Consider the following 72089-nt stretch of genomic DNA (forward strand, 5'->3'; position numbering starts at 1 on the left):
CTGATTTTTTTTTATTAGAAGAGAGGCATGTGGCCCTTTGGAAAGGATTTTGGAATGGAATCAGAAGACCTGGGTTCGAATTCTTATTTCACCATGAAGCAGTTTGTTATAATGTCTGAGATTCACGTTAAAATTCCTCGCCAGTTATGAGTGACACTGTGTGCCTCAAATTTAGGTTAAGCAATAACCCAGATGTGAATCAAGGATGAACACCCCAGGGCTGGTCTGCGGGCATTCTAAGCAGAGGGGCCCTCGTCCAGAGGCTGCGACTATATGCATTTCCGCTATTGAGATCACCCGGGTTTTGCTAATGAGCATAGCAAATGTCACAAAGAGGGTTTTTCTGTGAAATGAAGGACTTGTTAATTAGCATGATGAATGACCTCTCACTGGTGAAATCACATGAATTCAAGATATGTGGCCCTGCCCATATATTTTTGCAATACTCTCTACTCTTGCATGAACCAGGTAGAAGAGCCTAGTGACATCTATAGCTCGTACCCTTAGGGATGGCCCCCCAAGAATTGAACCCTAAGTGGGCCCTTGCCCAACCATTGGTTAGGAGGATTTCTTATTGCCTGATGCTGGCTGTAATGAGAACATAATCCCTGTCATGCTATGTTGTGGTGGTCGTGTCTATTTTTGAGTAAACCTCTCATGCAAGGCAATAGAATATGGTTTGAGAATTGCTTTCTTCATAACCTTGTCCTGAGGCTGCAGTGGAGTAGCTAGCTCTCATTCACTCAGACCTTTTCTGCTTTTACCATTAGCTACCAAAAATATTCTAATAGTTGAGAATGAACAAATAGGCATGAGTCAGCCGCAACCCAGTTGTGTGACCTTGTGTCTCACATCTAGCTGCTATATGTCTCTGGGTCTCAGTCATTTTATTAGAAAAAAACAAACAAAAAATAACTGGGAGGATCGTCCTAAAGATTTTTTTCTGGCTTAAGGTTCTAAATTAAAAAAAATTCTCACATGAGGAAAAGTCAAACAGACCAAGATACCCTATGCTGCTGTAGATGTTGCTTTTGAGTCCCCTGCGTCCCCCTGTTGGGCCCCCTCAGTTGCATCCCATACCGTGTGACTCTTTTCAATAATCCCAAGCCCCTGGGAAACTTAGACCATGCTTGCCATTCTCTCTGTATGGTCCCAATTAAGTCTGTGGACTGTAAATATGGAATTCTGACAAGGCTCTGAATGTTGCTAAGTTAATAGAAATTTCTGGCAAAAAGCAGAGTGGAGGAGATGATACTCTACAATTATCTCACTTAGCAGAGGCTCCTTTTATTCTGAGAAACACTGGCAATGGGGTTGTTTCAATTGAACATTTTTCTTCAAGGGAACCTAGCAGTGGCGCTCATCTCTCAGTGTGTCTTAAATGAAGCATCGAGTCTGATAACCCCCAGGTAAGCCCCAGAAACTCCTGCTTGGTGCTTTGTGGGGTCAGTGAAGCTATTGCAAGAAGCAGACCCCAAATGGTGAGGCTCAGTCACTTGCTTGTTCCAGCAAAGGAAGAAAAGCATCTTGAACGGACCCGTTGGTAGATAGTTGTTCTTATTTCATCCTCCTAAACAGCCTTGGTATCTTTCTATTGTGGCTTCCCAAGGATTCCTGGCATGGAGCCTTTTATAGCTCCTAATGAAGCTATTGTACTATTTTCGGTCAAGATCTGTGGCGTGAAACAAAGAGGGGACTGACAGAGCTGTTTCCAGCGTAGTTATTGAAAATAATCTCAACCTATTGGGGCCAAAAATAACAGAGATCAAGACAAAGATCAAGCTATTGTTGCAATCTTGTGCAATAGCAGCTCCAATGAAAAAACGCTGGGCAGCAAACCAATGGAGACCGTTCATCTCAAAGATTTTTCCTTAGAAAAATTCTTCGGGACCTCTGGCCCCCAGCTCTGAAGTTTTGTTTTGTGCTATCTAAATGTTTGTTGGGTTTCAGCTTTGTTATGTGTTTTCTAAAAGAACTTACCTTTCTCTTAAAAGACGGTGTAGAGTGAAAGACGCATTAAGGGCTTCAAGTAGGTTGTGATTGCCTATTATTGTATCTGACTGTGTTTTAAATAATGGGAATATTAAAATGTGAGTGTCAGAAGTCTTGGTTAAAATGTCCATGAAAGATAACCAGGAAGGGTTGATGGGTATTTCCTTAAGGTGATTTGTATTTTTAAAATCTAGTATTTGGCTACTAATAAGTTCATTTGTCTGCAGTTTTATAAAACTAAAAAGAACACTTAGTCTGCTTCTTTGAAGGGGTCTAAATATAAAACCCCAGTGATCTTAATGTTTTCCTCAAACCAAATGCAGTGCTCCTTGAACTCAGGTCAAGACTTTTTCTTAGATAATACACGCACGCCATTGTTCGTAGCAGCACTGTTCCCAATAGCCAAGAGATGGAAGCAACCTAAATGTCCATTGACAGAGGAATGGATAAAGAAGATGTGGTCCATATATACACAATGGAATACTACTCAGCCATAAAAAAAGAATGAAATAATGCCATTTGCAGCAACATGGGCAGACCTAGAGATTATTATATTAAGTGAAGTAAGTCAGACAAAGACAAATACCATATGATATCACTTATATGTGGAATATAAAATATGACACAAATGAAATTATTTACAAAACAGAAACAGGTGCACAGACATAGAAAATAAACTTATGGTTACCCAAGGAGAAAGGGGTAGGGGAGGGATAAATTAGGAGTTTGGGATTAGCAGATACAAACTACTATATATAAAATAGATAACCAACCAGGACCTACTGTATAGCACAGGGAACTATATTTAATATCTTGTAATAAACCATAATGGAAAAGAATATGAAAAAGAAAAAAAATATATATATATAACTGAATCACTTTTCTGTGCACCAGAAACTAATGCGACATTGTAAATCACCTATACTTCAATTAAAAAATAAATTAAAAATTACAAAATAATTTTTCTTAGATAAACATTAAATGAGTATCCACTATACACCAATTACTGTGCTAGATTAGAAGTATACCCTCAAAAAATTGTAAGGAGGTACAGATACCCATTTGAGAACCACCAGCTACCACCCTGATTTTGAAATGCATGATCAAACTTTGAGCAATGGGAAGTGCTAATGAGAACCATCCCATACCCTAAGAGGCCAGTGGAAATGTGACGCAGATGCAGTGGCCTAGAGTTTGGAAGGAGGAGGGGTTGGAAGGCTCAGGGGTTCAGCTTCTGAATTCACCCCATTCTCATCTCTTCCCCCTTGTTCTTCTGTCTCTGAGGACATGGGTCTCCAGTCAGGAGTAAGTCAGTGGGTCATTGCATCGAATGTCTCAGCCACGGCTGTACTTCAGAATCATCTGTACAACTTAAAAAAAATACAGATTCCTCAACCCCTGCCCAGATTTCAGAATCAGAATTACTAGGGTGGGGCTAGGGATTCCACATTTTTAAAGCATTCCCCTCACACTTCTGATGCACATCCAGTGTTAAGACTTACTGGACAAAGAACCAATATATCCAGAACATTGTGTGCTAAAGGGCCAGGGAGCCATGAAAGAAATAGAAAGCCAGGTCCCAGCCTACGAATGATTTCTCACAACCAGAGGGGAACTTTAGGGAGAGAACAAGAAAATAATAGAGGAAGTGAAAGGAAAACAAGTAACCCAGAAGGAAGGCCGTGGGATTGTGCGCTATTTGCTGTTTCAGATGTTGGAAGTAGTATTTAAGCTTTTACACAAGCATCCTCACTGCTGATATTTGTAAGTCCTGAAACCAGAGTACAAATGGATGCCCAAATATATATCTAAATACTTAAAAGTTATAAAGCTAATAAACTGTTATTCAAAACATGTCCGTCCTCCTGCCTTGAGAAACACACCTTTGCAAGACCTGGAAGACCAGGTTTGAATTTAAAGTTATTGCACTTCTTGGAATTCCGCGCTGGACCATAATGGCACGGGGAGAGGAAGCCTGGGTCACCAGCCTGTAGCTCACCCACCCATCTCTTCCCTCATAGACCCCACCTCCTGCTATAAGGAGCCTTGTGGGCACATGGACCAATGGGCTGGAGTTTCCACCTAAATTCTATTCGCACGTCCCTGCAAACAGCTACCCCATGGCCTTACCTCTAGCATATGGTATTCACACTGGCTACACAATCTGCCTTTGGGAGGAGGAACCCAGGGAAGAAGCCCATGCAGGTTCTGGAAGCTGGATTGAGCCATCTGGTCAGGGAACTCCAAGGTTCCTGTCACGTAAACCATGTTCTAGAAGATTTTGACCTTGCTGGCTCCTCCTACATCCTGCGGGAAGGGGCCCAGCCAGAGTGGGGTTCTTTAATGGTCAAGGCCAAGGATAGGGCCCCTCTTGATGGGATCAAAGAATAGCACTGTGTACAGGCAGGATAGTGGATGAGTCTTACAAACTATAGGCTTGGCCAACAGAAACATGAAAATCAGTGTGTGGAGAATAGCCCTAGAGAAAAATAAGTTTAAATTATTCCCCATACTTTTTGTCCCAGATGTGGGTTCAAATTTAGATCTACCAGCCACACTTGTCTCAGGGTTTTTAATCAGTTCGGATTAGGTTCAGATGGAAAGTAGCAGTAGCATTAGGTTCAGCCAAAAAAGAAAAAAAATAACAGTGACATAAACAAGACAGAAGTTTTTCTCTTTCACATAAATGTAAGCAATAAAGTCTACTGTAGCAACTCTAGAATCAGGGTCACAGGCTCCTTGTATTTTGATGCTCTGCCATCCTTAAGACTTGGTTTCTACTTTGTGGTCCAAAAATGGCTGCTCAAGCTCCACCCATCACATCCATATTCCAGCCAGCTGGGAGGAGAAAAGTGTATCCTATTTAAAGATATTCTCCAGAATTTGTATAGCACACATCCACCTCTGTCTCATAGATCAGAACTTAGTTATGTAGCCACAAGTAGCTAAAACTTGCACCCAGATAAAAATGGAGATTCTGTTCTAAGGAGAGAAAGGAATTGGGTGACAACTAGCAGTGTCTGCCAAGGGGCTTTTGACTTCAAACAATAGAAGCTGACTCTGGAACATTTAAGCAAAAGGAGAATTTACTGAATAGCTGTCGGGTGGTTCAGATATTTGAAAAGCTGAGTAGGAGGTCAGGCTCTGAAAGTGGGCAAGTGATTTCTCTAGAACACCACCATCAACCCAACCCTCAGAGCTGCCAACACCACGACTCTAAATGCTGCCATCGATGCTGTGTATAATTTCTCAAATGTCCCTGCAGCTTGGCATCATTCTGTCTAGAACCGTGCTACATGTGACTAGTGGTACGATATTGGACAGTGCAGATGTAGGACATTTCCATCACTGCAGAAAGTTTAACTGGACAGTGCTGTTCTAGGCTCAGAGTCCTAGACCAAGGCATCAAATTTGACAAACTAGTTTATGTGCCTACCTCTGGGCCACCAGGAGTACCCTCACCAAGATGCAATAGAACTCATTCAAAATAGGAAGGGGGTTTTGATGCTGAGAAGCTAAAAAAGCAGGAAATGTCCTCTGCACACTTACTGACAGTGTTATCTTGGGCTAAATACTTCTCAAGCCTCCATTTTTGCATTTGTACAATGGAAATAATGATAACTGCCTCTTAGGATTGTTATAAAGATAAAAAGATATGAAAACTACTAGGACCATCGGGGTTAATAGAGTGTTAGATATAATGCCTTGATTGGACCCTGGTTTGAACAACCAGCTGCAAAAGACATTTAGTAGACAATTACAGGAAATTTTTAATATAGAATGAATGTTAGATAATATTAGGGAATTATTGTTAATTTTGTTAGGTGTGATAATGGCATTGTGATTATATAGGACGTGATAAAGTTTTTAAGGGTAAAATATTATTATGTCTCTAATACTAATTCTAAATACAAAATAGATGAAACAAGTATGATAAAATGTTAATTATTAAATATAGATGACAGGTAAATGGATGTTATTCTCCTTAGTCTCTGTTATTTTTGACTTTTTTTTCATAATTTATTCAAGAAAGAAAGAAAAGTACTAGGTTCATAACAGGAGTTCAATAAATGTGAACTTCTCTTCTTCTCTCCATAGTCTTAGGGACCTCAAGTCTTCTCAAAGCAGTTGGAATGCTTCCCATACTTTCCCACCCAGTTTTCCCAAGGCTTCACCTGCTTAAAGGCTTCCTGTCCTTTCTGTGACAGCATACTCTCTGTATCTGCGGAGACCTTTGAATACAAGGAGTAGTTTGCCCAGTAACGGAAGGAGCCCTGCAAAGGGGCACTTGTGGACGGCACTGATACTGGCTGGATTCGAAGTTTTCCCCCTTGTGCCATAGCAGGGGTTCAAAGAAAGAAAAGTCAGTGTACCAGGGTTTGTTTTCGCATTTGTCGGATCAGCCCCCTTTCCTGATGCCTAATCCAGAAAGAAGAGGTGTCGGGAAAGAGAGGGATGTGGCAGCCCATTTTCCATTTTTAGTTGAGTCACTTTTTCGGTAAGTGTAGAGGAGGAAGGGATAGAAGTTTGGAAGGTTTGAGTCATCTCACAAAGACCGCCTGATTTTCTCTCTGAGTGGCATTGAGAAGTGACTTCTCAAAAACATGGATTGTAAAGCATTTGGTAAATAAACAGCAAACTATGAAGGCTAAATAATGTCTTCCTGTAGTGTTGAAATATCAACAGTTTCCCTGTGTATGTGAGATTAAGGCAAGTGGAATGCCAGCCTCGTGGCCAAGATCATCAGTGCAAAGGCAAACTAACTTATGGTACAGGATCTATCTTTAAGTACCATATGCAAAAACATCAGCTTTGTACACAAGAAGCGCGCATCTTGAGGCCTATAGCCACTCTCAATATTAGGGCTGAGAAATTAGTGACTAAATAAGACAGCTAGGTTTTTTTTTTTTTTGCGGTTACGCGGGCCTCTCACTGCTGTGGCCTCTCCCGTTGCGGAGCACAGGCTCCGGACGCGCAGACTCAGCAGCCACAGCTCACGGGCCCAGCCGCTCTGCGGCATGTGGGATCCTCCCGGACTGGGGCACGAACCCGTGTCCCCTGCATCGGCAGGCGGACTCTCAACCACTGCGCCACCAGGGAAGCCCAAGACAGCTAATTTTATATTTGGCATAGTAAGTGAAACAATGAATAATGGCATTTATTTTTATTTTTTTAAATAAATTTATTTATTTATTTTTGGCTGCATTGGATCTTCGTTGCTGCACGCCGGCTTTCTCTAGTTGCGGCGAGCGGGGGCTACTCTTCATTGCGGTGCATGGGCTTCTCATGGCGGTGGCTTCTCTCCTTGCGGAGCATGGGCTCTAGGCGCGCAGGCTTAAGTAGTTGTGGCACGTGGGCTCAGTAGTTGTGGCGCACGGGCTTAGTTGCTCCGCACCATGTGGGATCTTCCCGGACCAGGGCTCGAACCCGTGTCCCCTGCATTGGCAGGCAGATTCTTAACCACTGAGCCACGAGGGAAGTCCCTGAATAATGGCATTTAAAAACCAAATTCCCCCCTAAAACAGTATGTTTCAAAGTTTAACAGTGAACCTTCTCCTTCCAGCAATATGGTGGTGGTGGGGTGGTGGTGGGTGTGTCGGTGGTAGAAGGAGTGCTCTGAGGAACTGTCCCACTGCACAGCAGCTATGTCCTGGGTATAAAACACTCTTCAAGGCATTTCTGGTCTTGCAGGTATTGGAGAGATTCCCAAAGGCTTCCACAACAGCTACCCACCAAGCAAAACCTAATCCAAACCCAGACCAGAGCAGGAAGCCTTAAACTGCAAGCAGTAGTTGTGGAGGGGAAGTGCCCTGGGAGTAGATACCAATAGCAGTACTTACAGGAATACTGAGATATGGACCAGCATTCAGGTGGGCATGCTGATCCTGGGACCCGTTTACTAAGCTAAGAGCCTCACAGTGGCCAAAGTGGTCTTAGATCAGAGGTGTCTTCAACTTTCTGCTGAAGCAAATCCTCCTTGGAAAAAACTTCCCCACCTTAGACCTAGAGGACTCCCACAGATTAAAATCAAGCAGTAAGCTCAAAACATGCTAAGGCAAGCCACCATGAGCCAGAGGTGGCGTAAACAACATGTGATAGATTTGGATCTCCACCATGACTGGACATACAAAAAATTTCAGACACAGACTACAGAACAGCTATGTATGAAGTGTTTAAAGACATAAAAGATGCAATCACACAGATAAGCAGGCAACAGTAGGCTAGGAGAAATAATCAGAAAGATTTTTTAAAATTAAAGTATAGTTGATATACAATGTGTTAGTTTCTGGTATACAGCAAAGTGATTGTTATACATGTATATACGTATTCTTTTTCGGATTCTTTTCCATTATGGTTTATTACAGGATGTTGAATATAGTTCCCTGTGCTCTACAGGAAGATTTTTTAAATGGAGCTTCTATAAATAAAAAAACAATTATTGAAACAAAATCCCAAATGGACTGGTTAAACAGTAGATTAAATCCGGCTGAAGAGAGGATTAGAAATTACCCAGAATGCAGCACAGAGAGGGAAGGAGATGGAAAATACGAAAGAGAGATTAAGTGATTGGAGGCTAGAATGAAAAGGTCAAAGAGTTTCAAGCTAAGGCGGGGACCGGGGGAGGGAGAAAGAAGAAAGAGAGTGATTGATTTGAAGAGATAATGTCATGAATCTTCCGAGACAGATGAAAAATGTAATAACACATACATAGGAATCATAACTTATACCAAGAAGGATATTAAAAAAAATGAAAATTCGTGCCTAAACACATCATAATTCAACTGCGGAACACCAACTGCTGAGAGATCTTAAAAGGGGCCAGAGAGAAAAGATGGATCATCCTCAAAGGAATGACAATTAGACTAACAGTTGCCTTGAACAACAATGCAAATCAGAGGACAGTAGAATAATATTTCCCAATTGTTGAGAGAAAATAACTTACAGCTTAGACTTATGTGCTCAGAAAATCATATTTCAAGGAGGGTAAAATTAAGATACTTACAAATACACGAAAACCAAGGGATTTGCTACCAAAAGATCTTCACTAAAGGAACATCTAAAAGTTATACTTCAGGAAGAAGGAAAATTATGTTGGAAGGATGATCTGAGATGCAAAAAGGAATGGTGAGCTTTAGAAACATATATGCATATGAGCAAACATGTAAAAATGTATATATATGAACAAATAATATTTGGGAAAAAAGGAATACTAAAGTTGAATTTATAGAGTTAAGAAAAAATGACAAAAATAAACTATTGGACAGTAATCACATACAAGTCAGGAGAGGGAAGTTAAGATCTCCTAAAATCCTTAGGAATAATATTAGAGAACAGGGGTTGGCAAATTTTTTCTGTGAAAGGGCAGATAGAAAATATTCTAAGTTTTGCAGACCATACAGTCTTTGTCATGACTGTGAAACTCGGCCATTGTAGCATCAAAGTGGCCATAGACAGTATGAAAATGAAAGAACGTGGTTGTGTTCCAATCAACCTTTTTTACAGACAGGTGATGGGCAGATTTGATCATTGGGCCACAGTTTGCCAATTCCTGTTCTATAGGGAAGTCAAAATGCTGTTTAATTTTTGACTTTGTAAGTTAAATATACATGATAAAATTTCAAGAGTAATCACCAAAAGAATAAAAAAAAGAGTCTATAAAGTCCAAACAAGTAAAAAGGAACAATGAAATAAAGAAACAAATAGAAAGTAAGCCGCAAACAATCCAAAAGATGGCAAGAAATGAGAAAGAAAAAGAATCACAGGGAAACCAGGACAAATAAAAACTTAAAAAATGGCAAGCCAAGTCCAAATATAATAGTAACTATTACTCACCAAATATGCAAGTGAATTAAACTAGACAGTTAAAAAACAAATTGTCAGATACAGGGTTTTTAAAAATATAGCTATATGTCCATTACAAGAGCCACACTTAAGTCATAAGTATGCAGAAAGGCAGAAAGTAACAGGATAAAAAAGACACACCAGGCAATTACTAACCCAAAGAAAGCTACATTGGGGAATATAGACTTTAAGATAAAAAGCATTATCAAGGTTAGGAGGGGTCACTAGATCATTAGAAAGGATTCAATTCCTCAGAAAGATAAAACAATTCTAAACATGTATGCACCTAACAAAATAGCCTAAAATGCATAAATATTGGCAGGGGAAACAACCCATCGGGAGATCCTAGGAGTAGGTGATGATTTTAGGAGCTTAATGAGATTGAGCACTTCAGTAACCAGGGTCACAGAATCATGTGCTCCCTATCCTTAAAAGCAGAGCCACACCCCCAAAATAGAGTAGTGTTAAGGCCACCTAACACCATGAGAGAGAGTACTTGCGTGTGAGTGTGTTTTAAACTTAATTAATTAGAGAGATTCCCCAGGGAGTGTCAGGGTGCTAGAAGGTTCCTATTTACATCATAGCCCAGGGGCTGGCTGGATTCCATTATTGGATTCCCTGCACATGTGCCCCGGAAAAACCAAGCAGAAGCGAGACCATATGGCCAGCATGAGAAGAGGGCTAGTGGGGTCAGTTCACCCTGCGCAAAGGAGATCCATCCCAGCTTCATTTATTTCAGGAAATGGTGACTTGGCCGGCTAAGGTAGATATTAGGAACACTGGGAAGAATCTTCTAGGGAAAAAAAACCCAAAACACTCAAAACACAATTCTGAGGTCATTAATCATTAATCACCATTCTCATCATCACCATCAATCAGTCAGTTCAGGCTGCAGTGGGGTGTACATAATATTGAGAATATCTGCTCTTTGCCTTCAAAGATCAGCCCACTTCCTTTATAGAATAAAGGCAAGAAATCAGTGATAAGGCAAAAAAAATGTCCATCTCGTTATGTACATGACTCATCTCTAAAAGGCTGAGTCCAGGACAGGTGATGGCTCAGAGGCTCTGGGCGTGGCAAGGCCGAGTCCCCTAGAAAATAGGTGGTGGGAGGGGCTAAGGGAAACTCACTAAACATGGCTGTTCTGAGAATCAAAGGTGGGTAAGAGAGGTGGGGCTGAGAGCTTGGAAAGCAGGATGCTTTAAGCTTTTGGTTGCTACAGGAGTAGTGAGGTGTGTTGCTTCTCTTCCTTTGTCTCACTCCCACCCCACCCCCCGAGTTCCCCTGCTAGATCAATTCCCCACCTCTCTCTGCCTTGCTCTGTGCCTGGGGAAGTTGAGCACTGTGGATGGCCTCGCCTGGGCTCACTGGCTGGCCAGCTTCCCATAGAGACTAAGCAGGAAGGCGGAGGGCAGGAGAAGAAAGCGGTGAGGATCCTTCCTCCTTGTTTCCTCTCTGCTTTGGCAGTGAATCACTTCGGCACTGTTGAACCTCCGAACATCCTTTGGCTATGAACAGCCCTACTGTAATGATAATGGCTAGCATTTATTGAGTGCTCGCTATGTTTCAGTGCTTGCTATAACTCAGCACATTATACAGATGAACTTACTGAATCCTCCCAACCGCCCTGTGAGGTAGGTACTCTATTTACAGATGGAGAACTGTGACCCTGAAAGGTTAACTAACTTGCTCAAGGTTAATCAGTTTCTTGGTACAGAGCTGGGTTCTCAACCCAGGCTGTTTGGCTCAAGGGTCTATATTCCTAACCCCCAATAGAAATATAACACAAGTCACACGTGTAATTTAAAATTTCCACTAGCCATATTAAAAAACACGAAATAAGTGAAATTAATTTTAGTGATATATATATATATATATATATATATATATAGTTTTTTTGTTTTTTGTTTTTTGTTTTTTTTTTTGCGGTACGCGGGCCTCTCACTGCTGCAGCCTCTCCCGTTGCGGGGCACAGCCTCCGGACGCGCAGGCTCAGCGACCATGGCTCACTGGCCCAGCTGCTCCGCGGCATGTGGGATCTTCCCGGACCGGGGTACAAACCCGTGTCCCTTGCATCAGCAGGCGGACTCTCAACTACTGCGCCACCAGGGAAGCCCTTTAGTGATATATTTTATTGAACCTAATATATCCAGAATATCATCTCAACATGTAATCAGTGTTTTCGAAATTATTAAGATACTTTCTTTTGTTCTGTGTGAAGTCTTCAAAATCTGATATGTATTTTATACTTGTAACACATCTCATTTTAGATGCTAAATTTTCACCGGAAATACTTGATCTGTATTTAGATTTCCTAAAATTTACAGCTGGAAAAGTAAGTTAACATACTCAAGTTGTTCCAAACATACTTAAAAGTTTTCCAATACCTGATTTGAATAACAGTTTTATTCTTTATTTTTATTTTAAATAAGGTTTTTATTTTAGAATAATTTTACATTTACAGAAAAGTTGCAGGGATGGTACCAAGGTTCCTGTATAGAACTCATGTGTTTCCCTGTTGTTCATCTTACATTACTGTGGACGTTTGTCACAGCCCAAAACACAACACTGATATATTACTATTCACTAAACCCCAGTCTGTATTTGGATTTCACCAGTTTTTCCACTGATGTCCTTATTCTGTTCCAGGACACCACATTGTATTTAATCATGTATCCTTAGTCTCTCCTGGTCTGTGATAGCTTCTCAGACTTTCCTTGTTTCTTGTGACCTTGACAGTTTTGAGGATTACTGGTCAGGTATTTTGAAGAATTTCCCTCAGTTGGGGTTTGGCTGATATTTCCAAATGGGATTTGGAGAGGGAGACCACGGAGGGGGAGTGCCATTCTCATCCCATCATGTCAAGGGTACATGGGATCAACGTGAGTTATTACTGGTGATGTTGATCTTGATCACTTGACTGAGGTAGTGTTTGCCATGTTTCTGCGCTTTAAGTTACTTTTTCTCTCCCTTTCTATACACTGTTCCTTGGAAGAAAGTTACTAAGCACAGTCTGTGCTGAAGGATGGTGGGGGAGGGGCAGGGATAAAGCTCCAAGTATCCATTTTATTTTATTTTATCTCATTTTTTTGAGTTGACGTTGGATCTTCGTTGCAGCGCGCGGGCTTTCTCTAGTTGTGGTGAGTGGGGACTGCTCTTTGTCGCGGTGCGCGGGCTTCTCGTTGCGGTGGCTTCTCTAGGCGCGCGGGCTTCAGTAGTTGTGGCACGTGCGAGCTCAGTAGTTGTGGTTCGCGGGCTCTAGCGCGCAGGCTCAGCAGTTGTGGCACACGGGCTTAGTTGCTCCGTGGCATGTGGGATCTTCCCGGACCAGGGCTTGAACCCGTGTCCCCTGCACTGGCAGGAGAATCCTCAACCACTGCGCCACCAGGGATGTCCCCAAGTATCCATTTTAAATTTAAATTTATTAAGATGAAATAGAAAATTAGCTCCTCAGTCACACCACCCATATTTCAAGTGGCTCATGGTGACCGTATTGGATAGTGCAGCACTGTGCATGACCGCATTTCAATATTTGAGGCAAGAGGCAGCTGGTGAGGAGATGAGGTGCTGAAGAGGGAGCTGATGGGCCTATGTTAGCAGGAAGGAGGAGTGATGAGAGATGAGGGTGACCTAAGCAGAAGTGTTGAAGAACAGGAGAAGGTCAACTCAAAAGTTAAGTTAGCTAGAAGAATTAACATAACATGGTGTATGTGTGTGTAGAAAGCGGAGAGGGTAGGAATGGTGAGATGTTCCAGAGAATATACACCCTAACCGCGTGTGCAAATTGAGCCCTGATTTTGGTTCAAAAGTTTGAACTCACAAATCTGAACTCATGTTTTAACTGTGCCATTTCTTAGCTGTGTGATGATCTTGGGCGAGTCACAAACTCTCTAAGCTTGTTTCCTTATCTGCAAAATGGGAGACGTCCTGAGGATCAAAGGATATGTGTGTTTCAATGGGCTTCATAGTCTGTACTGTAATTTACACATGGAATCATGTTGTGGGATGGTGTCGGTGGGACGTGAATATTAGCTGTTCTGTTGGAGAATTGAGATGTGTTGGTTCCTCTTTTGCCCCTCCCAACTGCTAGATCCATTCTCTGCCCCTCTCTGCCCTGTTCTGTGCCTCAGGAACTTATGCACTGCATCACCCAGTCTCCTTTGCCACCTGGCACGCAGCTGGGGTTGGCCAGTGGGAGACACCAGCAGGAGATCTGAGTGGTGGGAGAGAGAAGCCAGGGAATTTCTCCCCTGCTCTTTCTGTGCTCTTTCTCTGCTTTGGCATTCCTGTGTCTGATAGTATCTGCAACCCTCAGAATTACCTCTTCTACTGGGAGGCCCCTCCTCCATGGCTCCAACTCCCACCAGGCTTAAGTAACACTATTTCCTTCCCTCGTCCCTTCAGCCCTAGGGTGGCAACAGCTTCCCACTCTTACTGGTTCCAGAGTGCCTTGCCATCTCAGTTTGTTCCCCGAACCCTGCCTCTACTTCAGGGTGTTGTTCCTTCAGTTGAGTTTTCTTAATTTAAATCATCTGGTATGAATTGTGTATCCTGCTTGGCCCCTGACTGTGGTGGAGAAACTGGTGAAGAAGAGAATGTCGAGAGTGACATATAGGGTCAACTGAAGGAGATGAGAGTAATGGAAGGACTGTGCAGATTGAACTGGGGATTAATCAGGCTCTGGACCAACACGTTGTCAGTGAAATCAGAGGAGAAAAGGCATTTTGGAGTAAAGTTGTATAGAGAAGCATGGAAGATGCCAGTGGTGTGGGTGAGTTAGAGAACAGAGAGAAAAGAGTTAAAGGCTAAATTGAGGTTTCCATGCCAAGTGCGCCAAGAAGTCAGCCAGACCACAAAAGCCAAAGACACGTGGCCCTCAGCCAAACAGGCGGTACTACCCACAATGACGAAGACATCAAGAGGCCATACTTGGTTTTGAAAAGAGTGTAAATATTGGATTCATACAAGTGTGGTCCTGGTTCCACTACTGACTGGCTGTGTATCCTTGGGATATTTAATTGACCTCTCTGTGCTTATTTTCTCATATGGAAAATGAGGTAGAGTTGCAAGACTTAGATAAATAAAAGTCATTCATTCATAGTCTACAAATATTTTTTGAGCCCCCATCACGTGCCAGGCACTATTCTAGGCCCAGCCAGTAAATGAGACAGATAAGGTCCCTGCTCTCGTGGAACATTCTAGTGAGAACTGACAATGAACAAGTAAATGTTCTTAAGTCGTGTTCCCTGGAAACAGACTGCAGTGCAGATGTGCACCCAGGAAGTTTATTATGGATGCTTCTAGGAACAACACTGGAAGGGGAGGGAGGGAAGAGAGACGGCAGAGACTGTCAGGGAGAAGTTGAGCCACCCCCGCAGAAGCTCTGGAACTGGGATAACACTTTGGAGTTGCCCTGAGGCAAGACAAGCATGTCAGCCCTTATACCCCTCCTTTGACCAATCATTAAATCCAGGCTGCCCCAGGGAAGAGGTGTGATCAAAGGCCAAGTGGTCACTTCCAAGGGCAATTCTTGGAGGGACACTCAGCTGAGAACACTCAGAAGCCATCACTCCCAAGGCCTGGAGGAATGAAAACTAGTCCAGAAAGGAGGATCCAAAGGGCGCAACACAGCCTCCATTACATAAATTAATAACTGAACATGATAATTTCCAGTAGCAATAACTGCTATGAAGACAACAAAGCTGGGTAATGTGATAGTTCAGGGAGTGGGAGACTTACATTAGATTAGATAGTTAGAGAAAGCTGTGGCTCATCTATAGCTGCTCAATAAGAATTGGTGTCATTGTTTTTCCCTTTGTTTTTTTTGGGAAATATGGATATCAACCCGTCGTGAGAAATACATGGTGCCACTTCTGAATGAGGCAGATTCCTAGGTGCTACGGAGGTTGCAGAAATGTAGAAGACATTCTCTCTGCCCCCTAGGAGCTTGCAGTGGAGTTGAGGAAGATAAGGGCTATAGAAAATTGGCAAACAGTACCAGGTGGTATAGCATTAGTGCCAGCAAATGGTACAAACCAGGTTAGGAGTGTCCAGATCCTTTAAGCCTGGGTGGAATTTCACAGGTGGAAAAGAGTCTGGAGGGCAGTTTTGGTCAAGAAGAATAACTGGAAGGGGGTGTGGCGTGGGAGGAATTGGGAGATTGGGATTGACACGTATACACTATTGATACTATGTATAAAATAGACAACAAATGAGAACCTACTGTATAGCACAGGGAACTCTACTTAATGCACTGTGGTGACCTAAATGGGAAGGAAATCCAAAAAAGAGGGGATATATGTACATGTCTAGAGGATTCATTTGGCTGTACTGTAGAAACTAACACAACATCGTAAAGCAACTATACTCCAATAAAAATTAATTAAAAAATAGAAGAATAACTGGAGCAAAACCCAGTGATCTGGGAATGGGCCTGGAATCTCTGAGTGTTTGATTTGTGGGTTGGGATCAGCAGAGGTAGGCTGTTGTCCTTTTCCTTGGCCTCTGACATTTTTCTAAAGCACTATCGTGTTTGGCCAAAGTTAGAATGTCACTAAGACAAATTTCTTAGACATATGAGATCTTGCAGTGCTTTGGTGGGTGGTGATTGTGTGGGGTGGGAATGACAGAATGGGACCAGGCGGTGCCAGGAGCTTCTTAATAAGGAGCGAAAGAAGCCTGAGAGTTTAAGTCCAGGCTACTATGAGAATGGTGGTCTGACCCATGGAGGTGGGACTTGCAGGCAAGTGGAGTGTGGGATCAGATTCCTCGAGAGAGGCTGGGAATGAGATGTAGTGTTGGAATAATATCTGTAGCGCTAATGTCTTAAAACCAGGAAGGAGGACAGGAGCCCCAAGAGAGAACTTATGAGAAAAGATTGGAGTGCTGGAAGGCTTTGAGAGGCACTTGGAAAATGGATCCTGTATTATGACAAGAGGGACAAACTTTGATCCTTGAAAATGTATGTTCTGAAGTGTTTTCAGAAGATCAGGTTGGCACCAAGGCTCATAGGCAACAAGAAGAAAGAGAAATGGCGGCAGTTTCAGAGACTTAGCTCTAGTACATTTTCTGTTTTCTCGGTTTGAAAGACTTTGTTGGCAGCATGGGTCTGTGCCTTCCAAGGGTTGGAACTTGAACGTTATGTCATTTTTGTTAACCTTTAACCAAGAAGGCAGTCAGGGAGGAGATAAATTATCTGTTCAAGGAGGAATAATGGTTGCATTCAAAGAGAGAATAGGAGATGACTGAGGCACTACTGCGAATGACCCTGCGACCCTTCGCTTCATGAGAGGATTGATGGAGAAAAGGTTCCCCCCACTTCTTCTTCGGGCACTAAGGGTGAAGTCCCAGGAGTACTGAGGAAGGGGTGACAGGACAACATGAAAAATTAAGCAGGATATGAATCAACTAAACAAGGAGGCATTTATCCAAGACTTCTAAAGCAACGAAAGAAAATGTATTAACCTCCTAATGAAAATATTGTTATCCAGTTCATCTTTGGAAACAACTCTTTTGGTAACTGCTGCATTCACCACCTTAGGAAGTTGCTTAGCAGGATCCAGGATCTTGGGATTTCGTCTGCGAAGCCTACCTGTTATTGGTCAAGAGGCAGTGACAAAGGATTTAGATTAAAAGGAATAGAATTTTGTTCCACAGTTTTGAAGTGTGGTTAGGACAATGGTTGAAGGTGCTCAGTCAGTGCGTGCTCTAATGGGGTGGACACTAAGAGTTAGTGGCTAGTTTAGACTCCTCAAAGATCACTAGAGACGGAGAATGGAGGCCAGACGACCGAGGAGAAATAGAATGGCAGATTAGTAAGTACTTTAAAAGCATAAAACTGAATAAGGTCAGTATTCTAGGTAACAGCACTGTAGCAACATCAGTTTCCTGGTTCTGATATCGTACTAGCATCGTATTAGATGTCACCATTGGAGGAAGCTGGGTGAAGGGTACATGGGACTCTATGTATTGTACTATTGTTACAACTTCCTGTGAGTCTATAATTATTTCAAATAAAATGTTGAAAAGAAGTCTTGCCTGGGTGGGATAAGGAGAACAGTTCTCATGAACTATAATGAATATTTGTGTGGTCCTTTCCAGTGTTTAACGCTTACACATATGTTTTCTCATTCACACCTCCCAACAACACTGTTAGGCGGCAGAGGTGTACTATTATCCCTATTTTATAGGTGAAGAAACTGAGGCTCAGAGAGATTACATAATTCACCTATGGTCACAGAGAGCAAATGGCAAAGCCAAGGCAAATTCGCCTCTTTGAATTCTGATCGCTATGATTCCTCGAGTCCAAACCCATCTGGCCTAGGTTAGGTCACAGAGACACAGACCCTGAAACAAGGGTTTAAGGACAGGAAGTTTATTTGGGAGGTGATCTGAAGCTCCGGTAGGGAGCAGGGAAGCATGGCAGGAAAGGGTACGTTAAGGAGCGTATCGCCTCCGTGGGCAACTGGGGCTCGATCCCACCGGGGAACTCAGGGAGTTATATCCAGCTGAGGGGCAAGGAAGCTGGTATATTTACCTCTCAGTCCATGAAGTGTCGAATGAGGGCTGCTTTCATGAGGTGCTTACGCCATGGCCCCTCTAGATGCCTCTATTCTCAGGCCAAGAGAAAACCTCAGGCAGGGAATCGCAGATACTGCTTGAAGTAGTACACTGTCAGCATATACTGGAGAGGTTAGTGCACAGGGGATGTGGGCAGGGCCCCCACATTATTCAGCATCCATACCATAAACCTGCTGCCGTGCAGACCATTTCCTCTCCTCTTGGAATATTCTCTCACCACACACACATCCAGATAGGTTGAAACAAGGGAGGCAGGGGGTGCCCTGATCTTGTTTGTTGGGCCCAGGAGTTAGCAGCTAAGAGCAGCAAGGTGCCTGCGTGTGCATGGGGACTAGATGTGTGCATATCTGGGTCTTTGCATATCTTGATCGTTATGCTCCACCAACTTATTCCAAAAGCAAGGCTGAGGAGAAGATATAAATGTTGGTGTCCACGGGGTCAGAGGTTAAGTCAAAAGTCAAAGGTTAGTTGGCATTTTCCATCATACCAATATAAGCCTGGCCCATCTATTGGGACTTACTTAAAAGGATCTAAAAAGGACCAAAAAGAGCAATGGGCTAAGGGACGGAGTTGCAGATTGTATTTTATTTAGTTTGGTGGATGCTACAGAGGAAGGTAATGGGATTCTAGAGAAATGAGCTAGTTAGACGATCATGTGATTGGAGGGGTAGCAGCAATCAGCGGAGGCCTTTCTCATGGTGACGCCACTCACTAAAGAGTTGATTGGCTCATTCCTGATTCATATGGCGTTTCTTCTCCAGGATACATGCTGATATGCTCTTCATCTCTCCAGGCTAATTTAATCATTATGTGTGCACTCTAGAAATTAGTGCCATTTCCCCTACTTGTGCCTGAAATAGACATTTCAGACATTTATAACTCTCAGTCATTTTAATCTAGTCGTTTGCCCAAGTATGTTCCCAATTAGAGCCATTTTGTTCTGTGTTTGATACCATGAAGTAGAACACGTTCTGATCTTTTAAAAAATCTTTTAAATAGCAAAGGTATAGTATGTTTCCCCCTATTATAATAATTCAAAAGCAGCTGATGGAAGCTTTCTCAACTGTTCACACAGCCATAAAAATTTGACCATTGAATTAAAATCAAATAAAAATACCCAGGGGATGTAATGCCTTGAAATATAGAGCATTTTTATCTGTAGAAGGCTTCCACAGCTTTAATTCATTATATCCTAACAGTTTTTTTTTCTTATTTAAAAAGATGCCATAAGGTTGTGATACCAAGTCATAAATAATAAAATAGTGTTCAGTTTTGGTTCATGTAACATCGCTTTGTTTCCCAATTTAGCATCAATTCCTTCTAAATCATAGCCATATACATGCATTAATACTAACACATTTCCTATGCCTACATGTAAACAAACATAAAACCGCTTTAACCTAGAAAATGCGCTTGGATTTATTCATATTTTGACTCCAAGCTTCTCTGTGCTCTTCAAACTTCGGGGTTTTGTTTTTTGTTTGTGTCTCTCCCATTTTCCCATCATAAACTGAAAACCACATCCATCCACTGACAGCTTGATGCTTTTCCATCAGGTCTGCCTCCTTTGCAAGGGGCTGGCGATTTAAGAGGGACTGTCTCAATGCTGGACTCACCAGGAGTCCATTTGTTTCTCAGGTTGAGGACCTAAGGTACAGGTCTGCCTCCCTTTACAAAATAAAATTTCTCTGCCGTCTGAGAATGGAGAGGAACTTAGCGCAAGTAATGCCTACTAGGTATAAGCACTGGGAGAGTTACACTCCTCTGCCAGTAGCGTATCAACGTAGAAACTTAGCTGTGGTGGTTTTTCAATGATTTACCACCCAATGGATGCACCTGAATTACTAAACACAAAGTGAATAAAGGATACTCAAATGCAGTGTGAAATGGCAGAGGCTACAGTATAGCTATGAACAAATAGTCAGCAGTGTCAACAGAGCCTGCCATGTAACTTAATTTTAAAAAGTGATTTGTGATGTGATATGACAGTTCTGACTTTGCCAAGAAAGGATGATTCAAAAGCAACCTGACCATCAACCGTTGGACTCAATTCATCAAAGAAAGGCCATTTGAACAGTCAAACAGTGCCAGAAGTAAGGTCTTTATCAGTGCCTGAAAATATAGCAGTGCCCTCCTAGGAAAGGTGGGTCTTTATCTCAGTGGGACCCAAGTTCTTGGAGAAAGGGATGGGTGAGACCAACTGTCTTCGGGGAAAGTAGAGACTTCACCCTAGGCCCCAGCTTTTGATTGGGGGTTTTCTACCTGAGAAGCTATGAGTTCCTGGCGAGCATAGCAGTTTGTCTTAATCCAGAGACAGAGGTCCTCTTAAGTTGCCAGCACTTTGCAAAGCCTCTTTATTCTGAATTCTTATAAATTCTTTTTTGAGGCCTACTTATAGGACAGTGCACAGTTCAGTGAATGTTTACCTATGTCCACACCTGTGTGACCTCCATCAGATCAAGATACAGAACATTTCCAGAACCCCAGAAACCTCACTCTTGCCCCACCCTCAGCCAGTGCCCCAGGGTAAGCACTGTTCTGACCTATAGCGCCATACAGTGGAATTGCTTGGACCATAGGGTATATGCACGTTTAGCTTTAATAGGTACTGCCAAAGCTTTTGCGAAAGTATCGAACCAATTTACAATCCTAACCAATCACTTTTTGTTTGCCCAGATTTTCTGCTGTTAGCACTGAAAATGCTGAACCACACTTCTCTTTCTAGTTGCTTGACCTAACCTGTGACAAGTTTTCATTACCCCCTGGGTTCTTAATGGTGTCCGAGCCAGTGTGGCTGTCATTTGTCATTTGCTTGTGGTGGCAGCAGCCAGCAGCATGAGCAATATGGCGGCACACTGTGATTTCACAGTTATTGTGGGTGTTACTGTGGATTTCATGGTCGCTCTCCACAAGACAAAACGAGGTCATCTCAGTAGATCTCAACAAATTGTGATCTGTGGTGCCACCTTATGAGCACCCAAAGCCTGAACTATTTCTTCCGTCTCCCAGGCAAGCAGATGCACAATTCTCAAAAGTCCCCCAAATGCTGTTTGGAAAACAGTGGATTTTAAAACCCAGAAGGAGTGGGAGAGGAACCCAGGGGCTTTGCCAATGGAGTGTCATGATTCAGGCCCCATTTGGAATCTAAGCCAGCTGATGGTGTCTCTTTACTTTTTGGGGTTTTTTTGTTTTTCAAAATTATAGTTAGGCTTAAAATTTTCCGTTTCAGCTTTTATTCAGTTAGTCTTGGAAAAATGTGTACTTTTAAAGATCTGGGGGCTTCCCTGGTGGCGCAGTGGTTAAGAATCCCCCTGCGAATGCAGGGGACACAGGTTCGAGCCCTGGTCTGGGAAGATCCCACATGCCGTGGAGCAACTAAGCCCGTGCGCCACAACTACTGAGCCTGCGCTCTAGAGCCTGGGAGCCACAACTACTGAGTCCACGTGCCACAACTACTGAAGCCCGCGCGCCTAGAGCCCGTGCTCCGCAACAAGAGAAGCCACCGCAATGAGAAGCCCGCGCACCTCAACGAAGAGTAGACCCCACTCGCCGCAACCAGAGGAAAGCCCGCGCACAGCAACGAAGACCCAACAGAGCCAAAAATAAAATAAATTAATTTAAAAAAAAAGATCTGGGCACAGCTGACAGAGAGTGTGTGACACAAATATTCTGTTTGGTTTTCACGTCATAGACTATTAGTGCCGTTTGTTCAGAACTTGGTTTTATTTTAAACGTTGCTCGGGGAAAAAAAAAGAGACAGCAAAACACCAAGTGTAAGTTTATCTGATCCGCTAGAAATGTTACATTTAATCGAATCCTTTTCTAGGGATTTAGAAATGAAATAAATATATAAATGCCTACCAGAAAACACCTCTGCATTTTCTTGCTGCCTACCCAGCTAAGACTGCATGCCCAATGACAGGAAATGTTATCTGAGGATTGCTTTATAAACATCCAGTGAAAGGGGAAGATGGAAAGGGGAAAACAGATGAAGCAAGACTGGCCAAATACAGATAGTTGTTGAAGCTGAGTGATGGGTACAGGGGTTCATCATACAATTCTCTCTACATTTGTGGGTTTGAATTTTTCATAAGGAAAAAAATTTAAACTATGTATCAACAATTATAAAAGCAGTCAAGTTAATAATATTGAAGGGGTATAGAGCTGTAGAAGAAGCAGAATTTTAAAACTAATTTAGGGAAATACGAACATGGACCGGCTATTTGCTGGTGTTAAGGAATTATAATCATGGTATCATGGCTATGTTTTTAAAAGTAATCCTTTTAGGAATATGTCCTGAAATTTTTGTGAATAAAGTGATATGATGTCTGGTTTTTCCTTCAAGATGATATAGGGAGAGGGCAGGAAATGGGCGAGATTGGCCATGGGTAAATGGTTATTGCTGGTTGACGGGGCTGTGTGGGTCCATATACTGCTTGAGCTACCTTTGTACACATTCAGAAATAAAGCAAAAAGTAATTTGTGCATATGAATTCAAAGAAAGCAGATCAGTACTGTGAAATTGCAGAGTTGTTTTTTTCTTCATCCTTAGTTTATAAAAAGCTTAACTTGAAATGCTTTAATGAAACCAGCTATTGTATAAAGCACCTCTGAAATTATTCTTTCATTTGGGGAATGCATTAAAACCAATAAAAATTAAAAATGCAAGTCCAAACAAAAAGGTAATTGTAGGGTTCAGATAAACATCACCCAGTGGGCTGACAAATTCCCATGGTTCCAAGGTTACAGTGCAAAGCTGCCTGGGGAGTAGGGCTTCTGGGCCTCTCTGGCATGGCCATTGAATCACCAGTTGACAGGCTGGGTAGGGCAGAGGTGAGACCCAGCTGCCAGATGGTGCTTCCCCAACCCTGCCTGTTCTAGAAATTCACAGACCATTGTATGAGGAATGACCTTCTTTTCTGAACCTGTATCAGAAGCTACAGTCTGGCAAAAGCACTGGCCCATATGGAAACTATGGGAATGAACAACGGTGCAGTAGTGCAGTGGTTAGGGACACTGGCTCAAAAGCCAGACTCCCTAGGTTTAAATCCAGAGCTGTGTGACTTTGGGTAAGTTATTTAACCTCTCTGTGCATCAGCTTCCTCATCTTTAAAACAGGAGTGATTATAACGGTGCTCCATCCCATGGGGTTATTGTGAGGCATAACCAAGGTCAAGCTCTTAGGACAGTGCCTGTTATGTGGGAAGTGCTTCACAAATGATAGGCATCATTATCATTATTTGTAAGTGGATCTGTCCTAAAACATCCTTGAATTGTGATCTCTTTTCCCATAGAACAGCAGGCAAGTGCTCAAACAACTAACAGCCATGCCTCCCGTTCTTTTTACCCACATACCCCCAGCCAGAGAGGAAGGACTGCATACTGCAAGGAACTCTGGGAGTATAGTCTGAAGGAGTCCTCTTCCAAGTACAAATCTCTTTAAAGTTTAATGTTTTCACTTAAAATCCCCACAGATTTTTGCATCCTGCACCATAATATAGCAGAATTGAGAGTCAGGAGAGATGCTTCGTGTTCAGCCCATCGCTTTCCTGGTCCTCTTGATATGCCTGTCAGTTCGAGAAGCTGAGACATTTAGAGCCATTTGATTTAGTTAATTTCCCAGATCCTCCTCCCAGACACCTGGTGTACTTTCTATCAGCTTCTCCTTAGTACCACCTTCCATCCTCCGTAGGGCACTGCCTAGCGTTTTACCTGATGGCCTTTTATGGTCAGGGTACTGGGTTGCATCTCCTCCTGTCCTGGTTTTCACTGCCTCCTCTGTGACTGTTGACTCAGTCCTTTTTGAAACTCACTGAGTTGGTTTCTGGGACATCACTGGCTTCGGGATCTTCTTCTACTGCTCTGGCCACTCCTTCTCCATCTCTTTTGCAGGGCTGTCTTTTTCTATTCATCCCCCAAGTGTCATGCTCTGAGTTACAGGCCTTGGCTCAGAAATAGACATGTAACCCCCAATGTACCAATCATAGTCTTCGCTGAGACTTTTCCACTGGAACCATCAGAAGAACCAAACCAAAACAAAACAAAAGCAAACTTCTGCTGAATTGTTGAATGAATATATGTGAATTGGGGACTTTGGGGTTGCCAGGGGCCATCAAGCCCAAGAAAGTCCAAGAGAGGAAAAAAGAAGACAGAAATCCAATACTGTCATTTAAACCTTTGGATCCAGCTGTGCTTGAAGCTGGAGAAACAACCCTGACCTTTTTGGCGTCCTCAGCCAATGAATTCCCTTACTTGGATTTTTGTTGTTGTTTTCTTGGTTTTTTGTTTTTGGGTTTTTTTTTTTTTTTTTGTCACATACAACTACCCATATGCTCATGACTCCCAAATCTACATCAGTGGCCAAGGCTTCTCTCCTGAGCAACAGACTCATAGAAATAACATGCAGTTAACCAACCCTCACACAGATGTCCCACAAGGACATCCGAAACATAACATGTTATTTGCTAAATATGGCAACCCTAATCACACTATAAATTTATATTTGTTAATGTTTTAAAATCTTCCACCAGAATGTAAACTCTATGAGGACAGGAACTTTGCTTGTTTATTCACTGTTGTGTCTCCAGCACCTAGAGGAACACACACACAGTAGATATTCAATAAATATTTGTTGAATGAATGAATGAGTCAGTAAATGAATGAAAGCTAGGAATTTTCCTTGACTCCTGTCATAATATCATCTACCACACTCAATCAGTTACTAAGTTCTATAGACTTTGACGCATGAATATCTCAAATCTCATATCTGATCCTGTCACTGTACCCTACTGCTTACTTCAAGCCCATGTTGCTTCTTGCCTAGAAAATGGGAAGTCTCCTAATTCCTATTCCTGGCTCCGGCCACCCTCTACATAATTACCAGGCTCTTTCTAAATTAGAAATCAACTGCTCTGGGCCTCTGCTTTAAATACATCAGTGATGCTGCAGAGTTTCTCTGGCTCAAATCTTGGCTCCTGCCTCCCTTTCCAGACTCATCTCCTGGCTCTTTCTTCATACAGCTAATGCCTAAGGAAGAGGGAATCACTTGGGCTCTCCCAAATTCGTTCTCACATTTCCTGCCCCTGCATCTTTGCACATGCTCTGGTCTCCTCCCATGCTCCCCTTTTCACCCTCTTGATTATCCTGCAAAATTCATGTCCTGTCCTTCAGAAAGCCTTCTCTGGTCTCTGTCTCCCCGTTCTGATTTAGAAGTCCCTCCTCTATGTTCACAAAGCTCTCTGTACACCCCTTTGTCTACCAAAGCACTTATGTGGCGCAGACTATTGTAGTGCTAACTAGTATCCATAGTTTTACTTTTTTCCTCTTGGGCTCACAGCTGGACTACGTTTCCCAGCACGCTTTGCAGTCACGGGTGGCCATGTGACTGAGTCCTGACCAATGGAATGTTGATGGAAGTGATGTGCACCAATTCTCATGAATGGGCCTGGCCCATTAAAACCTCTCACATTTGGTCCTCCTTCTCTTTCCCCTCAGCTGAGTAGAGAGGACTCAGAATGTTTGGGAAGGAGGAGCCCCAAGGTGGATGGAGCCACTGCACAGTTCTGCAACTTGGGCTACTTGGGGTCAAAACCGGGAAATAAAAGAGGAAAAACAACAACAAAAAGAAATTTAACATAGTACTGACTTCTTCAAGTTTTATTTCCCTCTCCAGTCTGCCTGCTATTATTTTATTTTCCAAGTCCTCAGTGAACTGTGGTCGTAGTTATTTTTGTCTCCTGTCTAGAGCTTTCAGTTGTAATCAGTGGGGCAGATAGGATGTAGAGGGCTTACCCATCTTGGCCAGCACCCCGCCCCCCTTCATCTTGTTTCTGTATCCAAATTTCTGTTTGAATACCTAGTTCATAGTTGGGACCTTAACAGTGGTTTGCTTGGTGGACTTTTAAATTATCCAGATTCATAAAATCAACTATGGCATGCTCCTAGCAGAACAGTATTTCTTATTCTGCACTTTATAATTTATACAAGTGTGAAAATGTTTGAAACCGTTCTCAGGAGAACTACAGATGTGATTAAGGATGGAAAGTAGATGCTCCAAAGAGAGGTTACACTATGTGGTATTGATGCTACTTAACTTTCCTGGTGGAAGAAGAATAAGTAGTGGTAATTTTACATATAGATCTTCAAATTAATAAAGGAAGGAAACTTGCAGATCACTCTTTTGTAAACTGTGGCTTGTTTCTTCTACCTTATGTATGTATTTTAAGCAGAGATAAGAGTTCTGTACTCATATGTATGTGCAAATGGAGAATCTAATTTGTAAATTTTTGATTCCTTAAAAAATAACATTTACAACTCTTTATTGTTGTTTATTATAAACAAATATATCACTCAGTTAACACATATTTGTTAAGACTTTCTACATGCAACGCTCAACGAGGGTTAAAAGAAGCATAAGAGTGAACTCCTGATTAAAAGAATAATGAGAAAGTCCCAGTGATGAGAACTTGACATTTTACAAAGCACTTTTATTCTTCTTATCTAATTTTTTCCCAGCGAGGTGGGTTTTAGTCCCATTTAAGAGAGTCTACAGAGGCTCAGAGAGCTTGAGGAATCTGTCCGTGATCACATAAGGGCAGAATTGAATCTTCTACCCAGGTCTTCTGGTTCCAGTTTCTGTTCCCTTGTCATTATATCTCAGTCTAGCTGGGGAATAAAATATACCATCCACAAACAGTTATCCAATGGTTCAAGGCAGGCTATGACACATGCCAGTGGAATGATCAAATATAGCAGGGAGCACACTTTCCTACCTCCCCTTCCTAACTCTTGTTAAGGAAGACAGCATTCTAGAAAGGATACCGTTAACCTGATTGGTTAACTTTGAGCACTAAACCCGTAGTTGCAAATGTTCTTACCAATCCCAGTGAGGTTATCTTATCCGGGATATAATAAATAAAGAGTGCCAAGAAAAGACTGAGAGAACACCTAAGCCCAAACTGTGAGAAATAGGCACCTTTAAGTCAAAGTGTGTATATAGCAGACTACAAATAGTATACAAGATGGTTCCATATTCACTTTCAATCCTTCCTCACCAAGGAACTATGGAAAGCTTTAGCCAATCGTTTTTTTCTTTGTAAGTAATTATGTGTATTTTAAAATTTTAGAAATCAAATTAAAGATGTGCCAGAAGAAAACTAGTCTAGGGTGAGAGTCAGGAAATGGACGATTGCCTGGATAGGGGCATAAGGGGCGATTTGGGGCGATGGAAATTTGCTTTAGCTTGTTTTCAGTTGTGGGTGCTCACATGTCTACAGTTCATAGGAAAGCAACCCTTAAGATCTGTGTATTTTATTTCTTATTAACTACACTTCAATTTTTTAAATGTGGAAAAGAGTGTACAGTTTCTCAAAATTCTTTTAAGGGTATGTTAGCAAGAAGTTTAATAACCATTGTTCTAGGCATATGTGGAATAAATCTCTCTTCTTTCAAGATTCTTACTCTTTCTTTAGGTGTCTCAGAACCATGTAGCTTGACTGTAAGATAAAGTCGTCAGTAGCATGTCACATTATTTATGTTTTTTGATTATTACCTTTAGTGTTTTTCTCATAGCCACCTTGGATTTTTATGCCTAAGGACATTCTCCTGCAGAATAGAAGTGTGGGGAGTAAAATTAACTAGGGAAAAGGTTAACCTTCATTGTATATATGTACCACATCTTCTTTATCCATTCATCCGATGATGGACATTTAGGTTGCTTCCATGTCCTGGCTATTGTAAATAGAGCTGCAATGAACATTTTGGTACATGACTCTTTGTGAATTATGGTTTTCTCAGGGTATATGTCCAGTAGTGTAGTGAGGTGGATAGACCTAGAGTCTGTCATACAGAGTGAAGTAAGTCAGAAAGAGAAAAACAAATACCATATGCTAACACATATATATGGAATCTAAGAAAAAAAGAAAGGTCATGAAGAACCTAGGGGTAAGACGGGAATAAAGACACAGACCTGCTAGAGAATGGAGTTGAGGATATGGGAAAGGGGAAGGGTAAGCTGTGACAAAGTGAGAGAGTGGCATGGACATATATACACTACCAAACGTAAAATAGATAGCTAGTGGGAAGCAGCCGCATAGCACAGGGAGATCAGCTAGATGGTTTGTGACCGCCTGGAGGGGTGGGATAGGGAGGGTGGGAGGGTGGGAGGGAGGGAGACGCAAGAGGAAAGAGATATGGGGACATATGTATATGTATAACTAATTCACTTTGTTATAAAGCAGAAACTAACACACCATTGTAAAGCAATTATACTCCGATAAAGATGTTAAAAAAAAAAAGGTTAATCTTCAGAGAGTTTGGTCAATGAATGTATTTTCCCGTTTATCTTTGTAATTGCTCCCCCCCAGAACCTTTTTTTGAAGAACAACGTAGTAATTAAAGTAACTTTTCATGTAAATGGAGTCCACAGATTGATCATCTAGTTTTAAAGAATTGCTCTTGAATTCCGTATGAATTTAGAAAAGCAAATGCATGAATTGCATGAACCAATGAACGATGGATGATGCCCCACGTCGCACGGAGTGGAGATGCTCAGTACCGATGATTTTATCCTGACCTGGCCCTGATAATCATTTCTCTGCAACCCACCAATTCAGCTTGGCCATAAAATCTTAATAACCGGCGGAATCTTCTTGCAAAGAGGGCATGACGCCCCAGGCTTCTTTAACCTTCTGGTGCTGTGACAAGTGACAAGGTGGCCTGTGCTTCCATGAATAATATTCCCATCTCATGGGTGCTTCTCACCCGTGCTACACGGCTTCAAGAGATTGCTCTCTGCTACGAAGGGCCGCCTGATTGTTCTCCTGTGCTTGAGATGGTCTGTGAGCTTTCAGACCTGTGAGCCAAATCCGAGAATTCCTCTGAGCTACAGAGATCAAAAAGTCTTGTGTTGGGCTTCCCTGGTGGCGCAGTGGTTGAGAGTCTGCCTGCCGATGCAGGGGACACGGGTTCGTGCCCCGGTCTGGGAAGATCCCACATGCCGCGGAGCGGCTGGGCCCGTGAGCCATGGCCGCTGAGCCTGCGCGTCCGGAGCCTGTGCTCCGCAACGGGAGAGGCCACAGCAGTGAGAGGCCCGCGTACCACAAAAAAAGGAAAAAAAAAAAGTCTTGTGTTGTTCTTCCCTTTTTACAAGATCTTAGGCCGAAATGGTTCTTTGGCAATAAGGGACATCAGTTCCTTCATTTTCCTTCTTTTCAGGTGGGGCAGTGATGACAGGAATGAAGAGCTAATGGGTTCGCTTGGCACAGTTCGAATACTGATCTTTCCTCAGGGCCCAGCATGGAAACACCTCTCGTTTGAAGAGTTTGATTTCTTGCACTCAGTAACACTACCACGCATCCTCAGAAGCAACTTCTCCATCAGTGTCAGTACATAGGATGTAGCGTCCCCACGGTCATTTTTTTCTATTTCCATTACCTTTTGTCACTTCCGTTCCTTTTTTTTTTTTTTTTTTTACTTGTTTGATCTGTATTAGCGGCTTCCACTTTTATTCCAGCATTTAACTGCTGTAATGCTGACTCATTCAAAATCCACATGTCCTCCTGAGTGCCTAAAACAATGTAGGACATATCTCCCTCTCTAGGATTTCTGCATGTATGTGGTAAGGTCGGCAGCATAGGGATACCAACCTCTTCGGTTCTTTTCCTGGTGTTGGAACTTTCCTCTGCATGTTGCTTCAGTTGGTCTTGGCTTGGAATATCCACGCTGTAGCCCTGGAGTGGCGGTGACAGGATCCCTTCTTAGCTTGTCAGAGAAAGGACTTGGATGTTTCACAGAGAAGTGCTGATGTCCAAGTAGTTCTCGCGAAAGATCTCCACCACAGGATCCCTTTGCCAGTATGTGCTGAGCTGTATATTCCCTGACCACTGGCACAGTGCACGTGTCACCTTTGGACCTGCCACCTGCAAAATCCTCAGAAGTGGCAGCTTTATTGTACCTGTTGTACACAACAATCAGTCTGATCGATTTGGTCTGGGGAGAACCTGCAAGCACCATCAGATGTTCAACCCCGGATGGAGGTGGAAAATGCTGTCATTTTGGCACTGCGGAAATTGCAGTCCGTTGACCCGAATGTCCAGCTACTCCGTGGGTTGCTTGCTGTACCTCCACTGCATCTGGAGGGCGTCGGTAACGGGTCCAAAGGCTTCAGCAGTATTTCCAAACAGTGAGCAGCTGAGGAGTTTTAAGAGACACTTTCTTCCCTGAGACAGTCTCTGTGCTCTTCTGTTCTGGGTTGAATAGCATCCCCCCCAAATTCATGTCCACCTGGAACCTCAGAATGTGACCTTATTTGGAAATAGGGTCTTTGCAGATGTAATTAAAGATGGATCCATCCATACTGGACCAGGGTGGGCCCTGAGGCAATGAGTGGTGTCCTTTCAAGGAGAGGAGAGGACACAGAGAGACACAGAGTGGAAGGCCATGTGATGATGGAGGCAGAGATGGGGTGATGTGTCAGTAAGCCAAGGAACATGGAGGACTGCTGGCGACCACCAAGTAGCCAGAAAGAGGCAAAGAAGGATCCTTCCCTAGAGCCTCCAAAGGGAGCATGACCCTGCCGACATGTGAGCTTGGACTTCTGGTCTCCAGAACTGTGAAAGAACACATTTCTGTTATTTAAAGCCACCCGGTTTGTAGTACTTTGTTGCAGCAGCCACGGAAAACAAATATCTTTTCTTTCACTGTCCACACTCTGTATCATTTGCAAATTCTTCTCTAAGTCCCACAGCAGCAAGAAGAATCTTAGTGTTGTGGTTCAGTGTGGTGATTCCGAAGCCAGATTATTTGGGTTTGAATCTTGACACTACCATTCATTACATATGTGACCTTGAAACTTACCCCACTGCTCTGTGCCTCAGTTTTTCTGACCTGTAAAATGGGAGTTAAATGAATGAATAATGTTAAAGGCTTAGAATAGTGCCTGGCACATAGGAAACGCTATCATGTGTTTGTTATACGAGAAGAAAAAAGTCTGTTGGACTGAAATGGCCACATGGAAATGGGAATGCTTCCATAGAAGAAGAGCTAGGACATGAGCTTGAACTTCAGAAATTAGGTAAGGTTGGTCAGAGGCCACCCAGTTGGGAGAAACAGTGTGAGCAAAGGCTTCCTGGAAGTGTGAGGCAAGGGGGCAGCAAGACTCGATTAGAGCAGGATTTCTCACTCTTTTCTCCATGGTGGTCAGTGGCGAATCTTAGAGTATTTGCATACACGTGGGGTCAGTGAGGCTGCTTGCAGCTGGACCCTGGAGGTCACTGACCAAGCTCCTGAGAGCTAAGGGGAGACAGTACCTTGGCACATCTGAAACCCATTCCCAGCACCTGTGGGAAGCTCAGGGCTCGAGCAGCACTTCCCAAACTCGAGTGTGCATTAAGACGCAGATTTTGACTCAGCTGGTGTTGGATGGGGCCTGAGAGTCTGCATTTCTAACAAGCAGGGGATGCAGAGGCTTCTGGTCTAAGAACCACGGGTACTCCAGAGGTGGTCCATGTACCAGCAGCATCAGCAAACCCTGGGAGCTGGTTAGAAATGCTGACTTTCTGGTCCAGTCACCCCACCCCAAGCCTACTGAATCAGAATCTGCATTTTAATCAGGTCCTTAGCTGATTCATTTGCACATTAGCATTTGAGAAGCGCCAAATTAGAGGACTGGGCTTGGCGGTAGCCCAGCTTGCTAGAGGGGAGGACCTCGCCACCTCGGTTCTCAGACCCAGCCACACAGTAGATCCTTGTGGGCGGCTTTGAAAAGTCCTGAGGTCCAGATCAGAGTGACTTAGTTAAATCGAAATCTCTGTGAGTGGGGCCCCGGGGAATGAGTATTATTTTTCAGACTTCTTGCGTGATTTTAATGTGCGCTCAGGGTTCAAGAACCACCAGGCGAGGGAAAAACCCCTAAGCGGGGCTGGAAAGAGAGACTGAGGCCATGCAGAGTTCTTGCCGGGGTTCAAAGTCCTTTCCCAGCAGAGCACAGCAGTTTGAAGGCGTGGATTCTGGAGCAACGAGGGCCTGCCTGGGTTCAAATCCTGCTTTGTGCCACTTGCCAGCTGTGTGATGGGCAAGGTACTTAACCTCTCTTTGCCTCTGTTTCTTTACAACGGGGATGATAATAATAGTAGCTGTGCCACAAGGTATTTGTGAGGATTAAGTGAGTTAGGATGTAAAGTGCTCATTACACTGGTTGGCACACAGTCAGTGCTGTGGAAGTGTTTGTTTATTTAAATACACATTTTATTCTTTCTGATGGGGAATTGTGGAAGGTTTCTCAGTTTCCTGTTTCCCTGCCCCATCCTTGGTGCTAGGTTCCTGGGCAGCAGTCACACCTCTAATTGGGCGCTCAATAAATGTTTGAGGAATGCATGACTGAATGGTTACAATGCCCCCTTGTGTATTCAGTGGGAAGAAATAACAAAACATACAGTTGTTTTTTAAGGAACCTCCATACTGTTCTCCATAGTGGCTGTAGCAATGTACATTCCCACCAACAGTGCAAGAGTGTTCCCTTTTCTCCACACCCTCTCCAGCATTTATTGTTTCTAGATTTTTTGATGATGGCCATTCTGACCGGTGTGAGGTGAGACCTCATTGTAGTTTTGATTTGCATTTCTCTAATGATTAGTGATGTTGAGCATCCTTTCATGTGTTTGTTGGCAATCTGTATATCTTCTTTGGAGAAATGTCTGTTTAGGTCTTCTGCCCATTTTTGGGATTGGGTTGTTTGTTTTTTTGATATTGAGCTGCATGAGCTGCTTGTAAATTTTGGAGATTAGTCCTTTGTCAGTTACTTCATTTGCAAATATTTTCTCCCATTCTGAGGGTTGTCTTTTGGTCTTGTTTATGGTTTCCTTTGCTGTGCAAAAGCTTTGAAGTTTCATTAGGTCCCATTTGTTTATTTTTATTTTTCTTTCCATTTCTCTAGGAGGTGGGTCAAAAAGGATCTTGCTGTGATTTGTCATAGAGTGTTCTGCCTATGTTTTCCTCTAAGAGTTTGATAGCTTCTGGCCTTACGTTTAGGTCTGTAATCCATTTTGAGCTTATTTTTGTGTATGGTGTTAGGGAGTGTTCTAATCTCATACTTTTACATGTACCTGTCCAGTTTTCCCAGCAATCCCACTACTGGGCATATACCCTGAGAAAACCATAATTCAAAAAGAGTCATGTACCAAAATGTTCATTGCAGCTCTATTTACAATAGCCAGGACATGGAAGCAACCTAAGTGTCGGTGATCGGATGAATGGATAAAGAAGATGTGGCACATATATACAACGGAATACTACTCAGCCATAAAAAGAAACGAAATTGAGTTATTTGTAGTGAGGTGGATGGACCTAGAGTCTGTCATACAGAGTGAAGTAAGTCAGGAAGAGAAAGACAAATACCGTATGCCAACACATATATATGGAATCTAAGAAAGAAAAAAAAAGGTCATGAAGAACCTAGGGGTAAAGACGGGAATAAAGACACAGACCTACTAGAGAATGGACTTGAGGATATGGGGAGGGGGAGGGTAAGCTGTGACAAAGTGAGAGAGTGGCATGGACATATATACACTACCAAACGTAAAATAGATAGCTAGTGGGAAGCAGCCGCATAGCACAGGGAGATCAGCTCGTGCTTTGTGACCACCTAGAGGGGTGGGATAGGGAGGGTGGGAGGGAGGGAGATGCAAGAGGGAAGAGATAAGGGAACATATGTATATGTATAACTGATTCACTTTGTTATAAAGCAGAAACTAACACACCATTGTAAAGCAATTATACTCCAATAAAGATGTTAAGAAAAAAACAAAACATACAGTTGGTTCTCCATACTAGTACGGACAGTGTGACCAACTGTACCGGTTTGCCCAGGAAAGAGAGGATTCCCTGGGCATGGGACTTATGGTCGTAAAACTGGTGAAGTCTGGGGAAAACTGGGACAAGTTGGTCACCCTCAGTATGGGTACCACCCAGATGTCCATTTCCTCAAAATACTGTTTGCAGGTAAGCATAAGGAGAGACTCCCAAGGCTAACTCATTTATGTGCACGCAACCAAGGCAATGGCAGTTCGCTTCCTGGCCATTGTGTGTGTGTGTGCTCGCGTGCGTGCGTGTGTGTGCATGAACGTACCCACGTACACACATGTACACCAATAATAACAGTAGCCAGAATATAATCACAGTGTGACACATGCTGTGTGCTGCGGCGAGCAGTTCACATGCTTAACAGGGAGCATCAGTTGGCCTAGTTCAAATCCCAGTTATGCCACTTAATGGTTTTGTGGTGATGGGCATGATTCTTAGCCTCTCTGTGCCTCAGTTTCTCCATCTGCAAAATAGAGATAATACTATTACTCACCTTTCAGAGTTGTTAGAGTAGATGTGTTCATCCGTGTGAAGCATTTAGCAGAGCGCTGGGCTCTTCCTAAATTTGATCGATGTTAGAGATTATTACTATTGCTATCATTAAGAGTACCAGGCAACCTGCATCCCTCCTCTGCTTCTCTCCCTTTCTCACCTCCCCATTTCTTCCCTTTGCTGTGAGCCCACTGCATCCTGCCTTCTGTTTCCTCCCCCTGCTCTCTCCCTCCCCCCCAGAGGGGCCATCAACACTTTTACCCTGCTTGGATGAACAGAGCCCCCAGTCCATGCTCAGACACACAAACTGGACACAGCCTTATGTTGTATGCCACTACAGCATTATGAATCTGTGTTAAGCCTCATTAAATGAATATAGAAAACCAGTACACCTATTTTTCTCCTTTGGTTGGCAGATCAGTTAAGAAATCGATGGCAGTGGACGTGAACTTCAGCAGACATGTGGTGAGTTCTGTCCCTACAACCTTAAAGACGAGATGGAGAATCATAAGCCAATCACTATTAAAATTAAGTTATTAATGTGTAAAGAACGAGCAAGAGTGCTAGGTAATGTAGGTTTCTGGTAGAGCAGTAAGACGTTTCTCAGTCTTATCCCGTTCACTGTTTCTCACCCATAATTTGGATGAAAGTATAGAAGATACACATCAGATATGCAGAAGATTAGAAAAATAACAAATACTTTTAATGGAGTGTAGGGATATGAAAATATCAGGACCCTTGAAGCAATGGGTGAGATATAACCAGATGAAATTAACATGGATAAATGTAAATCTTGTGTGAGGGTCCAAAGAAAACCCCACTTGGACGTATATAAATTAATACATATTATTACATTATATATCATGTAATTAAAACATTAATTTTGTTATTGTATTATAGTTATTATATTACTGTAATGTTAATATATATAATTATATAATGAATTATATAACGGCATATATTACTATATATATATAGCTTATGATATTGCATATCCTTTGGACCCAGAAGTTCTACTTCTAGGAATTTATCCTAAAGAAAAATTATATGTGTGTGGGGGTGGAGGGAATGGTAAAGAGAAAGCCTAGAAATAAAGTCAGTGCAGAACTAATAATAATATTAAAAAATTGGACAGTAGCCTAAATACATGTTAGTGGGGATTGGTAACTAAATTATTGTAAATGTAAACAAAAGAAAATGAGGCAGTTCTTAAAAATTGTGCTTTACCAACAGTATTTCTCCAACTGCAATCCGAAAACCTTATGCATTAGAGTTTTCTGGGATACTGGTTAAACATACAGGTTCCTAGGCCCTCCCCAGAGTACTAAATGAGTGTCTTTGGGGGAGGATCCAGGGAAATACTTTATTAACAAGTGCCCTCAGATAATTCCAGTACACACTTAGAGTCTGAGAATTACTGTAGAAAAGAACATTTAATGGAATAGGAAAGTGTTCCTGATATAAGTGACAAAACAAGTTCCAAAACAGGGTGATCCCTTTTATGTAAAAATACTTATTTGTATAGAAGAAATTATGGAAGGATAAAAGCCAAAATGATAACCATGATTAATTTAATGTTATATGGCATTAATAGAAAGACGGTGTGCTGATGGAGAGTTCCACTTTATTCTGCACTTGTCGTATAATACCTGGAATGTTCCATTTGAGGAGGTAAAATCTATTTAGATTAAAATCGTATTGGATGTAAGGACAACAGAGAGGAGGAGTCAAAGATGGATCCAAAGTTTGGAAGAATGGTCATGCATCAATGGAGCAAGGGCGTCACAAAGAGAAGCTGGTTTAGGGAGGAAAGATGAGTTGATTTTGAACATGGCAGGTTTGAGGTACTGGTGGCACATCCATCAGGAAACAGTCAAAAGACAGTTGGAATTCTGGGTCTAGAATTCAAGAAATTGAGTGGGGCTAGAGATGTAGATTGAAAGACAATAAAAGTTGTAGGAGTGGATTAATCAAGGAGGAAGATTAAATAGAGATAGAAGTGGCTAGAGATCAGCTCCCTAGAAGATGCCTTTGATTAGTGGAAAGGAAAGGAAGAAAAGCCAGTAAAGGAATAAAAGAGAACATGGTCTGAAAGGTAAAGGGTGAACCAGTAAGATCCAATGTCACCAACCATCCCTCAGAGGAAAGAGTTTCAGGGAGGAGGAGAAGGTCAAAGAGGATGAAGACAAAGAGTTGGCCACTGGACTGGACAACTGGATAGTGAGGACCTTCTGCAGAGTTGTTTTGGAGAGTGGTGGCATCTGTAGCCAGGTGGCAAGGAGTTAAGGAACAATCAAGTGGTAAGGAAGGCCCGAGAGCTGGTGCAGTCATTGCTGTGTTTTTAGGGCATGTAGTAGCCTCTCCCATTGTGGAGAAATGATCTCATGGTTTTCATGCTCCTTTCAAGATGAAGCTGGGACCATTTCCCCCAGCATTCTTTCTCCCAGAAAAACTGAACTGGAATTTGGGTTGTTTGTCCTTTCATGGAACTTTCAGTCACTGGGTGCAGTATAATTTTTTTGAGAGGTAATTTGTATTTCCCCTCCCTGCATTTTTCCATTTCTTTCCCCACTCTTCTTGCTTGTCCTGGTGAAGGTTTGCGGCTGGACAAAGGGTAGAAGTTACTTACATTTTCCTTCCTGGCATTTGTTTCAAAAAACCTGGGTCCCTCCAGGTAATTGTAATGGCGTCCTAGAGTATGAGACAAGAGAGAGCATATTTTTGAGGAGAACAAGAAGGATTTCCCTAAGACTGGAAAGAAATTCCTCTGACTTGGAACAGGAAAGGTGTCTGAAAGCCTGGCGAGCCACAGATCCCTATAGTCTTCATCCTGACAGTACCAGGAGAGCAGGCCAATTTTAGACAATAGAGCTGAGGGAGGGAGGACCAAGGCCTAGGCTCCCAGCCAACCAGGGATTCCCCAGCCCCCAGCACAGACAAGAACCTGCAGTCTGGGAAGCTGAAGGGGCCCTGTGGGCTGGGTCTTTGACATCTTGATGATACCTCTGTACCTCCTTGAGATTCAGAAGGTCACCCTGATATCTTAGCACTTTCTGAGACCCAGAACCTTGACACCCCGGAAGAGTGGGGGAAGAGCCCTCAAGAATGTTTGGGATTGAATTTCCTGCTTGGCAGGACAGGGCTGGTCTCTTTATTAGAAAGTAAAGACATACAGTGTTTCTTGCTCACCTAAGTTTGTGCGTGGAGATCTGTGTCTGCTACACAGGAAGAAATCAGGCTAGCGTCCTCGAGCAAGGTGAGTGCTTTCTTCACCCGGGAAGAAAACCAAGGTGGTGGAATGGGGATCTCTAGATGATGTGACAACTGGTGTACAGGTGGTCATCAGTTTGGTAGGATGTGTGAAGGAGGGTAGAAAACAGTGACCCCATTGTCAGAGGAAATGGATCCTCGTCCATCTCTGCTGCTTGAGCATCCTACAACTTTGGCCATATTTCACCTCCCTGGGCCTCAGTTTCCTCACGTGCAAAACGAAAGCATTAGATTAAGTGAATGCTAAGGCTCCTCGCACATTCTGAGAGCCCGTTTGGCTTCGTTCTCTTCTTTCTCAGGGTAAACTTCCTTATCTCTAAGGAATGAGGTGGATTACACAGTCCTATAGCCGCTGAGCTACAGTCACCTTAGCCTAGCACTCGTGAGGAAAGCAGCAAACTGGGACAGCTTGCATTACTGAGGAGGCTGCAAGTGTGTATTCTAATCTGCACAGCTCTGGGATTTCAGATGCGGTGTATGAGCCCCTCCACATTTAATTGAAGGGGGCAGAGGGTCATGAAACTACCAAGTTTGCTTTTTAAGGTTGGGCCATCCAGTGAAGATGGGTTTGCATACTAGTCTCAGAAGGCTAATTTATCACTCTGGACAGCAATTTCTCATTAACACAATGTCAATACTGCTGGGGATTGGCTGGACCACCTTTGGAAGCGGTTAAATTACCTCTTAATCAGTGTATGGAAGAACAGTGCTTCTGCTCCATCGTGGCATAGCAGCCTTGCTAATTTGACATCTTATAAAAGCCAAGGCAGTTCTACCTATACTGGTGTGATATGACCAGGATTATTTCCAGAGAGGCAGAAGACAGGAAAGGAGGGTTTCTGTGGCTGTTATCCAAACTGGCATAATTGATGCGGGTGCAGTGGGTTATAGCTAATGGTCTGTGTTTAATTATGGAGGCAGTGACACAAGGACTGGAGGATGATAAGGCACTAACCAGATGATGTACCACTATTTCAGTAGGAGCTCGCTGAATAGGGTCAGTAGAGTGGTAAGGTGGTCTAAATTCCGTGTTTCTCCTGGGATTTGGGCTTGGTCCCCGAGAGGCACAGGGCTGTATTCATAAGATGTGTCCAAATTCACACTGAAGAGCTCTCCTAGGAGAACAGCCAGTCGCACAGGCCCCCGATGAAAGTGCTTTGAAATCCACTGCTCTAGGAATTCATTCATTCATTTAAACCAGGATCATTTGCATTGATAAATTGATATATATCTAAACCTCATCAGCCACAGTGGAAAGATAGGGCTTTTCATCTCTCGTTCCTCAGAGCAATAAAACAACGAACAATTCTTTATCCACTAGCCTGAAAAATAATGACAATACCTGTTGTCAAACTGCATATTATCCACCGTATCCATTATCAACTTTTAGCAGTAGAGCCTTCAGGTTTTAGCTGGACACATGGCTTCCCAGCCAGAGTATATTTCTCAGCCTCTGTGGCAGCAGTGTGAGACCGTGTAACTTAGTTTTAACCAATAAGAAAGGAACAGAAGTGATGTTCCTCCACTTATTCTTTTCTCCTTCTTGTGGGTAAGAATGAGTTTGTGTCGGGTGGTGGTTTACTTTCAATCTAAAAGATAAGAAAGGACTTCCCCGGTGGTACAGTGGTTAAGAATCCGCCTGCCAGTGCAGGGGACATGGGTTTGAGCCCTGGTCCGGGAAGATCCCACATGCCGCGGAGCAAATAAACCTGTGCGCCACAATTACTGAGCGTGACCTCTAGAGCCTGCACGCCGCAACTACTGAGCCCACGTGCCACAACTACTGAAGCCCGCATACCTGGAGCCTGTGCTCCGCAGCGAGAGAAGCCACCGCAAAGAGAAGCCCCTGCGCTGCAATGAAGAGTAGCCCCCGCTCGCCACAGCTAGAGAAAGCCCACGCGCAGCAACGAAGACCCAATGCAGCCAAAAATAAATAAAACTAAATAAGTTTATAAAATAAATAAAAGATAAGAAAGATACCTGTTGGGATAATGGAACAGTAACAGAGAAGGAACCTGGGTCCCTAGATGACCTTGGGAAGGAAAGTCATCCTACCTCCATCAACTGCCTACGAGCTTGGACTTTTATAGAGAACTGGATCTTCTATCTTATTTAAGCAGCTGCTATTTTGGTCTCTGTTACAATAAATACAGTGATTTACATGGGTAAAGGACCTTGCAGTTTGCAAAGCACTTTTATATGTTTTATCTCTTAGCTTCACAAGACAAGCAGGTGGAGTAGACAGATGGGGGAAGTGGTCAGAGCATCTACCTGACAAGGAGGGAAACAGGCTCAGAGAGGCTGTAACTTTTGTCCTCAGTTACATACCTATGCAGACATGGAGCCGCATCTTGAACCCAGGTATTCTGACTCCTTCTCCAGTGCTCCTTTTACTATAATATTGCCTCTTGGTCCTTGGAAACCTTAAGACATAGTCCGATATGTGCGTGAGAGGGGAATCTCCATTTATTAAAACTCTTGCTGTTTGGTGGGTTAAGCATCTCTATCTAGCTCTTCTCCTCTCCTTCCACCTCCTACATACATGCCCCAAACAGCAAAAAAAGCAAAGCTCCATAAAACAGGGTTTTTAAAAATAGTTGGTGGACTTGCTTAATATCAGAACTGCCAAGGTTCTGGGGGGAAGGGAAATTGCAGTGGGAGGAGTATTTTATCAACGACATTGTTTACAATTGTCAGCACATGGGGTAATAAAAAGCAGAACAACTTTTAGTCAGTTTTATTATTGTTTTTAAATTCTCTACAGACATTAAATTGTTTTTAAATTCTCTTATTACCTGTACCCCCTTTTTGCCTGCACCTTGTATGGACCACTTATATCATCCCCTCACTAGTATGCCACAAAATAATAGCAATGAAGGAAAGCAAAATCATAAAATGCAAAATCCGGTTGACTCTTGCCGTGCTCTCTTTGATGTGTATACATGTGCAGGAAATGGCTGGAGTGTTTGGACCAATTGTCGCCTGTTACATTTAGAAGAGCTTCTGTAAAGAAAAGGAAAGCTTGTCTGTTTCCTTGGGTTTTTCCTATCCTCTTATTTCCCTAGTTACAAAAGTTGGTTCTGTGCATTTTTTTTTAAGCTGGCATCTTGCCCAACTCAGATTGATTATAAAGGTTGGGAGGGACAGTTGAGATCTGCAGCTTGATTCCCCAGTAAGTTGGCTGTTTAGAAAGATAGCATTGACAGCCGAGACAGCCTGCAGATGGGAAGGCAAGTCTGGAGATTCCCTTGTTTATTACGGAGCCACTGAGTGACTCACTAGGTTGGGCTCTTCCTTGGAGGAACACAGAAAGATAAGTGCCTAAGTGCCTGGGAGAAATTAGTGGAAAGGTTCTTTCCTCAAAGGCTTGCCAGTAGGGTTGCCAGATTAAATATAGGACACCAGTTAAATGTGCATTTCAGATTAACAGCAAACACTTTTCTTGTGTGTAAATATGTCCCGAAATATTTCATGGGACATACTTATACTGAAAACACAGGTGCTCAGTTACATTTACATTTCAGATAAACAAGGAATAATGTTTACGTATAAGCATATCCCATGCTTATAATTAAACATTATTTCTCATTTATATGAAATACAAATGTTTTATAATTAATTCTTCATTTTATTTCTTTAACTTAAAATTTTTAATTTAATTTTTACTTTATATTGAAGTATAGTTGATTTACAATACTGTGTTAGTTTCAGGTGTACAGCAAAGTGATTCAGTTATACATATACCTATATCCATTCTTTTTCAGATTCTTTTCCATGAAATGCAGATTTTAACAGGGCATCCTATATTTTTATTTGCTGAATCTGGTAGCCCTACTTATAGAAATCTAGCAAGATTTTATGAAATGTTCTCTTTCAATTCAGGAATGGCCAACACTGTTTTTCTCTTAAAGGATTATGTAGGCTGTTGGTTTTACTTATTGGCAGGGTGGAGACATACAGGGGAGAAGGTCAAGGGGAAAGAGACTGGACTGGAAGACAGGAGACTGGGGTCTGAGTCTTGTTCTGCCAGCAAATGGCTGTGTGAAGTTGAACAAGGCACTTCACCTGTCCGAGCCTCAGTGTCCTAAAAGGAGAGGATTGACTAGTCCTTCTAAGGATAAAATGATTCCATTGTCCTATGTCATTCCCTATGTTACAAATATTACGATGGAATTCATTTTCCCAGGAGATGATACAGGTTGGCACTGTCCAATAGAAATAAAATGCACATCACATGTGTAATTTTAGATTTGCTGGTGGTCACATTACAAAAGTAAAAAGAAACAGGTGAAGTTAATTTTAATGATACATTTTATTTAACCAATTATATTAAAATATTATCATTTTAATATGTAATCAATATTCAAAGTATTAATGAGATAACTCACATTCTTTTTTTTGTACTAAGTCCTCAAAATCTGGTGTGAATCCTTACAGCACACCTCAGTGCTGGACTAGCCACGTTTAAAGTACCGATAGCCACATGTGGCTACTGTACAGCACAGGTATAGGCTAACGAAACAACTAGATCGATAAATAGATAAATAAATAAATTTTAGTAAGTTAGATTCAGAAATGAGCAATCTGTAGTGGGTTAGGGAGAGAACTTAGGCTATTGGGGAACATGTTCATAGGCTTTTAAAAATTAATATACAGTTGATCCTTATTATTCATGGATTCCATATTTATGAATTTACCTACTCACTAAAATGTATTTGTGACCCCCAAATGAATACTCATGACACTTTTGTGGTCATTCGTGAGCATGGCATGTGCACAGGGTAAAAAAATTGAGTTGTCCAGTGCACACATTCCCACCTGAGGTGGAATGAGAGGAAGCTCTGTCTTCTTGTAGCAACTTGCATACTACTAACAAGTGTCCTTTCTGTGGTCTGTTTCGTGCCAAGTTTGGGGCATTTTTGTGCCTTTTGTGCGTGATATCGCTGTTGAAAATGCTCCGCAAACATAGTGCTGAAGTGCCGCCTAGTGATCCTAAGTGCAGGATGGCTGTGATGTGCCTTATGGAGAAAATACACGTGTTAGATAAGCTTTGTTCAGAAATGAGGTAAAGTGCTGTTCACCACAGATATTTAATATTAATGAATCAATTGTATATTAAATGAAGTGTCTTTAAACAGAAGCACACGTAAAACAAGCTTATGTATTGATCCGAAAATGTTGTGACCAGAGGCTCTCAGCTAGGGGTAACGGCTCAACGTGCACCAATTCAGTGTTCGCAGAGATGTTATAAAACATAACTGTCAGAATACAGAGAATTGACTGTACTCTATTGTTTGGAATAGTTTTAGATTTACGGAAAAGTTGAGCAGATGATACAAAGATTTTCCATACACCTGCCTCCTGCACCCAGTTTCCCCTATTATTGACATTTTACATTAGTATGGTACATTTGTTACATTTAATGAACCAATCAATACATCATTATTAACTAAAGACCATACTGTATTCAGATTTCCTTTGCTTTTACTTAATGCTCTTTCTCTGGCTATCAGGATACATTACATATAGTCATGACATCTCCTTGGGCTCCTCTTGGCTCTGATGGTTTCTCAGACTTGGTTTTTAATGACCCTGACAGTTTTGAGGGGCACTGGTGGTATTTTGTTGAATTCCACCCTCACCCCCCAACACTGGGTTTTGGCTGAGTTTTTCTCATGATTAGAGCGGAGTTATGGATTGGGGGAGGAAGGTCACAGTGACGCAGTGCCATTTGCATCACATCTTACCAACAGTATATACTGTCAGCGCGATTCATCACTGTTGATATTGGCCTTGGTCACCTGGCTAGAGTAGGACTAGTAGGTCTCTTTTCCAGGTCTCTCCACCATAAAGTTAGTGTTTTCCCCCCTTTCCATACTGTCCTCTTTAATTAATTAATTTATTTTTGGCTGTGTTGGATCTTTGTTTCTGTGCCAGGGCTTTCTCTAGTTGCGGCGAGCGGGAGCCACTCTTCATCACGGTGCGCGGGCCTCTCTTGTTGCGGAGCACAGGCTCCAGACGCGCAGGCTCAGCGGCCGTGGCTCACGGGCCCAGCCGCTCCGCGGCATGTGGGATCTTCCCGGACCGGGGCACGAACCCGTGTCCCCTGCATCGGCAGGCGGACTCTCAACCACTGCGCCACCAGGGAAGCCCCATACCGTCCTCTTTAGAAGGAAGTCACTCTATGCAGCTCACACCTAAGGAGTGAGGAGTGAGGCTCCACCTCCTTTAGGGAGAGAATCTACATAATTTATTTGGAATTCTTCTGCATAGGAAACTTGTCTCTTCTCCACTTATTAAGATATTCAATCATTTATATCGGTATGGTTTCAGGGGTATTTATTTTACATTTTGGGTTATAATCCGATACTACTTTATATATTTTGTTACTCAAATCGTTCCAGCTTTGGCCTTTGGGAGCTCTTTTACTTAACTCCTGTGACCCTTTGACATAATCCCTTCAGTGTGTGTGTGTGTGTGTGTGTGTGTGTGTGTGTGTAGCTGAGCACTTCCTTACTTCTTGGCTCTACAAGATGCTTAGGCTCATATGGTGTATTTCCTGCCTCAGCCCTAGAGTCTGCCATTTCTCCAAGGAGCCCTGGTTCCTTTTATTGGAAAATGGTGTTAGAAACCAAGGTCTGGGCACTAGGCTTTGTTGTTACTGGAGTGTCATTCCTTTTAGGCCGTCTCAGCTGACAGAGTAAAGAAATATATGTGTGTATACTAACCCATGCATACATACATATCTATAAATATTTCTTTATATATCCATCTGTATCTATATTAAGCTAAACATGAGTTCATACCGATGTGTCCAACTAATCCATTACCACATGGATCATTCTCGCTCCCCGGCTGATCTGTAAATTTCCACTCCAACAGTGGGAAACCTGGCTCCCACCATCTGCCATCCATTTACTTAATTGTTCAATTCCAGTGAACACGTATGAAAGTATTAGCTAGACATGACTATCATAGGCTTTTATGAAATACATTTATTTCCATTATAAAAACAATACATGTTTAACAAAGAAAATTTGAAAACGAGATACAAATTGGGAAAAGCATCAAAAGCACAACCTTTGCTGACGTTTAGGGTTATTTCCTTTCTCAGTGACCCTTTAATCCAGCCAAACTCTCCCCACACCCCCTAAAGCTGCTCTCTGCTGATGTCATCACACGTCCACAGGCTGTCACTGGCTACTGAAATGAGAGGAGAGCCAGCTTTTTGGGCACCAGGCACAGAGATCCCAGAAGAATTCATGATCCTAGATGGTTTAACCATAAAGTGAGCACAAAATGGGAAGGGAAAAGTTAATGTGGCATGTTGAACAAAGAAATAGGGGAAGTGGAGAGGTGGGGTGATTTCTCCACAGGCACTGACTTAGTTAAGCAACATAAAAACTTCTTGATTTTTTTTAGAACAAAACAAAACAAAAAAACAGATGCTCTCTAACTGCATGGTCTTTTGCATGACACTTGACTGCTATGGGGTTTAGTTTATGCAAAATGATCATGTTAGCCCAATTGTTTCAAAAGTGTCTTCTAGCATCCTATGACCTATGAACTATAGAATGGTAAGGAACACTTCCAGAGCCCTGAGAAAAGCCTCCTGTTACATATCTTGATCTGGCTGGTGGTTACACACATGCGTTTACCTTGTAAAAATTCATTGGGCTGTGCACTTATGATTTGTGCACTGTCTTTATGTATGTTATTCTTCAATTTCAAAAGTTTACAAAGGAAATAAAAAAGCCTGTCACCTTATCCATCCCTCTTCAAATATGGAGCCTCACATAGTTTTTCAGAGTCCAAGAGTCATAGAAACGGCAGAGCCCAGAGAAGGCGGCCATGAAGCCATGAGCTACCAATGAAAAGGTCCTACAAGTCCATTCCAGCTCCCACAAGGCCACGTGTACTGCCATTCCTTCGAGGTGTAAGCACAAGATCAAGATCACTGTGACCTTTATTTAATCTCTCAGCTCCTCCATGCATAAAACAGGGGTAATAATAATAATGCCTATTTCTTAGCATTTTGTGGAGATTAAATAAGTCAATACATGTAAAGTGCTTGGAATAGTGCCTCCCACGTACTAAATGCTCAGTAAACATCTGTTAAATTGATGGTGAAGATGATGATAATTTTCACAAGTGTTCTTAGGCCCACAAGACCCAAGGCCACCGGAGTGACTCTGTAAGTTTCAAACAAGACTCTAGTTATTTTAACAGGTATTTTAATTCCAAAGTGTATGGATCAGTATTAATTCCATGCTGGCCTTACCGCCACTCAAACTTTGCTTCCAAACACAGTCTAGTGTCCTCTCTCGAGGCTGTCCTGTAAAATGGTTGACTGTTTAGTTTAGGTTTATTTAGTTATTTTTGGCTGCGTTGGGTCTTCATTGCTGCGCGCGGGCTTTCTCTAGTTGCGGTGCGCGGGCTTCTCATTGCGGTGGCTTCTCTTGTTGCAGAGCACAGGCTCTAGGCACATGGGTTTCAGTAGTTGTAGCATGCGGGCTCAGTAGTTGTGGCTCGTGGGCTCTAGAGCGCAGGCTCAGTGGTTGTGGTGCACGGGCTTAGCTGCTCTGCAGCACGTGGGATCTTCCCGGACCAGGGCTCAAACCCGTGTCCCCTGCATTGGCAGGCAGATTCTTAACCCCCGTGCCACCAGGGAAGCCCTGGTTGACTGTTTATTGTCGTGGCTATTAGTAGTGGCTTCACCATCATATGAAGGGAGCCTGTGGATGTTTTAGGAACTAGAGAACTTCTGGCAAGCTAGAAGCGCAGAAACCTTACAGCAAGGCTGATCTGAGCAGTGAAGAAGGAAGACACGCTAGGTATACAGATGTGAACTTGGAATGCAAAAATACCTTTTAAGATGAATGGTAAACTGGAAATGTGTACTCAATTGGTAGAGCATTCTTGTTTTTAATTGAAGTATAATTGACTTACAATATCATATTATTCAGGTATATAACACAGTGATTCAATATTTTTATACATTTCAAAACAGTCACCATGATAAGTCTAGTTACCATCTGTCACCATACAAAGTTATTATAATATTATTGACCATATCCTCTGTGCTGTACATTACACCCTTTGACTTATTTATTTTATAACTGGAAGTCTGTACCTCTTAATCTCCCTCACCTATTTCACTCCTCCCCCCAACCCCTTCCCTCTGGCAACCACCTGTTTGTTCTCTGTACCTATAACTCTATTTTGGTTTTGTTATGTTTGTTCTTTTTGATTCCACATATAAATGAAATCATTCAGTATTTGTCTTTTTCCATCTGACTTACTTCACCTAGCATAATACCTTCTCAGTCAGTCCATGTTGTCCTAGATGACAAGAAATCATTCTTTTTTATGGCCGAGTAATATTCCACTGTATATATATACAACATCTTTATTCATTCATCAAATGATGGGCACTTAGGTGGCTTCCATATCTTGGCTATTGTAAGTAATGCTGCAGTGAACATAGGGGTGCATATGATCCAGGATTCTAATATATGTCCTCCTCCCCTGAAACCCTGACATCTTGAAGCCTGCCAAAATGCCAGGTTGCCAGGACTTCTGGGAGAAGATAATTGTCTTAGCTTGGGTTCCTCCAGAGGCTGACTCCAAAACAGGGACTCAAGCACACAGAGCTGATTGGAGAGTTGGTCCGAGGAAACACAGTAAGGGAGCAGGGAAGTGAAACAGGGAAGAGAAGGCTGCCAATAAGGAGTGTGGTATCAAGCCAATTATCCCTGTGGGCAATTGGCATTAATTACTCAGCACTTCCGGCCTACCACATGGGAGGGCAGTGCAGACTTAAGGGGCCAGAAAAGGCAAAGAAATACAGGTTCTGGCACATGGAAGTCAGGCTGGAATGCGCTGAAGTGGTAAGGACAAGGGGACACAGGCCAAACCCTGACAGTGTCTGCTCCAGTAGCCCAGGCCTCATTTGAAGTTGTGGCTACGTGTGCACTTCTGGGGATCAGGTGGTTGTCTTACAGGCCATACTGACAAGCTGCAATTTGTCATTTGGCAAATCATTTGGCTTGAGACAAATGTGATGGTTCTCCTAAAATGGTAATTGCGTTTTCCTGGAAATCAACCCAGGTTTGTTTATGCGCCACTTGGATGTTGCAGCACATAACACATGCAGATCTTGAACATCTTGAAAAAGCAGTACAGGGACCCAGCACGAGTCTGTTCACAGACCTGCCCAGAGGACACCAAATGGTATGTTATTTCCTCCTCTCAACTGCATGTCACCAACAAAGGAACCCTACATTCTGGAAGCAGTGCTTTTTGGAGATCTTGCAGCAGGCTACAGACGTGAGATTTCTGTCAGTGACAGGTCTGGCATCCTTTCTGCAGTGTGTCAGTGGCACGGATGAATACTCAGGATTGGGACAGTTGCTATTTTAATTTACATGCTATTGCTACCCGTTTTGGCTGGCTTACCCAGAATGCCCCAGATACCTATTTGAATGGGAAGTGTTCCATATTTGAAAGACAGACCATCTTGTGGAAATTGGTGTTTTGTCACTCTCCTGAACCGTGTGAAGTTAGGAAAATGGCTTGTGTGTCTTGTTTGTGTTACAGAATTCTGGCATTTTTTTCTCCCTGTCTTTCTTATCAGCATCTTTCTCAAGGGAGCTGGGAAAAGCCAAAAGGATCCTTTTTACCATTTTTTCAGAACCATCCAACATGAAAAATACAACCTTCTGTTACACCGTAATTATTATTTCATTTTTTTATCTTTATTAGAGTATAATTGCTTTACAATGGTGTGTTAGTTTCTGCTCTATAACGAAGTGAATCAGTCATACATATACATATGTTCTCATATCTCTTCCCTCTTGCGTCTCCCTCCCACCCTCCCTATCCCACCCCTCCAGGCGGTCACAAAGCACCGAGCTGATCTCCCTGTGCTATGCGGCTTTGAGAATTTCTTCTTCTTATTTTTCTCTTGGAATATTGATAAAATAAACAAAAGTGGTCCTTTGTCCAAGGCCCAATATGATGGTCTGATTTGCTTGAGATATTTACTCTTAGAAGCCGTATAATTTCTTTTATATCCTATTATTTTTAGAACATATTTCTATGAATTATTGAGTTATCATATTTTTCTTCATTTTTATATATGAATTTTGTTTATAGAACACTCAAATTGCCGTATATAATATACATGCATATTTAAAATGATAAAGAGAAGCATTCAAGATCTAACAAGAGTCTCATATAATTGCAGTGATGTAATATAATATAATGCAATAAAAATGCAATTTATCCCAAGGACATCTTTGGCAGAATGCAAAGGTCATTGTTTTCTGACCCTAATTTTCAAGCTACTGTCTGACATTTACATTGTATATCATTAAGAGCATACACAAGTATATCGTGTCTTTTTGGGACTAATTTTACATAAATTATGTGTCTCTATGATTTCTTTGCATGATGGGGTATTCAGTCTATATTAGGAATGTCACACAGATCATCCTTCAGTCCCCTTCCCACCCCTGTCACAAGAACGCTGGAAGTAAATCAGAGTAAAGAGATCGGAGAGTTCTTCTGAGACATTCTCAAAAGAATCAACAGCAGACTCCTTCCAACAATAAGACAGACTAAGACCTTTCTCCTATTACTAACACATAGTAATGCTGTAAAAACATATCCCCAGAATTTAAATACATATATGCGCTCAGAAAAGGATAAAAGGGCAACCCCCACATGCCAGACAGGAAGAAAGGAATCATAGGGTAGTAAGGCCAAATAGCTACCACAGCAGACGATGAAGATTTCACACCCAGATACAGGACCCAGAGACTGGGGACTGGGGTTCTCATACCTATATGGTACAGGAAATGAGGATCCGGACCTTGACGATGCAGGGGGGCCACCGTCTCAGACAGCCGTTCCGTCCAGGTTCTGAAAAGGGGACTGGGACACTTGCTAGGGAAGCAACTGCGGCCCAGGGCATTTATGAGGAGGCTGGCATCTGGGACCTCGAGTAGAAAGAAGTCATCTCCAGGAATTGAAAAACCCAGGACTGCACCCTACTCAATATCGAATTCACATTCACAGTTCCTGTGTGGCAGAGGAAACCCAAGCCAAACAACTATCATTAAAACGTATCTAAAACCTTTGACACCTCCAGAATTCCCAACTGAAACAAAAGCAAAACCAGTCCACAGGTCCATTCTCACACCTAGTGGCTCACAGGACGCCAGGAAAAAAAAATAACCTGCTAAAGAGAAATTCACAATAAAAGATTATGGATGTATATAGAATAACGCATCCATTGTGAGGGACAGATAGAAAACTCAGCAAATAAGGGAATTAGCACCACACATTAGGTATAATAGATTAATTTTAAAGACACCATAAAATAAGTATATTTTAAATAGTTGAAGACATAAAAGAGAGAAACCAAAATGAAAGCCCAAAATAATGTGAAAAAAGACCAGAGAGATTTGAATGAGAAACAAAGAGTTTCTAGTAATGAAAAATATAGGCATAGAAATTAGTCAACAGGTTAAACAGTAGTCTAGACAACGGTAAGAAGAGAATTAGTGAACTAAATGATATGTGTAAAGAAATTACCCAAAATGTGGCACAGAGTCGGGGGAGGGAGAGAGAGAGAGAGAGGGAGAGAAAGAGAGAGAGAGAAATGGACTATGGTAGTAATTTAGAGGAAGTTCCAACATATGTCTAATCAAAGTTGCAGAATGAAAAATTAAAAGGAAATGGAGGCGAAACAATATCCTAAGAAATAATGGCAGAAAATTTTCTAGGACTAAAAAAAGACATGAATATTTAGACTCAAAGAATATCATGTCCCAAGCAAGATAAATTAAAATAAATCCACACATAGAAAAATGTAAAACTACAGAGCATTCCTGCAGAGGAAAAAAATCTCAAAAGAAACCAGAGAGAGAGAAACAAACAAACAACCTGCAAAGGAACCACACAGGTTGTAATTTAGTCACATGACCAAACCTAACTGCAAAAGGAACTGTGTGTTCGAGAAGACAAGAACGTAACTTTTGGAGACCAGAGACCATCTCTACCATGTATACATGTGGCCCTCTGTATCCATGGGTTTTGCATCTTTGGATTCAACCAACTGTGGATGAAAAAAATATTTGAAGAAAAATCTTCCACAAAGTCCCAAAAAGCAAAACTTGAATTTGCGGCTCACTGGCAACTATTTACATAGCATTTCAATTTTATTTACAGCTATTTACATAATATTTGCATCGTATTAGGTATTATATGTAATCTAGAGATGATTTAAAGTATACGGGAGGATGTGCGTAGGTTATACGGAAATACTGCAGCATTTTATATAAGGTACTTGAGCAGCCGCGGATTTCGGTATCCACAGAGTTCCACTGTGGAACTAGTCCCCCACAGATACTGAGGGCTGACTTAATTATCACATTCTGAGTGTTGAGCTCAGACTTATGGGAGAAGGGAAGAAGAAGGATGCTCTTGGGAAATGAACCTTTCCAACTATCTCCAGATCATGGGAATCACTACACAAAGCACGGGAACTTTCTTCTCCGATATTATTTTGGCTTTAGTATTGCAAGTGATGGTGAAGGAATTCTCCCACCCAGGTTGAACATAACATGTTCTAGAAATGAATCTTGTCCAACTTAAGCTCACAGAGAAGGGTGAAAATTTGGGTTTGTTTCTCAAACATCGAGCTGAGCCCCAGGCCAATGCACCAGGAGTAACCAGTGTCTGTCTCATTTGTGTGTGACACGTAACAGACTCCGCAAAAGCCTATTGAATACATTCACTGATTCTTACATTCAACAAATATTTGTTGGATGGCTACACTGAGCCATTGCTCTAGATCTGCCCTGTCCAATAGGGTAGCCATTAGTCACACATGGCTATTTAAATAAACTAAAATTAGAAACTCAGGTCCTCAGTCACACCAGCAACATTTCAAGTGTTCAACAGATACACGTGGCTGGTGGCTGCCACATTGGACAACACAGATGTGTAATATTTCCATTGTCACAGAAAGTTCTATTGGATAGTGCTGTTCTAGATGCTGGAGATACGGTAGTGAACACAACAGGCACTTCCTGTCTTCATGAAACCTAAATGCTATGTCAGATCGTAATAAGTTTATGGAGAAAAATTAAGCAACAATGGAAAATAGAGAGCAGGAGTGGTAGTTTGGGAAGCTCTCACTGAGAAAGTGACTGTATTAGTTAACATAATGCTAGCTGATATAACAGATAATCCCTCAAATCTCAGTGGCTACACACAATAGTTTATTTCTTGCTCCAGTCAAGGGTTGTAGGGAGAGACTGTGGAATCATTAGATGGACTCTGTTCCATGTGGTCATTCAGGGCCGCAGGCTAACAGATGATCTGCCGTCCACAACCCAGAGCTTCCAGAGTTGCCCTGGGCGTCACCCTCAACCCAGCAGATGGGAGAAGAGAAAGAGTGTTGTTTAAGAGGTTTCTGTGGGTTTCTGTGGGTCAGGCCTGAAAATGGTGTAATCATTTTCACTGGCATTCACTTGGCCAAAACTTAACCACATGTAGGGTGACCAGCTGTACCAGTTTGCCAGTTATTGAGGGTTTTCCTGAAATATGGGGCTTCCGGTGCTCAAACCAGGAAAGTTCCAGCCATACTGGGATGACTTGGTCGCCTTAGCACATATCCTTACCTAGATGCAACAGAAACTATACCATTTTCTACACTATTGAAGGGGAGCATGAATTTTGGTGAGCAGCTAATGTTACTGCCATAGTAACATTTCCCTCAAAGAACTGAGGAAGCCAGCATGCAGATCTCGGCGGAGGGGGCGGTGGCGGGGGAGAGAAGAGCATTTTAGCCAGAAGGGACAGCAAATGCAAAGGCCTGAGGCAGGGGTGTATCTGGCACAGAAGAGGGGAGGAAAAGCAGGGGGGCCCAGTAGGGCTGGAATAGAGTAGATGAGGTAGAGTATCCCAGGGTATTCTTTCAGGTTCCCACTGATCCACCAGCAACCCTCTTGAGATGTGATTGTTCACTTCCATCCAGTTGGCCATAATTTGTTTATCAAGAAATGATGGTAGGATGGGTGGGAGGGAGGGAGACGCAAGAGGGAAGAGATATGAGAACATATGTATATGTATAACTTATTCACTTTGTTATATAATGCAGAAACTAACACACCACTGTAAAGCAATTATACCCCAATAAAGATGTTTAAAAAAAAAAAGAAATGGTGGGCTTCCCTGGTGGCGCAGTGATTAAGAATCAGCCTGCCAATGCAGGGGACACAGGTTCGAGCCCTGGTCCGGAAAGATCTCACATGCCGTGGAGCAACTAAGCCCGTGTGCCACAACTACTGAGCCAGTGTGCCACAACTACTGAAGCCCGTGCGCTTAGAGCCTGTGCTCCGCAACGAGAAGCCACTGCAGTGAGAAGACCGCACACCACAAAGAAGAGTAGCCCCTGCTTGCAGCAACTAGAGAAAGCCCGTGTGCAGCAACGAAGACCCAATGCAGCCAAAAATTAATTAATTTTTTAAAAAAAGGAAATGATGAAGATCTTGGCTAACTCCTTCGCTGAAATCCAAATACACAGTCTATGGCCTTTCCCTGGTTTAATAGTTTGATAGCCCTAGCAAAAAAGTTAACTGACATGAGCTAACAAACCTTAAGTTTCAAGGCCCCTCACCTGCACAGTCTTGGAAGGGGCCCTAGCAATGTGTTCAGATGTCATGTATTTTTGCAAAATTTGCAAAAATAAGATGTTCTGACCACAGTTGGTTAAGTCCTCTGTCTCAAGTTCTTACCGCCCCTTCAAGTCTGGTGGTGGTGAAGTGGCCATGGACATTTTTGAGATCAGGCTGGGTGATTTGAGTTGGGGGTACACTTAGTTTACTCTCAGTGGGAGATATTTATGTGGTTCACAGTGACTTGGGTATATAGTTAGTTTATTGCTAGCCATCCCATTGTAAGAGTGACTCCGGAATCCTTCTGCTACCCACTGTGCCAACACATGCAGCCTCGTGACATGAAGACTCACGTTACGATATGACTCCTGGCCGTATTGAGATATCAGCTGGACCTACAGCACCTAGTACCAGAGATATGTGAGTAGTGGATGAGGAAGGTTTGGAAACTTTGGTAGCTTGATGTTGTAGAAGACTCTTCCCATCAACAGACACAAGTGGAGGATTCAGTTCTCATTGATGCTTAATCAAATTGGAAGTTCTCCTGGATGGACCTAGAGACTGTCATACAGAGTGAAGTAAGTCAAAGAGAGAAGCAAATATCGTACATTAACACATATATGTGGAATCTAGAAAAATGATATAGATGATCTTGTTTGCACAGCAGAAATAGAGACACAGACGTAGAGAACAAATGTATGGGTACCAAGGGGGAAAGAGGGGGTTGGGATGAATTGGGAGATGGTGATTGACATATATACACCACTCTGTATAAAATAGAGAATTAATGAGAACTTACTGTATAGCACAGGGAACTCTACTCAGTGCTCTGTGGTGACCTAAATGGGAAGGAAATCCAAAAACGAGGGGATATATGTATACGTATAGCTGATTCACTTTGCTGAACAGCAGAAACTGACATAGCAGTGTAAAGCAACTATACTCCAATAAAAAATAATAATAATAATACATGGAAGTTCTCCTGACAGGGATATGCTGGATGTGCTGGGTTGAAGAGTGTCCCCCCAAACTCATGTCTACCTGGAACCTCAGAATGTGACCCTATTTGGAAATAGTGACCTTGCAGTGTAATTAAGTTAAGATGAGGTCATACTGGATTACAGTGGGCCCTAAGGCCAATGGCTGATGTCCTTATGAGAAGAGGAGACAGGCACACAGACACACAGAGAAGAAGGCCATGTGAAGATGGAAGCAGAGGTTGGAGTGATGCTGCCACAGGCCAAGGAATGCCAGGAGCCACGGGGAGCTGGAAGAGGCGTGGAAGGACTCTCCCCCACAAACTTCGGAAGGAGCACAGTCCTGATGACACCTCTATTTTGGACTTCTGGCCTCCGGAACTGTGAGAGAATAAACTTCTGTTGTTTTAAGCCACCCAGTGTATGGTAATTTGTTACAGTAGCTCTAGGAAATGAATACACTTAATAAATGCAATGTTTACAATTATAAGCACGTAACATGTCTTTTTTCTTTTATTAATTGGAAGAAATAGAAATAGAATTCCTGTGCTTATTTCCATAAGCTTGTAGCAGTACTATAAAGGATAAGAACGCGTGTGTGAAGTTGCATGTTATATGCATCCCAGCTTTCAGTCTTTTTATGACGTATTTCATTTGGCCATGATGGAAGTAAGCTGAATTATTTCTGTTATTTCTATAGAACATGATATTATAAAATTATTATCACATGAAGATGTGATCAAAGAGGATCCAGCCCAAAATGGAAGGAAAAAATATTATAAATATATTTCAGGAAGTTAATTAATACAAAATATTATCTTATTTATTTTTGTTTGGGATCTTTATCTCTTTTTTTTTGAAATTTACAATTTGTTCCGAGTTTTGTTCTCATTCTTAGTAAATACTTATGTTTGTATCTAATTTTGTATCTGCTATTTTGTATGCTTTTTAAACCATCTTCCCTCACCAAATCCTATAAAGCTTCACGGCCCCCCAAAAATCTTGTCTGTCGTTGGGCATGAAAAACTGACTCCAGTTTTTGCATCAGCATCTGTTCACAGCATGCTCTTCAGAAATCTACCAGCAATTTAAGCCTTCTGGAAGCTTATATCCTAAGCGAACCCAGTAATCTCTAGATTTACAACTATCCTGCACGAAAAGGATTTTCATGAGGTAGTGTAAACAGCTCGAAAATTGCTTGTGCTTCTTGTGGTCTTTCAACAGCACTTTGAATGGCATCTTGGGTGGGACAAAAGTTTGGTGTTCCAGACTGTCCCATGTGTGCAGAACGTTTGGCATCCTGGCCCCCCTGCCCACTAGATACCAGAAACAGGCTCTGTCTTTGACAATCAGAATCCTCCTCAAACATCACCAAATTTCCCTTAGGCTCATTGTGGGGGAGAAGTACTGTCCCCACTGAGGACCTCTGGACGGTAGATGGCCCCGAGATATTCTTTGTAAATCTCATTTTATCCAATTAAAATCAAATTAGAATTTAATGTGAGGGCAAGGCCCCTTGTTCTGTATCTCACTTATCAGGCAGACCCTCCCCAGCATTTCCAAATCAGCCCCACTCCGCCACAAGCGAGGCCTGGGAAGCATCTTAAAAAGGCTCCCCATGTGACTCTGACAGCCACTGAAATTTGAGAACGCTGGTTCTCAAATGATGGTGACTTTGCGCCCCCAGAGGACACTTGGCAATGTCTGGAGACATTTTTGATTTTGACAACAGGGGAGCGGGTACTGATGGCATCTAGTGAGTGGAGGCCACGTTGCTGCTGAACATCCTACAGTGCACAGGACGGCCCCCCTACAGCAAAGAGGGATCCAGCTCAAAATATCAGCAGTACCAAGGTTGACAAACCCTGATCTAGACATTAGGTGGGTCCCTGAAATAGTCTATTTCAGTCCCGTTTTAATAAGTCCTATTTTAACAGCACTGAGAGACTTGAGTCCACCAGGCTCTCTGGCTTTCAACCAGCTGACTTGCCTGGGAACCATAAGTAGTGTGCCTGTGACATTCCTATCATCCCCTGAATTGTTGGGAACCCTCCGGCTCTGCTCCCCATCCCTTTCCCACATCTGTCAGGCTGCCCCAGCCCTTCTCAGGTCTGACGGGGTTGGTCTGAGCTCTCAGCGGGTCCTGGTCTTGCTTAGCCTCTCTAGGTAATTATGACACAGCCAGACTATAAGTACTCAGCGGACTGTCTTGTTGGGTGTGCAGGAACCTTACACTTCCCAGCCTCCCTTGCAGTTAGCTTGGGGGCCATATGACTGAGTACTGGCCCATGAAATGTGGATAGAAATGACACATGCCCTTTTCCTGGCGATCTTGGCTCTGGGATAGCAGGGAAGGCTTCCAGAAGGGCCCTGTGCAGTGGTCCCCAACCTTTTTGGCACCAGGGACCAGTTTCGTGGAAGACAGTTTTTCCACAGATGGGGGCGGGGGCGGGTGGGGGGGAATGGTTCAGGCAGTAATGCGAGTGATGGGGAGCGGTGGGGAGCGGTGGGGAGCGGCAGACGAGGTTTCACTCGCTTGCCCACCGCTCACCTCCTGCTGTGCGGCCCAGTTCCTAACAGGCCGTGGTGGACCGGTACCAGTCTGCGGCCCAGAGGTTGGGGAGCCCTGCTGTAGAGGGAAGCCAGCAGTAGCCTTGATGCTGGCTGGTGAGCCCACCAGAGGAGGTGCTCTAGGTGGGGGCAGACTGACCCCAGGACTGAGGACTGCAAGGTGAACCCCAGACGGGGCGCCTTATGCGGGCCCAGCTGGACTTCGGGGGATACACAGCCCGTGTGAGAGCCGGGAGAGAGGATGTGGGGCCCTGAGTGGCTGAGTCCCAGTTTTTCCAGCAGCAGAGACAACAGGGTGAACAGGGGCAAAAGAACAGGGATGTTATTGCTGTTGAGGCCTGCAGGGACTTGATGAGTGTCATGAGGACATGGCAGGTCTCTACTCCCTACCCACACCCCCATCACTTGAGGATGCTGAGTGGAGGGACTTTTCTCAGATCTTCCCCAAAATTTTTATTTCTAAAATTGTTAAACGTTAAGAAAAGCTGAAAGAATAATACAATTACCCCCTGTAAACTCTTCACCAAGAGTCCCCTAACATCTCTCCATTATTCTAACATTATTCCATTATTCTCCCCCCACCTCTCTCCTTCTCTCTCTCTCTCTCTCTCTCTCTCTCTCCTTCTCTCTCTCTCTCTCTCCTCTCTCTCTCCTCTCTCTCTCTCTCTCTCCTTCTCTCTCTCTCTTTCTCTCTCTCTCTCCTTCTCTCTCTCTCTCTCTCTCTCTCCTCTCTCTCTCTCTCTCCTTCTCTCTCTCTCTCTCTCTCTCTCCCTCCTGCTCTCTCTCTCTCTCTCTCCTTCTCTCTCTCTCCTCTCTCTCTCTCTCTCCTTCTCTCTCTCTCTCTCTCTCCTGCTCTCTCTCTCTCTCTCTCTCCGTCTCTCTCTCTCTCCTCTCTCTCTCTCTCTCTCTCTCTCTCTCTCTCTTTCTTGCTGAAACATTTGAAAGTAAGCAGCATAATGTGCGTTATAACCCATTTCTGTCATTAGTCTTTGTGGTGGAAAATTTTATGTGTCAACCTGACTGGGCTAAGGGATGCCCGGATAGCTGGTAAAACATTAGTTCTCAATGTGTCTGTGAGGGTGTTTCTGGAAGAAATTAGCCTTTGAATCACTAGACTGAGTAAAGAAGATCCAGCTCACCAGTGTGGGTGGACAGCATCCAATCCCTTGAGGGCCTGAATAGAACAAAAAGGTGGAAGAAGGGCAGGTTTTCTCTCTCTGCTTGAGGTGAGACCTCCATCTTCTCCTGCCCTCAGTGCTCGTGGTTCTCAGGCTTTCGGACTCAGAGCAGGACTTACACCGTGGCACCTCCCTGGTTCTCAGGCCTCCAGACTTGGACTGAATTCCCCCACTGTGTTTCCTGGGTCTCCAGCTCACACATGGCAGGTTGTGGGGCTTCTTGGCCTCCATAAGACCTGAACCAATTTCTACAATCAATCTCTTATTGATCTATTTATCTTTCCTATTGGTTCTGTTTCTCTGGATAACCCTGACTAATACAGATTTTGGTACCAAAAGTAGTACTAGAGGAACAGAATTTTAAGGATGAGTTTTCTGAATTGGTTCTGGGCTTTCTGGAATTGGCTCTCTAACCTCATTAGATTTAAAGATGCTAATGACTCTATTTCCAGTAGTAAAGAGAGTGAATGTAGTTTTATCACATATTGCCAAATTCTCGTCCATAGTGGCTCTACCATTTTTCACTTTCACTCGCCATGTAGAAGAGCGCCTGTTTCTGCACAGCACTGCCAGCAAAGTGTTTTGTCAAGCTTTTGGATTTTTGCCCAACGGATGGATGTGAAATGTGTAGTTTTAACTTGTCATGTGTGAAGTTGAGCATATTTTCTTATATTTAAGAATCATTTGTTCATATTTCTTTCTGGACTGTCTTATTTATATTTGTCCATTTTTTTTAAATTTGCTTTTGGTCTTTTTCTTCTTTAAGAGCTCTTTATATATGTGAAGGAGATTAACCCAGAAAAGGTTTTTGTTTTTTTTTTTAACTGAAAAGGAAGTTTTAGAACTGGGGGAGATGAAGACATGATCAATTAAAAAGTCGAACTTGCTCTGCTAATAGACAGGAGGGAACATGAGGATGGTTAGGTCAAATACAGAAAAATAAGATAGTTTAAATTTTTTCCCCACATGAAAGTCTAGTGTGAACAGAGCTGTGACGCATCACATATGGCCGATGCTATAGAAGAATTTCAAATCCAATGGGCCTTCTCCCTGGACTTCCTAAAAGTGAGACCAGTTGCTGATATATGTAGCAAATGTGCCAACCAGCTCCTTTCTTAAGAACACAGTGATGCTGTGATCTCAAAAAGAAAACTTGTAAAGGAGACGACACGTTTCTAGCTTTTAGAGACATTAACTGGTACCACAATTAGAGGATAGCTATTTAAGTATCCCAAAAGCCAGGTGTTTCATAACTAGCAGCAACGCTCTCTTGGTCCTAATTTGAATTTGGGGGGGTACGTTTAAAGTATACAATAACAATAGAAAAATGTGGAACTCAAACTAGTCTCTAGATAAACATCTTGCAAGCAGTGATAACTTGAGGACGTTCTGAATTCAGAGTTTCAACACTGTCATGCCGCGTCTGCACGGGCATTCTGTTTGATGGGAAATAAAGGGAAGAGGAAAATAAATCAACCACCCTAAGGGAAGGCAGCTTGATTCTTCCTTCGAATCTTTGCCGTGGCTGAGGTGTTCTCCAAGAAGAGAGGCCTTGGGTGGGACAGGTCCCAGAGAGATTGATTCAAGTTCCATTCTCAACCTTAGAAAGAGACAGCAGCAGCTCTAGTGGCAGCCTGTGAAGCCGCCCTTGCAGGGGTGCTCAGGGAATGGGAGTGGCAGTTTCAATGGAGTGATGGACAAAACCCGACTGGAGTGGGATCGAAAAAGAGGCAAGTGAAGATGGCAAGTATAAACAACTCATTCTAGGGATCTGGGTGAAAAGGGGAGCAGAACATTAGGGCAGTAAGTGACATTGGACATCGAGTTGAGGGAGGTGCGTGTGTTTTAAAAGTTTTGAAGTATGTTCAGCGTGCTTGTAAGCTGGCACTGCATTCTCCTGTACAGAGGGGGAAATTGATGAGAGAAAGGCTGGGGTGAGTCCTTGAGAAGGCACGTGGGTAGGACTGGCATCCAGGCCTGCAACCCATGCAGGTGCCCAGGGCCCCATGCTCAGAAAGGCCCTGTGCTCGGTTTAGTGCCCTCTTGTCACCGTCTTGAAATTCTTGGTATTTCTTCCTTTGTAAATAGAGTCTAAAGGAGCAGAGGAACACGTGCCAGGGGTTGGAGCCTCGGCTCACACACAGTCCTGCCTTCTCCAGCTCCCTGGAAGAGGTTCTTACACACCTGCTCCCCAGCCCTTTAGTGCCCCAGGTCCCATCTGGCTTCCACCCTCCCCAGTCCCTGCCCCGCGAGCTCACTGCCCTCTGCCTGGGATGGCGGCTGGGTTGCCTTGTGGGGAGATGGAGGGGGACCCGATTTCTGCTGTCTTCCTCCACTCCCAATGGGGCCTGGGGACAGGGTGGTGGAGCTCAGGCTTGCACACCCCGGGGAGCTTTAGGGCAGACTGTGGCGGTGGCCGTCTTGCCCCAGGGTTGGCGTTGCCGCGGCATGTCCAGGCAGCTTAACAGGCTGCATCTTGGTGGGGACAAGCCTGTTGCCCACTGCCAATCCAGGTACCTCGTGTGCCCTGGCGCACAGGTTTAGATATCCTTAAGGGTCATCCAACTGCCTTGGATCAGGGAGACAAACCCATGGGGAGCTGGGCTGGACTTCCGCAGAGCTCACCCCAATCTCAGTGCAGTGGGTCTGCATGGAGGCTAGTGGGAGGGGAAACCCGGCAGCCAACAGGCCCAAGTGTGTGCAGTAAAATTTATGCTAATAATTTAAACCTTTGACCCTTTTCTTTACCTAGAATGACACTGAACAGCAAATAAAAGTGCCATGACAAGTTGAGAGAGAGACTGAGGAAGAAAGGAAAAGGCTTTATACTCGAGTACCTTTGCCCCTGCTTTTCAAACAAGGTGGCCCATATTTTCATTTTGAACCGGTCCCCACAAATTTTGTATTGAATACCTACTCTATGCCAGCCACTGCGCTAGATATTTTTTACATCAGTGACCTCATCTGATTCTCCTGGTAATTCTGCCCTAATGACACTGTTCTTAGAGCTGAGGAAGAACATCCTTGAGTGAGCTCGATGCTTAAGGAGGGACAGGACCTCAGGTCTGTCCTTTTCCTGGGAAGCACCTTGAAATTCTCCAGCCAGCAGAAGTGAAGCAGTATCTTGCCTTGAGCCTTTATCTTAATATCAGCTCTTATCAATTTTAGTAGCCACCTACTAATCCCTAAGGCGCTCTGTTTGTAAATCTTCCCTTTAAAAATGTATAAGGGCTCAGATTTTTGGAGAAGCATGGGGGCTTTTGCAGGTGGGATGGTGTGCAAGATACAGAATGTTAGATGTCTGGAGTCGGAAGAGGATGGGCAAGATGGCCTTATCTGCCCTCCCTTCTCTCCAGTGGAGTGCTGGCAAATGTTGAACAACCAGCTCTTAGTAAAAATTAAAAACCTGATTTATAGCCTTTGCCAGTTTCCATGGTATAAATCCTCCCACCATGGCTGATTTCAAGCTACCAAGGTGAAGACGAGCTAGAGAGGGACGCGCAGCAGGCAACACAGCATCATATGCTATTTCCATCGTACAGACGCGAGACATTAAGAAACCCTTAGGAGCATAGATAATATAAAGTAGAATCAAATGAGTAGTCAGTGATGAGCACTGAGTGTTTAGTACCTTTGTTTTTAATATAATTTATGAAATTGTATGTTTATTCAATTTAATTTTAAATAATGGCTGTTTCAATTCCTAAAAATTGAACAATCGGCTCTCGTGAGCCAGTGTGCACTGGTGTAAGCAGTGTGGGCAGATGTGAGTTGGTATGAACCAGTACAAGCCAGCTCCAGCACATCACTGCTTTAGGGGAGCCAAGCCAGGGAGTGGGGGTGAGATGTGTTTATGCAAGCTCCTGGTGGCTGGGTGCCCAAGGAGGTAGGATACGGGGATCCCCGCGTCAGAGCTTTAGCCGTGGACCTGTCCCACTTACTCCCATTGTATGCACTTTCCTTTCCAGTTGCTCTGAAGCGCTTGCTCGATCTCTCTGGCCCCTTTCTCCAGCTTCTTCCCAGCTGTCCCCACCCCAGCTCAGAGGGAACCACTTCTGCCCTGCCCACAGCTGGAGGGGCTTCACAGCCCCGCCTCCAAGGAGAGCCCTGGGCCTGATCCTGGGGCTGAAGAAAGCCTCCCTTCCCTTGCGTCAGTTTTCTTTCTTGCTGTGCACATCCCAGGGCAGAGACGGAACCCTAGAATGGGAAGGGCCGTGGGAAGCTGCTGGGTGCCTGCCCATTTTACAGATCTGGAAATGGAGCCCTAGAGAATGCAAGGGGCTTGCTCCCAGTGCACTGCACACCTGTGGACCGTGAGGATCTTGGGCAAGCTGTGCATCTTCTCCCCCATGCAGTCAATACAGGTTTTGAGGGTCAGTTCTGCACCAGGCACCATGCCAGGTGCTGGAGACTCACCAGTGACAAGCCTGTTATGGGGCCCGTGTAGGGGGCAAGGAGCAGGTTCAAACCAACCCAGGTCTGCCTCTTGACTGTGCCATTTAGAAGCCGCGTGACAAGTCACTTCAGCTCTCTGAGCCTCGGTTTCCTCTTTTCCTACGTGGACAATGTAGCACTTTTCTTGGGGGGTTGTTGTAAGACTTTAACAGGGTGATGTAAGTGTCTGGCCTGGAGTAAGAGTTTACCGTGTGAAGAGAGGAGGGGCACCTGTGAGACCACGTGGTAGCTGCTGCAGTTTGCCCAGTATCCTGGGCTACCCTGAAGGATGTGGGGTGGAAGTGCGAGATCCCACTCTCCCTGCTCTGCCTGCATGGACCAGACAGCATGTGCTCCCAGCGCCCCAGGGGCCGTAGGTGGGCAGACCTCCTTCTGGCTAACCCTGGACCCAGTCATCTTATCTCTGGAGCAGGGCCTGGCACTGGCCGTGTTCCTGGAAGCCCTGCCCATTCTCCTCTACCACACAGTACCTCCTAGGGGTCTCCCGCCACATGCTTCCCTAGCGACGGGCAGCCTGGGTGGGGTCTGCTTGACCTTTATCCTTAACTCCCTTGATGTGGCCCGGCAGGGTGGTCACTAGTTCTGTCCAGCTAGGGAAGCCAGCGGCCCCAGTGCTGAGCATGAACACCATGGGCCCTCTGCCTGCCCTGTCGCCAGGCCTGGGTCTCCCAGGGAAGATGACCAAGCCCACAAGTACCGCACCTGCACTGTGGCCAGTACTTCCTGAAGCTCGGCATTTAGGAGAAGCACATCCAGTCCTACACACACGAGAGGTCATTCCTGTGTGCCACCTGTGGCATTGATTTTGTAACCCCAAGCAACCTATATAAGCACAGGCAGATCCAGACACACCTCAGCACCTCCAGCTGTCCTGAGTCTGATGGGGACAGGGTAGCCTCCCGGAGGAGGGAGACAGGCTGAAGAGACACTCAGAATGGAGGAAGGTTGATGGGGCATCAGAGGGACCTCCTTCTCCGGGCACCCAGGGTGGTGGGCAGTGTCCACCACGCATCTGCCCCTCGCTGCTAAGAGCCTAGACCTGAAATCAGAAGCTGTTCCCTGTCCAGGCCCACATGTAGGGACTGCCAACGGGGAACCCCTTTGGACTCTAAAATGTGGCTTCCCCTGGGTTCCTCCTGGCATAAGATGCCAGAGTAGACATCGCTGATTGCCTCTAAGCCTTGGCGGTGGCAGTGACAGCAGACAACATCCCTGGAGAAGTCCTGGGACAGACACCAAGGCATCAGAGGGCAGGCTGAGAAAGAGAGAGGGCGCAGACTCAGGCTACCTGCCCCACTCCAGCAGCACAGAGTGGCTGCTGACCGCCCCCCCCCCAGCACCCTGTGCCTGCAAGGGCTCCTTCCATTTTGATATCCAGGCTCTGGAGCCCAGTGGAGGAAGCACACTGCCCTCTGCTCGGCCCTTCCACCTGCACTCCTCTGGACAAGTCTTCTTTCACTCTGTTTCCATTCAGTTCTCCACCCCCACGGAGTGCATATGTCATCAGGAGCAACTTGCTGCTCTTCACCAACGGCAGCACCACACGATGCACCCTTGGAGTCCTTTGGTGTCTCCTTAGCTTCTTCTTGGGTTGTCCTGAGACATGCAAGGCTGAGGGCAAAGGAACCCCCGTTTCATTCTGTGGCTATCAGGCAGTGTCTCAAGACCCCAGATGGCAGTGGCTCCCTGCTGGCCACCTAGCCGTGGCTTCCTGGGGGTCCTTGCTTCTCTGGAAGACAATGCCTGTTCCCCAAATTACCTCCTCAGGTTACCTCAGAGAGAGACCCACTCACCACTGCCAGGATTCTCTCTGTGGGAGAGGGTGGCCCAAGGAATGGGCATCCTTTCTTGGGCCAGGGATGGAGGCCAGTTTCATGGACATGTGACCTGTGTGGTCACACAGGACTCTGGCCTCAGAAGGGCACCATGCTTGGCGTAATGTTCTGCTGTTGGTGTCTTGACATTTTTAATAATTTTCGAATAAGGGACCCTCATTTTTATGCTGCACTGGGCCTCCCAAATTGTGTAGCTGGTCCTGCAAGTGGGGATGGTAACCAGTGCACAAGTGAAGGGTCAGCCTTAGCTAAGAACGGACAGTTCGTCCATAGTGGAGGGGAGGCACAATCAAGGTAGGTTGGTGGATGTATCGGTGGTGGGAACCTGAGGGGCTTCTCTCCCACTGCTTCTGCCTTTCCAGTGGAATAAGAAACAGGGTCATCAGCTACTACCCAAGGCAATCTACAGATTCAATGCAATCCCTATCAAATTACCAATGGCATTTTTCACAGATCTGGAACAAGAAATTTTTTAATTTGTATGAAATACAAAATACCCCAAATAGCCAAAACAGTCTTGAGAAAGAAGAACGATGCTGGAGGAATCACACTCCCTGACTTCAGACTGTACTACAAAGCTACAGTAATCAAAACAGTATATGGCACAAAAAGAGACACATAGATCCATGGAGCAGGATAGAAAGCTCAGAAGTAAACCCACACATATACAATGGAGAAAAGACAGTTACTTCAATAAGTGATGCTGGGAAAAACTGGACAGGTACCACGTAAAAAGAATGAAATTAGAACATTCTCTAATACCATATACAAAAATAAACTCAAAATGGATTAAAGACATAAATGTAAGACCAGATACTATAAAACTCCTAGAGGAAAACATAAGCAGGACACTCTTTGACATAAATCGCAGCGATATTTTTTGGATCCGTCTCCTAGAGTAATGGAAGCATAAGCAAAAATAAACAAATGGGACTTAAGAAACAAGGTCGTCAGGTGTAAGGAAGAGAGAATTGTGTGTGGTTTGAAGAAACAAGATATGGTGTGAAATAGTAATCTGTGAGAGTGGGCTGACTTGGTCCTTCCCAACGTCTGGGACGATTCATGGGCCCCTCAGGGGCACTGTGTTTAGAGGGTCTGAGAGGGTCAACTGGCCAGGAGGAACTTCCATTCCACCCAATAGACAGGCTGCTGGAGCCAACCTTGACAGTGTTGTCCAGTCTGGGGAAAGAGCTTCAAAACCAGTCCCACCTGATTGAGGTGAGAGCTGATCAAGCTGTCTCAATGGCCCCCACCAGTCCCTGAATGGGAACACAGGATGGTCTGAACTGCAGGTAGCCAAAGATAAACCACTGAAACTGCTCTTATAAAGGATGCTAATGACCTCCATGTTGCTAAATCCCATGGCCAGTTCTTAGCCCTCATCCTGCTTAACCCATCAGTAGTCGTGACACAGTTGACCACCATCTTTTCCCTAAATTCTTATTTTGTCGCTGAGACACCACCCTCTTTTGGTTTGCCTTTTCCTTACTGGATTCTCCTTCTCACTCTCCTTTCCTCTAGTACTTCCTTACCTTCCCGACCTCTAAGTTTTGGAGCACCCCAGGCTTGATCTTCATGTCTTTTCTCATTTCTTTCACTTCCTAGTTATTTTTATCCAAGCCCACAGCCTAAAACACCTGTATACTGATATCTCCCAAATTTGTAACTCTAGCTCAGACCTCTCTTCTAAACTCCACATTTGTATGTCCACCTGCCTACTGGACATCTTGACTAGGAGGTCTAATACACATCTCAACTTAAATGAGCCTGAAATGGAGCTACTGTTATTTTTCTCAAACCTTCTGTCGTAAAGACTTCTCCCGCTTAATGAACACCCGAAGCTCTGCCACTGCTGCCTCCCAGAAAGAAGGCTTCTTCCTCCACCACCCATCCCCCAGACCAATTTTGCATGGAGCCCACTCCCTTCCGTCTTAAATCCTGATTGGCAGAGCCTTGTGCCTGCTCCCCAGCTGCACTGGAGGCTAGGAGCATGAATTCTGACTTGTATCTTGAGGAAGGTAATTTTCCAAAACTAGGAAGGGTTTTCAAAAGATGCTGAGTAGTCACAACTTATAATTTCCTCATATTTTATGAGGAAATCTGAATACAAACTCTTTTGAGAGTTTTTAAATATTCACCTAATATTTTACACCTGAAATCTACTACATCCAAACCAATAGCCTTCTTTTTATATCCCCAGCAACTTGCCTTCATCAAGCCTATCCAATAACTCTCAGGCTTTTTATAGTCTTTCTTCCATCAATTTAGGTCATATCTAATTAGATTACAGAATTCTAATGACAGCTACAAGCATAAGCAGGTTTGGGGACAAATTCAGCTCACTCTTTGCTCAATATACAACTCAACCAGTGGGAACATCTGGCATCTTAGAGAGTAGCCTTCTAGCTCTGAGCAGTTTCAGGTCCTGGCATCAGTATTATTTCCAGTGGAGAGCATTGGTTAATCAGGTGAATCAAGTAAGCAGAGATGGGTTGAGAGCTTCTGCGTGCTTTACTTATTACTATTATGGGAGTGATTACTTTACATTTACTGTCTATCTGGATTCCCCCCCCCCACTTCTTTTTCTTTTTGGCCACGCTGTGCGGCATGCAGGATCTTAGTTCCCTGACCAGGGATCGAACCTGTGCCCCCTGCACTGGGAGTGCGGAGTCTTTTTTTGGCTGTGTTGGGTCTTCGTTGCTGCGTACGGGCTTTCTCTAGTAGCCCCCGCGTGAGCGGGGGCTACTCTTTGTTGCGGTGCGCAGGCTTCTCATTGTGGTGGCTTCTCTTGTTGCGGAGCATGGGCTCTAGGTGCCTGGGCTTCAGTAGTTGTATCACGCGGGCTCAGTAGTTGTGGCACGTGGGCCCTAGGGTGCGTGGGTAGTTGTGATTCGCAGGCTGTAGAGCGCAGGCTCAGTGGTTGTGGCGCACGGGCTTAGTTGCTCCACGGCATGTGGGATCTTCCCGGACCAGGGCTCGAACCCCGTGTGCCCTGCATTGGCAGGTGGATTCTTAACCACTGCACCACCAGGGAAGTCTCTGGATTCCCTTTTGATGTTGAATACTTTGAGCTCTCATGTGTTCCCTGCCCCATACTCAAGGAAAGGCTGGTTCTTTTCTCCTTCAGAGCCCTTTGCTGACACATCAGTCTATTGCCTCCTGGAGGAATAATGTGTACTTCCAGCCTGATTCTGAAACAATCTGATTGCAGGGAGAAATAAATCGTATATACATACATACTTATTTGTTTGTTTGTTTGTTTATCAACTAACAAGGACAGTTTTGAGTGTGAATAAAGGGGGCACTATTAAACGTTAGGGTGGGGCAACAGGTGTAAAAACTGAGATGTTTGTCTTGGTAAAGTGGAACATCTGATAACCCTGGTACATAAATGCTCATGCAATGGCAGTCTTCTCCAAAGCTCACAGAGAGGCTTGTAGGGATTGTCAACATGGTAAGATTTGCTTATTGTATGTCATATGGAGGATGCAGTGACTTTAGGGATTGAGATCAACCGTTTTATCTGTGGTACAGCGGCATTGCAGAAGGATAGACTGCTTGGGATATACACACAGGGATAATATGATCCTATCTGGTAAGGTTCTGACCCATACCTGGAAAACCAACATCTGCTTCTGGTTCCAAACCAGTGAGTTCTGGTATGTACTTAGACTGTGCCAACTCAGAGAGTTTGAGGGTGATGGATACCACTTTGTTTATACTTGAAAATACCGTACCCTGCAATTGCATTGTGTATTGTATAACTCCAAGATTGATGAGGTGTACCTGGACCAATGGTTTGAGTCTTCCCAGCCCAGGTGCCAGACTATATGAATGAGTGAGCTTTCAGATGATTTCAACCCCAGCCATAGGCATCCTTCTGAGAGATCCTGGGCCAAAACCTGCCCAGCCAACCAATCTCAAGTTCCTGACCCGTAGAAACTATGAGAGATAATAAATTATTGTTATTGTTTGAAGCCACTAAGTTTATGGGGAGATTTCTTAGGCATTAATGAATAACTAGAACAAGTACCTATGTGCTGTCTCAACAGAGTGTCCAACAATCAATAGATTTCATGAATTGGAACTTCAAGGGAGAGCTCAATGCTGAAAACAATAATTTGGGGGAGAATCTGAATATATATAATGGTTAAAAGGACTGAAGATGAAACCAGAGGCCAGTGCTCACATGAAAAAGGTCAAGGAGGGATAGTCGGAGAGTTAAGCCTTGGTTTCCCAAACCCCACTTTCTCATGGCTCTCCTCTAGCTCAATGGCCATTGTTTCTCAGGGTCTTTGCTGCTTTCTCCTCATTTCTCTGGCCTCTAAACTTTGGAGTCCCAAGCTGCTTCTCTCCTATACATATTACGTAGACAGTCTTATCTAAACTCATGACTAAATATGATCCTTGTGCTGGTGACTCCTCACTTTGATTGTCCAGATATAACCTCTGTTTTTCACTCCAGACACATGTATCCAACTGCCTGCTATACGTCTCCATTTGGAATTCTACTAGGAATCTCAAACTCAACATATCCAATACCAAACTCTCAACTTCCTCCAAAACATGCTCCTTTTTCAGTCTTCCCCATCTCAGTAAATAATGAATCCATCATTTAGATGGCTCAGGAAAAATTTGGAGTCATGTTTGAATTCCTCCATTTGTTTCACATATTTGGTCCATCCACAAATCCTTTTGGTTCTACCTTCAACATACACCCAGAAACCACCCACTTCTCACTATTTTCACAACTTCCTCCCTACTCCAAGTCACCATTGACTCACACCTGGTAGATGACAGTGATGAAGAGAGATAGTGAGTGGTACAGCCAGAAGATAATGATTCAAAACAGGAAGTTTATTTTGTATGTTTTTATTAAATTAAACCCTTTATTTAAGATAATTGTAGATTCCCATGTAGTTAAGAAATAACACAGAGAAAAAAAAAGAAATAACACAGAGAGATCCAGTGTTTCCCCAAAGGGTAGCATCTTGCAAAACTATAGTACGATATCACAACAAGGATATGGACACTGATATGGTCAAGGTACTGAACATTTCCATCACCACAGCGATACGTCTATTGCCCTTTAATATCCACACGCACCTATCTTTCACCCCTCCACCCCATCCCTAACCACTGGCAACCATTACTCATTTCTCCATTTCTAAAACCTTGTCAGTTCAAAAACGTTATATAAATATTATCATACAGCTTGTAATCTTTAGGGATTGGCTTTTTTCACTCAGCATAATTCCCTGGAGATTCATCCGAACCTTTTTGTATGTGTCTCAATAGTTTGTTCCTTTTTGTTGCTGAATAGTACTGTAGCTTGTTTAAGCATTCATCTGTGGTAGGGCATCTCGTTTTCAGTTTGAGGCTGTTATGAATAAAGCAGCTATGGACATTCATGTACAGGTTTTTTTGTGAACATAAGTTTTCATTTTTCTGGGATAAATGCCCAACAGTACAATTGCTGAATCATTTGATAGTTGCATGTTTCATTTTTAAAAAATAATTGCAAAACTATTTTCCAGTGTAGCTGTGCCATTTTACATTCCCATCAATAATTTGTGAGTCATCAAGTTTCTATGCATCCTTGCCAGCATTTGGTGTTGTCACTGTTTTTTATATTAGTCGTTCTGATAAGTGTAGTGATAGCTCATTGTGGTTTTTATTTGCATTTTCTTTAGTTGTTCACGATGTTGAACACCTTTTCTTGTGTTTATTTGCCATCTGTATACCCTCTTCCGTGAAATGTCTGTTCATGTGTTTTGCCCATTTTCTATTTGGCTTGTTCATATTTTATTGCTGAGTTTTGAGAGTTCTTTATATATTCTAGACAATAGTCCTTTGTTGGATATGTGGTCTGCAAATATTTTCTCCCAGTCTGTAGCTTGCCCCTGTATCCTCTTACAGGGTTTTCACAGAGCAAAAGTTCTTAATTTTGATAAAGTCCAATTTATCAGTTTTTCTTTTTATGGATCATGCTTTGGTGTCAAGTCTAAGGATTTTTTGCCTAGATCTAGCAAAGATCTTCTGCTGTGTTTTCTTCTAACATGTTTTATAGTTTTACGTTTTGCATTTAAGTTTGTGATCCAGCACCATTTGTTTAAAAGGCTATCCTTCTTTTGAATTGTTTTTTGCACCTTTCTCAAAAATCATTTGGACATATTTATGCGGGTCTATTTCTGGGTTCTCTGTTCTGTTCCATTGACCTATGTGTCTATCTCTCTGCCAACCACACTGTTCTGATTATGGTAGCTCTTTAGTAAGCATTAATGTTATGTAGAGCTATTTCTCCCAATTTATTCTTCTTTTCCCAAATTGTTTTAGCTATTCTAGTTCCTTTACCTTTCCATATATATATTGTAGAATAATCTTATCTATAGCTACAAAAAATCTTGCTGGGATTTTGATAGGAATTGCATTAAACCTGCATATCAATTTAGTGAGCACTGACACTTTTTCTATTTTGAAAAATGGGCAAGGTATGTCTCTCCATTTATGTGTATCTTGTTTGATTTCTTTCATCAGTGTTCTCTAGTTTTCAGCATATAAGTCCCACACAGGTTTTGTTAGATTTACACGTAAGTATTTATTTTAGGGATTGTAAATGGTATTGCATTTTTAATTTCAGTGTTCATATGTTCATTGCTCGTATACAGAAATGTGACTGACTTTTATATGTTCACTTTATATACTGCCACCTTGCTGAACTCATTAATTCTAGGACCATTTTGTAGGTTTCTTGGGATTTTCTACATAGACAATCATGTCATCTGCAGATAGGGACAGTTCATTTCTTTCTTTCCAAACTCTATGTCTCCTTTCTTTTTCTTTACTTATTACACTGGAAGAACCTCCAGTGCTATCTTGAATAGGAATGAGAAGAGCAGACATTCTTACCTTTTCCCTGATCTTAGAAGGAAAGCAGTCAGTCTTTCATCATTAATGTAATATCTATAGTTTTTAGTAGGTGTTCTTTATCAAGTTGAGGAAGTGACCCTCTATTCCTAGTTCTGAGATTTTTCATTTATTATGAATGGGTGTTGAATTTTGTCAGTTGCTTTTTCTGCATCAATTGATATGATCATATGATTTTAATTCTTTAGCCTGTTATTATGATTAATTTTTGAATTTGAACCAGGCTTGTATCCTTAGAATAAGACCCACATGGGCACTGTGTGTAATTCTTTTTGTATATTGGTGAATTTATTTGCAAAATATTGTTAACGATTTTTGTATCTATATTTATGAGAGATATATATTTTTGGTACTGTCTTTGTCTGGTTTGGTATCATAGTAATACTAGTTTAATAAAATGAATTAAGAAGTGTTCCTTCCTCA

General features: G+C 43.2%; 1 pseudogene; it reads right to left on the reverse strand.

The window, feature by feature from the left end:
• Positions 1-18930: 18930 nt before the first annotated feature.
• Positions 18931-30466, reverse strand: LOC109548398 (protein Mdm4-like; annotated as a pseudogene).
• Positions 30467-72089: the final 41623 nt, after the last annotated feature.

The sequence above is a fragment of the Tursiops truncatus genome, chromosome X (genome assembly GCF_011762595.2).
Source record: "Tursiops truncatus isolate mTurTru1 chromosome X, mTurTru1.mat.Y, whole genome shotgun sequence".
Lineage (NCBI taxonomy): Eukaryota > Metazoa > Chordata > Mammalia > Artiodactyla > Delphinidae > Tursiops > Tursiops truncatus.